Source organism: Zea mays, chromosome 6 (genome assembly GCF_902167145.1).
Source record: "Zea mays cultivar B73 chromosome 6, Zm-B73-REFERENCE-NAM-5.0, whole genome shotgun sequence".
NCBI classification, from domain to species: Eukaryota; Viridiplantae; Streptophyta; class Magnoliopsida; order Poales; family Poaceae; genus Zea; species Zea mays.
The window spans coordinates 149,471,250-149,543,338 of NC_050101.1; the positions used below are offsets into that span (position 1 = coordinate 149,471,250).

The 72,089-nt window shown below is 47.6% G+C and overlaps 2 protein-coding genes and 1 non-coding gene across 4 annotated transcripts in view; all 3 read right to left on the bottom strand.

The window, feature by feature from the left end:
- Positions 1-13,439: 13,439 nt before the first annotated feature.
- LOC111589615 (small nucleolar RNA Z247) lies at positions 13,440-13,578 on the bottom strand. The gene has a single exon (XR_004850973.1). It is a non-coding gene; the product is annotated as a small nucleolar RNA Z247 (small nucleolar RNA).
- Positions 13,579-18,500: 4,922 nt separating this feature from the next.
- Positions 18,501-19,449, bottom strand: LOC100276626 (DUF538 family protein). Its single transcript, NM_001150370.2, has one exon. The coding sequence runs from the start codon at positions 19,354-19,356 to the stop codon at positions 18,835-18,837; it is 522 nt and encodes a 173-aa protein (NP_001143842.1). The 5' UTR covers positions 19,357-19,449; the 3' UTR covers positions 18,501-18,834.
- Positions 19,450-71,180: 51,731 nt separating this feature from the next.
- LOC103630229 (peroxisomal fatty acid beta-oxidation multifunctional protein MFP2) overlaps positions 71,181-72,089 on the bottom strand; it is a 14,623-nt gene continuing 13,714 nt past the window's right edge. For both annotated transcript variants that reach the window (XM_008651302.4, XM_008651301.3), the window contains 3 exons: positions 71,967-72,089; positions 71,725-71,863; positions 71,181-71,613 (listed from right to left, as the gene is read on the bottom strand). The exon at positions 71,967-72,089 is cut by the window's right edge and continues 26 nt beyond it. In XM_008651302.4, coding sequence (XP_008649524.1) covers positions 71,578-71,613; positions 71,725-71,863; positions 71,967-72,089 — 298 coding nt within the window. In that variant the 3' untranslated portion in view covers positions 71,181-71,577. The remainder of the gene's footprint in view (positions 71,614-71,724; positions 71,864-71,966) is intronic.

Sequence of the window (72,089 nt, forward strand, 5' to 3'; positions counted from 1 at the left end):
TTATGATGATGACATATAAAAGATAATTAACCATAGAAATCATGATCTCAAATTGATCCATACCAATATGGATCAAGAGAACATAAAGCATATGAATCATATAAATATAATAAGTATATAAACATGGTTCATGAATTATTACAGCACAACTAAAAATAAATAGATAGCAATATAAACAGAATGACTGTAAAATTATAACATACAGATATAACATATTATAATATGACAGAACAGAGCTACATACGAAACAATAGAGATGAACATATATATAATATGCAGAATGTAAAACAGTAACGAACTGAATTGATCATACCCTCCCATGCGCTCCGAGGATCCTGATCCTTGTCCAACTTCTCTTGCCATCCGTACGAGATGAAGACGCCAGTAACCAGTGAAGAAGACAACGATGGATGTTGGGCAGTCGCGTAGACGCTTCCCAAAAACCTAATTGTCGATCCCTCGAGCAGGGTCTCGAACGGAAAGGGCTTCGAAGGCACCTGCCCTCTCGCTGCTCTGTGCGCGTAGAGTCACGAGATGGGAATACTCTCACTTGCAGCTGGGCTTTGACTCTGAAATGGTTCTGTTCTCGTGTACCAAGTGCCAGGGGTTCTCCTCTACTTAACCCGAGAGTCTGCCTGCCTGCCTGCCTGCCACGCCCGGCCCGGCCAGCGGCGGCGCGCGCGTGCGCGTGTGGCACGCCCTTGTCCATTTCTTGACTTCTCAAGTTAGGTGGAATAATTTCCACCATATAAGTCAAGCCAAAAGACACTTGGACTTCCAATATAGTACTATTGTTATTATCCGCCATTACACACCATAGAGTTTATTCAATAAATGGACTAAGCCCATAAAAGATCCAACACAATATTTTTCGGTGATAAAACGATCTTTGGAAATATATGGGAGCATTGCATTTGGAGCTCGATCAAAGGCAGAAAAGGAGAAAAGGGGCACCAGCTTGGCCGGCCGAGGCTGACTGCCTGTCAACGACACCTGCCTCGCCGCCGGCCACTTGCGCCGTGTGTCTCCCAGTCCCAGGGCAAGACTCGAAAAATTTAAGGCCCAGAACCATATTTAAATTTGGTCTATTCTATATAGAAAAATAAAACTATATTAATGTATATTTGATATTTTGTAATAATAGCGTACATTGCAACAGGAAACGTACCTATTGTTTATTAACTTTTTATTTCTTTTAGTGTTCCTGAAATGAACTCTTCAATTATATCTTCATATCCATTCTTCTCCAAAGGTGCACTTCCAAGTGAAATGGTGGCTAAATCAGTAAGTCTTTGTTGTGTCATTGTAGAACGTAAATAAGTCTTCAATAAATTTGATTTAGAAAAGCTTATTTCTCTCAATGCAACAGTCACCGGAATGGTCAATAAAACTCTGTACGCAATACTTGCATTTGGAAAAAGAATCATGTCGCTTTATAAACTCCAGAATTTTAGCAGGCCCTGTATTTTCTTTTGGCATGAAATATTGAAGAAACTTCAATTCCATATACAATTTATTTGCATCAATATCGGACTTCGGACAACCTCTATAGATTATCACAAGAAGATTTTAAACTCTTATGATCCAATGATTGTACTGTTTCTGAAGTAAATAAGAATCCAAACTTTTTTGGAAACCTTGATGTTGTTAGTATCTTCTTGTGAGTGAGGCAAGTGCTTCATCAATGGCAGTTATAAAATGGTTGATTCTAAATACTTCTTCTGCATATATTGAGTAATAGCATTTGTATCATCTAGGTTCTCATAAAAAATCTCTTCGTTTTAATTTCACGTGGTTTACAAAATGTTGCATCAATATCCATATTAAGTGCAATGTATTTGGCTTCTTCCAATGCTTGTGGAAAACTTGTTTCCCTATACTTGAAGAAAAAAATCAACCCTTGAACTTTCTCGAGAGCAACATCAATAAGCATATCCTTTTCTTGAAATGTTTGCTTACTAAACTAGCATTGTACAATACCTCGTACTAAATGACAATTGTCACTACGAATGAATAGTTCCCCAGTTCAGTATTTCTTAATCCTCTAGCCACCATAGTTGTTTTTGGATCATTATCACTATCATCTACCTAGAATTGAAAGAAATAAAAATATATGTTACAACTACAAATACCTAAGAAATTACAAGATTGGACAAATACAATAAGATTAAGCACCCGAAGTAGAGCCTGTCGAATGTCTGCACATTGTTATCTAGTTGCTTTAACACTTCCAATACAACTCTCCCAACGTGTGGCTGGCACAGACCTAAGAGTCAATCCTGATATATTATCTTTCATTTTTTCATTTCTTAGTAGACTTGGCAAAAATTGTATAGATGCATTGAATGATTCGAAAGAAATCCATTCTACCACCTGTCTAGGCCATATCACAAAGTGTTAAATTAAGATTGTGGCAACTGCAAGAAGAATAGAAAACTCTCGGATTTACATCCAAAAGTTTCTTTTGAACTCATTTTTTGCACCCTTTCATAATTGACCCATTGTCATATCGTAGTCCTCTGACATCATTAATATCAAGATCAAGCCTATTTAATTCATCCTGTAGAACATCAAATAGTCCTTGCCCTGTTGTATCATTTACCTCCAAAAATTCTAGAAATGATTCTTCAATGCAAACATGACCAGAAGATAAATCCACATATCTTATAATTAAAGACATTTGTTCTTGGTGACTTGCGTCATGAGTACAATCAAGAATGATAGAAAAAAATATTTTGCTTTCTTTATCTTTTTCGTATTTTTAGGCTTAATAGTATAAGCAAGCATGTGTATCAACTCAATCTAAATCTTAAAAATCGATATAATGAGTTTGAGTTTATTTATGTGTGATACGTCGAACATGCTGTTGCATAACTGGGTCAATTTCAACCAACATCTCTACCAAGCCCAAAAACATTTCATTGCTATCTTGATACAATTTCTTGTTAGTACCACAAAAGGCTAGATTATTCTTGGCAAATTTTTAGCTTGTTTGTTGTGTGTGATATGTTTGTTTGCAACCTCAAAGCATGCTAGCCCTTATCAATGTGTGATCCAAGATCAATCTGACTTGAACACAATTTTTGCCAACTTCATTGAGAAAGAAGATCGATTAGATTTCAAGATGCCTGAAGATCAAGGTAACAACGAGGCAGAGGATGTCACTAGTGCATCCAATGAGAATAACATCCTCCACCCTACCGCTATTATCAACTCGCAGAAGATCTTCGCACTGATTTTCAAGCATAGAACACTACTGATGTGGAAGCTTATCTAGCACCCATAAAGTATGGTGGTTGAGCAACACAAGTCCATTAACTTCCAAACCTGCACCATTGAGGTCCCATCTACCAATGCATGCAAGGTAACCCCACCTGTAAGTGAAGCATCTAATGCACTTTGGATCAAGTTAGTAAATTGATGAATCAATTGATGGATGGATAGGAAGCAAAATCGATTAATTAGGTTTCTACTATTTATCATAATGCCAATGTTAAGAAATTATTTGATGTAGAATTTGTTATGCCTAGTTTCTCTATGACTGTCACACTCGAATTTAAGGGCAAACCCATGTACGTCTCATATGTGCGCCAGATAAAGACCCACACATATAATGAGGCAGTGTATAGAGGCGAATGTCATAATATTTATTATATAACGAGAATGTCTTACAAAATAGCTGATAATAAAATAACTCGAATTTAGATAATATCTCCACGATGCCATAGTTGACTGGGAGACGACACCTAGATCTCATCATAGTAATCCTCCTTCAGTGGTACCTGCTCTTCTCCCGGTGTGATTATAGCAAGGGTAAGCTTCCATACGGTCATCACTCAGCAACTGTCAGAATAATGTGCATGAACTCACTTACGGTGGGGGCTCATGTGTAGTGCAAGTCCTATCAACAAAAAATGGTTAAGGCTGAGCATTTCTTTTAATAAGTTGGTCAAAATTTTATTAGCAATTACTAAATATAAGTGTATACCAACCCAATTAAATAAGAGATCACAATTATAATAAATCTCACAATGTAATGCATATGACATATTAAGTTTAATTCCATTATTACTCATGCGAGAGTTCGAGCCGCTCTTGACCGTGAGCATGACTGATATACCAGTATTACACTCTGCAGAGGGTGCACATCTTTACCCACAAACTGTGTTACTCATTTGCCAAGGGTTCTCAAAGCCCATTCATCTCTACCGAGGAGACGAGAAAGGGTAGCACTATGATGCCTTCACAAAGTCCCACTAACTTTAGAAAACCGGCTATTGTTTCTTGAGAAGAGGACGATATAGGAATCCCTGGTCCGAAAAGCCATCGCAGCAGGATCGACCCGAGAACCTCCATATACCAACAACTCCTCTTATCGCACTTGCCCTTTTCGAGTAAGGTAGTCCTCCACTAGCTTTTCTAATTAGTTAGCCAAGGGTGTCCCATACCACCCTTAGGGTAGCACTGTTTTCTCGAGTGGTCGCTCCATGTTCCAATTAACCAAAATAATCTTATCATGAGCAATAAATAATCCATTGATAGTAATAAACATGATCATGATTCTTATATAGCATAACACCCAAAACCACATAGAGCAATAGCAAGACTACCCAATAGTTCATTTGTAGGCAAGGTATAGGGTAGACAAAACTAGGTTGACCTATTAGGTCCCATCAAATTAATCTAAGCAGGCCACGGTGATTAACAGGAACATTATTAAGTAAAGAATGTGATCAAGGGCACAACATGCCTTCTGCTAGCTCTTGCTCAGGATCTTCGACCTGCTGTGTTTCGGGTTCCTTGGTCGCATGCTCGTCTACTCATAGCAATACAAAACATACAATATACAAAGCAGAAATTAACATCACACCAAGCATAAGAACAAACTGCATAATAACATTCTACTAGTCAAGATGAAATTATAGGTTTAAGAACCGCTGAAAACGGAGTTAAAACGATTTAGTTATGAATTATCTAAGTTTCTAGATAACAAAAAATCAATTTCTAGATTAGTCTCATAATTAAAAGGGTTATGGACTTTGGGTACTATTTCTATAACGCTCGAGGGCTCCTTTGTGAATTTTAGGATCTAAAATAAATACTCTTTTAACTAGCACTGAACGGTGGGTTAAAATTGGTAAAACTTAGGGGTTCTTTTGCAAAAAAAATCGGTCGAAGGGGTATCGTGTATTCCTAGCCATTGGATTAAAGTCCTCTGGCCAGGAATAGATCGGCCCATGGCTGAGTGGTGGGTTTCACCAGAGCCGTTGATCACGTGATCCGTGGCTCGAATTTATTCTCGAACTGGTATGCGTTAGCAATCACTGGATCGAAGATCAACGACTCACATTTAAATTTCTTCGCTCTATACTCAAAATTCAGGTGTTTCTCTCTCTTTTCTCTTCTTGTTCTTTTTCTATATCTAAATAATAAAGAGTTACTTTGTTATATATAAGTGTTAAGCCTAGAAAAAATAAAAACCTAGGAGAAGACTGGTTGATGCATCATACTGAAGCACTTGTGTATTTATTTTGTTTGATGAGTGATTTAGTTGAGCATTCATTTAATAAATAATTTGTGCTTGAGTTAAACTCAAATTATAGGAAAAGAAATAGAAAAGAGTAAAAGAAAGAGAAATTAATCCGAGAATTATTACAAGGAAAGGAAAAGGTCGCCGTTGAACCGCCGCACCGTTCGGCTGGTCTACCCATGCCACGTCGCAATTAATCCGAGAATTATCAAATGTGCGTTATTGGTTTTGTTTTAAATCCGTTTCATATATCGTTCCAATTGCGTTAGGTTCGTAATAATGCCCTGCACATGTTAAAAAATATTGTTTCATCTTGACGCATTTTTTTAAATAGTTAATTAATTATTTGTTTATCTGACGGATAATGAAAAAGTGATTCAATTAAAACTAAGTTATAGTTTTAATCTACGTTTTATAAATACATGTTAATGTGTAATCAAATGTTTTTATATAATACTTGTTTAGTATGAACACGACATCTATTTAGTGACTCTCGCGTTTCGCGCGTGTTGTCCGCGTGCGTCGCCGATGTCCGTTCGTGTGTGTCGCACACCCTATTTCGCATGTGTTGTGCTCATTGTCGTGTTGTTCACACATGACGTCGTTTGCGCATCGTCGAGCTGTTCGCGTGCATCGTTTGCACGCTGTCGTGCGCTGTCCGCGTGTTGTTTCGCGCAATGTCGCGCGAAATGTCGCGCGTTGTTTGCGAGTGCTATTCGCGCGTGCCATTTTCGCGTGTCGCGCGCCTTGCCACGAATCGTTCGTGCGCTGCCCTCGTGCGATATCAAACCATTCGCTTATAATCGTCCACTGTTAAAATAGTAAGTTAGTCAAAACTAAGTAGTAGTTTAAATTTATATTTGATAAATGTTAATTAATATAATTATGTCGAATTGAATGATCTAATTAATAATTGTTTAGCGTAAATGTTATAACTTCTTGGCCGTAGCTCTGACTGTTGTGTTTTTTCTCACGTGACCATAGAAGCGATCTCTATTTCGTATCACATGTTTTTATAATGTTTACCCTTGTATGGTGTAATATTTTTATACATGTATATGTTTGTTTTTGCTTGTTCGTATTCGCTGCGTGTCGCGAATAGATCGTGGTATGTTCCCGAGCTTCGAGGAATCAACGGTCAAGCTTCGACGAGCAAGTGAACAAGCTCATCGAGTTCTACAAGGTTGAAGGCCCTGTGCATCTACTTAGTGAAGACAAATGTCATCTAACCCATTTATGTCATATTCACATGATAATTCATCTCCCTGCATTACATAATTAAAACCTAAGGATTGACTAGCTTTCTAATTACCTTGCCCTTGATTACCTTTTGGGTTATTATGGTTAGCTTTATGCTATCGCTCTACTTTAATCAATGAACATGATGAGATACAATTTTGACACGATGCTTTATATTCTGATTATAATTATGAGCTTGTGATACTAAAGGAGGCTCATGTTGTTTCCCGAATACTAAGGACCTATTCGTTGGATGACCACCCGGGAAAACAGTACAACCATGAGGGTAGTATGAGACCCCACTGGCCAAGTAATTAGGGAAGTTTTATGTTGGGTGCTAGGTTTCGTCATTAGGAATGGAGGCATCTGTTATGCTATCATATTCTCGCTCAGGGATCTATGTACGGGTATCGATCCCATGGCCTTTTCCTATGGGTGGAGGGTATATGTTTGGGTACTTTGGATGGTCTTTATGCAATGGTCATTTTTAACATTCGCGTGAAGACTCTAGGAAAAACCGACGTAGTGAGACCCAGCCAGTTCACCTTGGAAGTGATCAATGGCGAGTCACGATCCTCGGGCAGAAAGAGAATCACGACCCATGGGTAAAGTATGCAACCTCTGCAGAGTGTTATGAAACTGATATATCAGCCATGCTCACGGTTAAGAGCGGCCTTGGGAGCTCCTTTGATTAGAGATACAATGGTTACAAATGATGATGATAGTTCTATTAGTGATGGTTTTGACTATGAAAATTTTGGTATTTCCTCTAAGAGGAGGTACTCTTTGGGATAATAACTTGGGTTTACTGATAAAACTTGGCTCATTTTAATGAATAAAACTTTACAAAGTAAAAACAACCTGTTTTCAGCCTAACTCCACATAAAGCTAGTCCACCTCAGCCAAACGGGACATTTGCTAAGTACGTTGATGTGTACTCAACCTTGCTTTCACAAACACCAGGTTGCCTTTGATCCAACCTATGCTCAGGTAAAGAAGAAGAAGAAGAAGGCATCGAGGTGGATCTCCTGGAGTTCCAGGACTTCGATGAGTTCGAGGATTAGGCTAGCGCCCTTCCCTAGCCAGCTACCTATGGTGGGTTAATTTACATTGGCTACGTTTCTATTATGTACACTTTGATATATATTATGGTATTGACTCATGTCTGTAATAATATTACTTACTCTTTATGATTATTCGAGGTATTGTGCTATGATGAGTCATTTATGTAATTGTTGTGTACGTAAGTTCTGATCCTGATATGTACATAGTTCGCATTTGGTTTGCCTTCTGAAACCGAGTACGACAACAAATTGCCATGGATCCTTGCCGATTCCAGCTGGCGGTGGTTTGCCATAATCATCTTCAGTTAGGAAGAGGGTCCTGGGAACCAAGGCTCGCCTGGCAGCAACAATAGAGAAGCGCGCGCGTGGCCAGTTGGGTGAGCCTGGCCTCTCGGCCCCATCTCTTAGCGCTAGTGGTGCTTCGTTGCGCTGGCGCAGCTGTTTAGTTTAATTATTCAAATTCCAAATTCAATTCTGAGCTTAACCATTTAAATATAAATACAACAATCAAAGAATATCAACATGAATGCACATTTGCTTTGGTTATTTTATTTGTTAATTGCTTTTAAATCAAGCCTTATATTTGTTGAGATGCTAAAGAAAATAAACAAAATCACTTAAACACTTTGTCCCAAGGGTTATTGTATTTCTCCAAAAAATTGGGTATTACAATGACAGTATCATATTGCATATGAACCTATCTATATAGAACCACCCCTCTCAGCTTGCTCTATGATGGCTGCAACAACGATTGCCTCTTCATAACCGTAATCGAGCCTCTTACGCATCCTGCATTGTTGCTCAACGGTAACTACCTTGACTTTATCATGCCTAGGAGATCATGATGACTCATTTTCATCATCCCTAACTCAAGGGGGCAGACTATGTCTCTTGGTCCTAATCACACTGCTCTAGCACACTAACAAAACTACTGGCAACTACAATCATTGATCAAGAATTACAACACAAACACACTAAGCTAACCCTTTAAGATGCCCACTAACTCACTAAACTCCTCCTAACATGTAAAACCTCTCGAGGCTTGGCCTCAGTCCATACTCACTAGCTTGGCCCCAAGTTTACAAACCTTGACATGCTGCAAGATAGAGGCAAAAGAGTATACATAGGAAATATAATTTAGTGATAAGAAATTCTTATTGATAGCAAAGTAGTTTGAGATAAGAAAAGAGAAATGGGCGGCTTGGCTACCTTTAAAGCGGTTAATGAACAACAGAAGCAACATATATGTGTCATGCAAATTGAATCACCAACTAGATGAAGTGATAAACAAGAGTTATCATTAAAATGGAACTTGAGATTAAATAATAATGAAAAGCAGACTATCACCTTGGCAAGAGGATATGACATTCAAATATTGAGGGATAGTATCAAAGGGGCTCACAAATGAAGTGGAATAACACTAAAGGCTCTAATGGATTGGAAGCTCATTTTCGAAACCCTAATAATGTTAGGAGACATGATTTAGGGTTGGGTGGGTTTGGGATTTGGCTAGAGCAGTGAAAACAAAATGGGAAAAAATAGCACCAGAATCACCTAGGGTATGCAATGGAGGAAATGGCACTAAGACAACATGAAGAAGCTAGGATGTGTATATGCAATGTGGGTAGGATATGGTGGCTAGGCATAGGAGCATCGAGCGTGGAGGCGATGCAGAGATGGTGTGTGGTAGTGCAGTAGAGGAACAATGCAATGGCATGGCAAAATGCGGTGGAGTGGGTGCACAATGTTAAGATGAATGGCGCTGCCTACTCTCTATGGTGTAGGTCCTCTCATATTTATACAGGATGAATACATGGCAAGTTACATGCGGCTCATGGCACGCAGGGAAGGAAGGAGACACAGCTCCAAAAATACAGATGATGCGTTTCTAAGTATAGCCCTGTCATTCTATGAATAGATATTGCCTTCTATGATTAACACACCCCCCCCTCAATCTAGACGACGTGCAACTAAGTTCAGATTGCGCTGAAGATGGCAGAATGGAGTAACCGGTAGTGGCTTAGTCATGATGTCGGCGATTTGATCCTTGGATGAGATAAAACGAACCTCCAATTATCGAGATGCCACACGCTCCCGAACAAAGTGATAATCCACTTCGACATGTTTAGTGCGACGATGAAAAATCGGGTTTGCCGATAGATACGGAGCGCCAATGTTGTCACACCATAAGCTTGGAGGTCGATGTTGCGAAATCCCTAGCTCGCGAAGCAACACTTGGATCCATATGATTTCAGCGGTAGCATTGGCCACTGCCTTGTACTCGGCCTCCATGCTTGAGCGAGATACAGTGGGTTGCTTTCGAGAGCTCCATGAAATAAGATTTCCGCCGAATAAGATGGCATAACCACCAGTGCTCCGTCGATCATCCGGGTTGCCTGCCCAATCCGCGTCCGAGAAGGCACTGAGAAGGGAGGACACTGTCTTTGTGATGCACAGGCCCAAGTCTGAAGTGGCATGTAGATAACGCAATATGCGTTTGACGGCCGCCCAATGTGTCGTCGTTGGTGCAGAGAGAAATTGGCAGACACGATTCACACAGAAAGAAATATCTGGGCGCGTCAATGAAAGATATTGGAGAGCACCAACCACACTTCTATACCGTGTAGAGTCTTCGGTGGAGAGAGGATCACCACTCGCGAGCATCAGCTTATCAGTAGGAAGCATGGGCGTTGGGACTGAACTGCAGGAGGCCATGTTGGTGCGCTTCAAGATATCTTGTATGTATTTGCGTTGGGTCAGTAGGAGACCGGTTGGAGTATGATGCACTTCAATGCCAAGAAAGTAGCTCAGGGAACCAAGGTCTTTTACTGCAAATTCAGCTTGGAGAAGAGCAAGAAGACGATCAGTAGCCGATGATGAGGAGCTCACAATTATGATATCATCCACATAGATGAGAATATACATCTGAATTCCACCTTTGTTGAATATGAATAAGGAGACATCGGCTTTAGAAGCATGAAATCCCAACTGCAATAGTGTGCCACTGAGACGAGAAAACCATGCTCGAGGGGCCTGTTTCAGTCCATATAATGACTTGTCCAGCTTGCAGAGATAATTAGGACGATCCGAGTCAATAAAACCGGGTGGTTGCTTCATATAGACGTCTTCATTGAGATGACCATGATGGAAGGCATTTTGAATATCAATTTGTCTAAGTGACCAACCACGAGAGACGGCAAGTGATAAAAGAAGCTGTATAGTGGTAGGCTTGACTACCGGGCTGAATGTATCATCATAATCAACAACATATTGGTGTTTGAAGCCTTTTGCAACCAAGCGAGCTTTGTAGCGATCAATGGAACCATCAGCCTTATGCTTCAGTTTGAATATCCACTTACAATCAATAACGTTGAGACCGGCACGTGGCTGAACGAGATGCCAAGTCTTGTTCTTGAGAAGAGCCTGAAACTCCTCATTCATGGCTGCCCGCCACTGTGGATGAGACTTGGCAATGGTGTAACATATGGCTCTTCATCAGTACTACGGATTGCTGAATATGTCACTTTGCCATCTATGCGAACTTTGGGCTGCTTAATATTGTTGCTGAGGCGAGTGTCGTACCGATGGGCAGGAGCATCAGGTGTCGCGACAGTCGGTTGAGCAGGTTCTACTGGATGGGCAGGTGATCGGACCGCAGCAGTAGATGGCTCCGGAGTGTGGTCGGCAGCCGGCAGCACATCTAGGTCCCTTGTCGGGTGAGGAGGAGACCCGGGCGTGCACTGCGCTGAGAGCGGAGAAGCCGATGGGGATCCCAAGGGTGGGTCCGCACGGGGTGCAGGGGCTATAGTGTCTGTCGAAGGACTTGCATCGACAGGGAATGTTGGTGTGAATCCTGAAGTCGATTCAGGTGTAAGACGCACATGATCATCTGCATTGGAGAGAGCTGCAGCCATGGTATTAGCAGGAAACAAATGCATATTGTTAGTGTTCAAAATAACACTGCTACGATCTGGTGGACTAGTTTGGTTGGTTTGTGGGTGATCGCTACGAGATAGAGGATCAGTGGCAAAGGGAAATTTGCTCTCATCAAAAACTACATCACGAGAGATGTACACACGACCGGAATCCATGTCAAGGCGCTTGTAACCTTTGTGGCTGGAACTATACCCAAGGAACACACACCCTTTAGATCGAAAGGAGAGTTTGTGTTTGTTATAAGGTCTTAAATGGGGCCAACACGCACAACCGAAAATTCGAAGCATGTTATAATTGGGTGGAGCTTTGAACAAACGCTCTAGCGGACATAGATTATCAATAACACGTGTTAGCAACCGGTTGATAAGATAGGCGGCAGTGACAAAAGCTTCATCCCAAAATTTTATAGGCATGGACGCATGAGCTAAGAGGGAGAGCCCGGTTTCAACAATGTGACGATGTTTGCGCTCGGCCGAGCCATTTTGTTGGTGGGTGTGAGGACAAGACACATGGTGAGAAATACCAAGCGAACGAAAAAATTGATTGTGAAGTTTTTGGTACTCTCCACCCCAATCGGATTGAACACATTTGATTTTAGCATCAAGAAGGCGTTCTACATGAGCTTGAAACTGCAAGAAGATACGCTGGACCTCAGTTCTATCGCGCAGCAAGTAAAGCCAAGTGAATTTGCTGTAGTCATCGATAAAGCTGATATAATAAGAATACCCACCAACGGATGTGGGGGCAGGACCCCAAACATCAGAGAAAACAAGTTCTAGAGGACGTGTAGAACGATGAATAGCATTGTTGTATGGAAGTTGGTGACTCTTGCCTAATTGACAAGCATTACATATGGTGGGACTCGACTCCTTAGAGCACGGAAGATTATTCAGTCTTAAAATAGACCTAACAACTTGGTTCGAGGGATGGCCGAACCGAGCATGCCACTGATCTGGGGACACCTTGACATGAAGAAGGGCTTGTTTGAAGGTTTCAATGTCGGAGAGCTTGATGGGATAGAGGTCGGCTTCACTTTTGCCTTCCAGAAGAACTTGCCTCATGGTTATGTCCTTGATAAAAAAATAATATGGATGAAACTCAAAAAATACATTATTATCATGGGCTAATTTATGAACTAAAAGGAGATGTTTAGCAATTTCAAGAACATGGAGGACATTGTTTAAGGATAGAGGTCTAGTAGCAGTATTAATTGAACAAGAACCAATATGCATAATTTGCAAACCTGCCCCGTTATCAACTTGAACATTTTCAGCACCATGGTATTGTTCACGAAGGGCTAGGCGGTCCAGATCACTAGTGATGTGATCGGTAGCCCCCGTGTCGGAGTACCAGTAGGGATCGACCTTGTAGGAAGTAGTGGTAGCAGTTGCGGCGAAGGGTTGTTCCTCCTGGTAGGACTCGTCCATGCGATGCCAACACTTGACCGCCGTGTGGTTCGACAGGCCGCAGATTTGGCATGGTAGACGCCTAGGCCTGTCAGAGCTTGGAGCAGACCGACCCCGACCCTAGAACGACGGAGGTCCGCGCGCGGCCACGGCCAGGTGGTGTACCGCGAGCGCGTCCACGTGGCGCCTGTCCCCCACGGCCAGCAAAGTTAGCCGAGGCACCAACAGGGAGTCGCGCTTCGGCTTGTCGCTGCAGCTGGCGAGCCTCGAATGCCAGAAGGTGGGAGTAGACATCGTCGAGGGAGGGAGCCTCGGTCTTGGTCATCATGGATGTGACGAATGAATCGTAGTCCGATCCGAGACCAGCCAGAAGATACGCGATGACTTCATCATCACGGAGAGGGGTTTCGGCAGCAGCAAGTTCAGTCGCGAACCCTTTAATCTTGCGGAAGTAGTCAGCAGCAGACAGGTCCTACTTCTTCATGTTGGCAAGGTCGATGCGAACCTGAACGACTCGGGCGCGCATGGCCGAAGAGAACATGCGCTTCAAGATGTCCCAGGCTTCTTTTGCGGTGGAGGCAGTCACCACATCAAGAAGTATCTCCTCGGTCATGGAGGAGAGAAGACCGCTAAGGAGTTGCTGGTCCTGATCATACCACCGGTCGTACGCCGGATTAGGGACGAGGTCGGCGCCTGCAGCGGAAGACGCAACGAACTGGGGAGGCTGGGGAATAGACCCATCGATAAATCTGATGAGTTTGGCACTCCTCAGATACGGGAGGAGTTGCGCGCGCGAGAGCATGTAGTTTGTCTTGCTAAGGCGAATGGTAACGGCATGGTGGATAGGGATGGTGGAGGAGGAGGAAGAAGAGCTGGTCGATATTGGTAGAAAATTATGGCTCTGTTACCATGTTAAGATGAATGGCGCTACCTACTCTCTATGGTGCAGGTCCTCTCATATTTATAGAGGATGAATACATGGCAGGTTACATGCGGCTCATGGCACGCAGGGAAGGAAGGAGACACAGCTCCAAAAATACAGATGATACGTTTCTAAGTATAGCCCTGCCATTCTACGAATAGATATTGCCTTCTATGATTAACACACAACATGGCATGGTAGAATCGTCACAGCTCGACGACACATGGCGAGTAGACGGAAAGCGCGATGGGGCCCAACAAGTGGGATGGTGGCCGATGTATGAAGGAATTGCGAGATTGGAAAATGGAGAAAATGAAATGGTTCTCGGATGATATAATGATAAAACACAACTTAACCAGGCATCAGATGTGATTGAAGGCTCACGAACACCACACTAGATACGTGTATAGTATAGACGATACAAGATACCCTAAGCACTAGAAGCATCAGTTGTGTTTAGTGTGGGATATCCGGTGCAGACTGAATGTGGCTGTTGTTTTGAGAAAAATACATTACACAACGATGAGAAAGGGAGGAAGTAGAATATGGAGTTAGGAGAAGATAAAATCTATAATACCACACATAAGGGGACATTTATACAATGGCAAGGGCAGGATAAATATTTGAAGTTCCTTACAAATGATATACTTTAGCATCATACGACCTTTCTCTTGCATTGCATCCTAGAAAGTATATAGTGTGCTTTTATTTTTATATCTATCTATTATTTGTTTGCTTTGGTCATGTTGTCATTAAGCAACAAAAAGGGAAGACCGTAAAGAAAATAGACCACATAGGCCATTATATTTGAATTTTGATGTTTAATGAACAATATGACCATTTGTATTAATGTTCTTTGCTACTTGCTAGTATACAAGATACAATTCAAATAGATGCAAGATGGACTCGAACTTAGACAAAGTAATGGTTCTAATGATCAATACCTCAATAAAAAATATTAGAGCCACGTTAAAGACCTACAATATATTTTAAAAGTCTAAGATACCATTGAGTAGAAGCCCGAACGCAAAGACACAAATGAAAGTGAAGCTACCAAAGTTAAGATAAAGAGGTGGCTGAATTGAATGTGTGTCATAATTTTGTATTTTCTCAAATTAACATGAAGCTTTAAAGTTTTTATTAGTATTTTGAAAAGTCTAAGATCACCAAAATGGAAGTTCAAAAGCTAAAAGTCACGCCCAAAATATGAAAGTAGGTTACACCGAAAAAAACAACATCGGACAGATCCTATCCGATGCACATATCCCGTGAAACATAGTACATGTCCGATGATCCTATTGGAGTTGACTTTTTTCTCGAACTTTTGTGGGTTATCTTAAGTTACGCTAGTTTTTCACAAGTACACACTATCATAAATAAATAGACTCATTTAGGTCAAGTTATCCATTCGATGACACCATTATAATACGTCTAAAGAAAAATAAAAATTATGTCTTTACTAAGTGTTCAACAACTCTAGTAACACTTTGAATTAGTTATTCATTAACATTTTTATCCATTTCTTTAAAAACCGATCTTCGCCAACAAGAGCATAAATACCTCATAAGCTCAACCATCCTGTATTAGTATAATTTAATTTATATTGTCTTTGTGTTAGTCATAATAAACTTATATTATCATTAATCACTAAAACTAAAGTGATGAATAGATGCTTTCAAAAAATAATTCTGATACCAAATAAGTATTATTAGGTTTTTTATTTGTTATATTTTTATAGTATATCTATTTGATATCATAAATTTTAGTCAAACTTAGATGCTTTGACTCTGAAAAATAATGACTTATAATTTAAATGGAGTAAAACAACACCACATAATAATGGTGAAATAGCTCTAGAGCAAATGAAATTACTCTCTCAAAAGCAACACAGCTGGAAATAGACGCCTATGCTATGTTGTAGTTTCAGCTAGTTTGTGAGCCAAAAAACCGAAGATGATTGAATGGGCTAAAATCCACTTTATATTCAAAATTAAATAAAAAGAGGATTTTAGCCCTCTCCAATCCCTTCGGTTTTCTGGGTCCCAAGCAACCCGATTTTTTCAAGTAAAATTAGTTCATTTTCTTTGGGAAAATGGAACCCCTTGAAAAAATAGAGTTGTCGAATTAGCCCTAAGGGTTTGGCAAAGGAGATTGGAGGGCTAAACTCTCCTTGCTATTTAATTTTGAATAGTAAGAAGATTTTAGCTCTTTCAATCTCCTCCGGTATCCTTTACTCCCAAAGGAGCCCTAAACGGTGCAAATGTAATCTAACAAAGTAGAAGACTAGAAGTAACTCTCTTCCTACTGCAATGACACATAGTTCTCCTGCATGTTTGGAAACAGAAAAAGGACATATTTGTGAAATGTTTGAAGCCAATTATATCCTTATTTTCTTCATTAGCCATAATTTACAGTTTAGAAACTACATAGCAATATCTCTTTTCTCTAAGGAAAATGTTGTAGTTATTTCTCAATATTTAATTCCTTCTGAAAGAAAGACAGTGCTCCTATAGTACAATAATGATTGCTCACCTAAGTTCTCTTTCAACAGTCTGGAAGCATCTTCATGTCCACTTGAGACCTTGTTTGGTTATTCTCATTCCATGTAGATCAGATGAGATGGAAAGAAATTAGAAAGAATTTTGACTTGTTAGAGATTTAAACTCACTTAATCCTGTCCAATCCATTAAAGTGAACAAACCTTGAAATGACATGAATCTATCAAACAACTACCAGTCTACCACAGATGCCCAAACCATGATCCATAGGCCAGTCATGGGACTAAACTATTACAGACATCCACATGAAACAGACATCACAAGGTAAATAGTGTGATTTCCAAAACGGATCCATAAACTAGAACCTATGACAAACTTAATTGCTTCTCTGGTCTCTTTAACTGTATAAAGCAGTACATGAAACATGACATTATCAAGTTCAGTACAGAAATAGACATTTTCATGTCAAAGGTATGTGGTGTTTTATATTAAGCATAGAAAATTACAAAGGAAGAAAATTCTAGCTCCTTTTGAAAGAAATATAACAACGATACTATCTCTTGTGCCACACATACTGAATTAAGATTGGTCGAAGGCTTCAAGGCCGCCACCAACTACATAGCAGACAATTAAAGCAAACCATTCACAGCCGTGGGTTTAAACTACCACGGCATAATAAATTAAGCTTCAGAACTCCAACGGGAGATTGAGAGCTGCATATAAGGCTCACATACACATGCCCAAAAATTTATATTCCCTTTCCCATGGTTATTTTCCAACTAGGCCTTGTTCGGTTATTCCGAATCCCTGTAGATTGGAGTGTATTAGGTGGGATTGAGATGAATTTTGACTTGCTATGGATTTAAACCGACTCAATCCCACTTAACAACAAAACGAACAAGCCCAAGCCCTAGGGTAGAAAGAAACCATTTCACATCGAAATGCAAACTACAGAAGTTTTCAGCGAACAACCATGACAGATAACTAATGCAAACCATCCATAACCATTGGATTCAACAACTAACTTCACAAATTAATTCACATACAGCACCCATCACAAGGGAAATAACACAATTTCCACAATGGACTCATAATTAGAACAGATGATGGATCTTAATCCCTTCTCGTGTCTCTCTAAACAGTCTGAAATAGTACATGAAGTGTGGCATCAAGTTCTTTGTGAATTTGCTATCAAAATAAAAGCTGAGAAGTATAGAAAAGCAAAGTATAAACATAACTAAACAATAATAACAAACTAGCATGTCTGTGTGTTGTAACTCTTTTCTTCTATTAATGTAATGATATGCAGCTCTTCTGCATGTTTGAGAAGAGAACGGAAGATGATAGTAAACTAGCTATAGTGAAGCAGAAATTAACATGTCAAAAGGTACATAGTGCTTTGTACTAAGCAATTCCACTCTTTTTGGAACAAAACAGTAGTGTGCCCATCTCTACCAAATTAGCCTTCCTCTCTCTCCATACACGCACAATGACATATTTATAATTCCTTCTCGAAATGGCAAATAAAGAAGTCTTAATAAACCAACTAAAATAACAGACAGTTAAAGCACATCATCCATAATGGTCAATTCAACCACAGCAAATTAACACATTATACTTTCATTTGTCATCAATATTTTCCAACTAGAAAGAAATAAAAAATCAATAACTTAAATATTGTTGCAATTCTACTATTTTTAAGGAGAAAAGGTTAGCTCACTTCTTAAAATCTGATTACTTCTGAAGTGAAATCACAGAAAGAAACATACTGCTGCTCTGATAATGTAAAAAGTTACTCTATTACTGATTTAAGCTTCTCCCAACTGTGTGAGAATAAATATTTTGTCTTAATGGAAACGAAAAAACTAATGAAGTCTTGAACTAACAACCAAAACAAGCATTTAAGCAACCATCCATATCCATGGGATTCAACTATCACCACTTCACAAACTAATTCACATGAGGGGCAAACATCTCAATGGAAATAAGACAATTTCCATAGAGACGTATAAATTAAAATATTTGAAAGGTCTTAATTGCTTCTCTGACTGTTCCTAGAACTGTCTGAAACAATTGGTGAAACATGACATCGAGTCCTGAACTTGGTTACCCCATCCCACATCTAAAAGCTGGGATCTTTCAAGTTTGCCCTCTTTATTAACCCACATCTACTAGACATACAGCACTACTAGTCGAGGCAGCTTACAGCAGCAGTCACCAAATCTGCAGAAGTGGAGTTCTAGAAGGCACCCCGCAGGCGCAGCTTGGCGGTGGCGGCGCCGGGCTTCTGCAGCATGAGCAGGTTGTTGCAGTCGAACCCGCAGCCACAGGTGGGGCACTCGAGGAAGTTTTCAATCCCGAAGTCCGCGGAGACGATGCCGACGGAGAACTCGAGGTTGTCGCCGCGCCGGGTGACCTCGACGATGTTGAGCCAGAAGAAGAGGACCTTGACGGAGACGCCCTCGAGGTCGGTGAGGTGGTCGGGGGCGATCTTTCCGGTGATCTTGGTCTGGTAGCGGAGCGAGTAGGAGCCCTGGATGGAGAACTCGCAGACGGAGGACCCGCTGCCGGACGCGGAGGCGTCGAGCGTGGCCGTGAAGGCGCCCGTGGCGTTGTCGAGCGTGTAGGCGACCACGCCCTTGGGGAGGATCCCCGGCGGGAAGTCGTAGTCAGCGAGGGCTTCGTACGCCGTCGGCTTAGCGAAGGCGGTGCCGCTCGCCGCGGCGACGGCGAGGAGGAGGAGGAGGCGGTGGGCGAGCATAGCTGTGGTTCGGGAGGAGCGCGGTAGAGTGCGGCTTCGGTTTGCTTTGGTGAACAAGAGGAAGGAGACGGATTAGATTTTATGGTGCGCTGTGAAGGAGGTACGCTGGTGCTCGGTGGGATTTTATGAAAAATGGTATTTGATTAAACCTTTTAATTCAAGGGTCATTTAACAATAGCAATCGCACGACACTAAAAAAAATAACACCAAAACCTATAAAAAACCAGGTGTTTTTTTTTACTGAGACAAGATATGTATCTTGATCTAAATTTGAGTTGACGAGAAGTCAGAAACTAGGTGGTTAAAACATAGATACTCAACCACATCTTCTAGTTAAACTAGACTCACTAATCATCTCCACATGAACTTAGATTTGATTCTCCGTAGTAATAGACTACATACTTATTATAGCCCTATTTTAGATTTTTTTGCTCCTATTTTAGACAAGGTTATTGCCAAAAGAATCATTGTGCGTAAACATGAATTCAAATCAAGTACTACGTACGTGCAACCATTAACCCATTGAATAAAAGAAGGCAATGAGAGAGCGAGGGCGACTGCTGCTTGGCTTCACAGCATACGACACAGCAGGTCAGCAGCTAGTGTTTATGTCGTGTTTGTTGAGACGTGCGGTGAGTATGAGCCCCGAAGAGTTGTTCCTCACACACAGGAATCCTCCCGCTGACACCCATCACTAGGGACAGACTAGCTCAAAATTCGAGTGGGCCCAACTACTACTGAGTGAAGGACTAAATTGAGGCTTACTAAGGGGCGTTTGGTTTCTAGGGACTAATTTTTAGCCCCTACATTTTATTTCACTTTAGTTACAAAATTATCAAATATAGAAACTAAAACTCTATTTTAGTTTCTATATTTGTCAATTTATATACTAAAATGGAACAAAATGAAGGGACTAAACATTAGTCCCTAGAAACTAAACACCCCCTAACTAATAGCCTTTTATAGCTACAGTAGTTAAGATAGGAAGTCCACATGAACCATAAATTTGACTGGGGTCTATGCCCTCTCACTCGCCATAACGTCTGCCCATCACTACTTGACAAGTGACGACTGATAACCTAAGTCAAGTAAATACTTGACTTCCTACAAGTTTTTTCTCCGAAACTAAACTAATAGGTATATGTCGGCGTTTCGAGACCGGGGGTCCCTTGGGCCGACGAGTGAGTGTCGCCGCGTGCCCCAGCCCAGATGGATCGAGCGCGAGGGCGAGCGCGAAGGGGGGAGAAGCGAGGCGGCCGGAGACCGGCGTGAGAGAGGTGGGAATCCCGCGGCCTTCGTGTTCGTCCCGCGCCCAGGTCGGGTGCGCTTGCAGTAGGGGGTTACAAGCGTCCACGCGGGTGAGGGAGCGAGCGGCTTCCAAGCGAGCGCTTGTCTCGTCCTCGTCCCCGCGCGGCCAACCTCCTCTAAGAGGGCCCTGGTCCTTCCTTTTATAGGCGTAAGGAGAGGATCCAGGTGTACAATGGGGTGTAGCAGAGTGCTACGTGTCTAGCGGGGAGAGCTAGTGCCCTAAGTACATGCCGTCGTGGCAGCCGGAGAGATTTTGGCACCCAGCTGGTGTGACGGAACCTCCCAAGTAATTAGGCCCACCTACAGTTGTCCTTGTCTAACCGACATCAGACACCCTGCAGATGTTCCTAAGTCACTTGACAAGCTCGGTATCTTTCCTTACCTCACCAGGAACGTCTCACCCGTCTTGCAGACATTACAGAACATCGGAGGTAAAGAAATGCGGAAGCAATTACATAAACTTACATTTATTAAGAAAGTAAGATTAAGGTACTTATTACATACCAGAACTATAAGTGAGTGCAGAGTAGTAATATTATACAAACCAAGGGAGGCACAAACTCCTCCCGATAAGTTTTAAGCACAAGATCCTATGTGGAGGACCAAGTCCTCCCGCACTTCAGTCTTGTTTTTCTTCATTTGGTGCCACCTTGGAGCAAAAGCAACAAAAATTTGTCGCTTCCTCACCTAAAAACAACAAAGGGATAAACCCTGAGTATGGAATTACTCAGCAAGTCTTACCCGACTAAGGAAAAGACTCTCAAGGGTATGCTGGATAAATAGGAGTCAAGGAGAGGCTTTTAGCAAAAATCAACTTATACTTTTGCAGAAGTCGCTTACTAAAGTGAGTCCTTACTTTCAATCTTTTAACGCCATATTAAGTATTAATAGACTCTATTTGCATCTAGTCTAATTTCACATCACATCAAGACAACATCGTTTTTATCCATAGTGTTCACATCCTGACTTTAGGTTGCAGGGAAGTGACCAAGTCTTCATAACCGCGAAGGTACGGCGATCCAAATCGATTATACTCAGCTGAGGATCTCCAATCACACGACATATGTAGCACTTAACCCTTGCATATGTCAACCCGCCACCGGGGTTCTTAAGACCGGATCAGGTTCACGCAAACCGAGAGCACAGATACACCACCGTCCAGCCTCTTGCCACGGAGGGTACACGCTACTCTCGCCACCGCTCCACGCCCATTTCATGTTATCTTATTCCGACCTTAGTCTGCCCGAGGCAAGGCTTACCCATGACGAGGCATGTGACCAGTTAAAGGGTCCTCGGTCAGCACGCCTACATACGCGTTAATCCTTAACCAACTTGGGTAGAACATCACCTGTTCCTAACCCAAGTCTCAATTTAAGTATTTCCATCCTTAGGATTGTGTCTGTTCCTTAGGATGAAAGAGCATCACAGGGAACTTTGCAGTAAGATCCCACTATTGCTCCAAATGAAAATATTCTTGCAGGTAGAAGCCATCCTCTCCATGGTTAAATTGAGGACAACCTCTATCCACAAGATCTAAGCAAGGCTAAGCATCTTTGTAAATCATAATTTTGATACTTCACAGAAGTATCTATAAAGGTATGGATATCAAGGAAAACAATGCATCAAAGGGTTTCAAGTAACTCCTATGAACTTAATGCACATTTCACTAGACTTAAGTGTGCGAAAAGTATTTAAAACACAAGGAAAGGGGTTGCATGCACCGGGGCTTGCCTTCATTCACAGGTGAATCAGGCTCAGATCCGCAGATATCAAAGTAGAAACTATTCCCGGCCTGAGACTCCGAAGGTGGTGGTGTCTCCTCTTCAGTTACTTCGATTTCTTCTTCACGTTCTAACCATAATCATACATAGGTATAAGAATGGATGCCATGGGATGCTCATGAGGATGCAAAGATAATATAAACTTATTATCTATATCTTGAATACAACTTTCCTTCACGGAATTCCGGGAACTTAGGGTTTCCGGAGTCGGTAAAGGAGTTCATAGGGCAGGGGGGGTGGTTTTGGGTTCAGTGATCAAACAAGGTCCAAATCAACCCAAATTCTACCCAAGGCTTCTAAATATTGTTTTAAGTTCCCATAAAAAGTTTGGGCATTTTTTGGACTTACCATATGTTTTCTAAAAATCCAGAACTAATACTTTAAGCTATTTTAAATGTTCTAAAATTCCCTGTTTAAACTAAAAATCATGAAACTATTTTTATTAAATACTAGGGAAAATAAGGAGCCTAGGAAAATTGGTCTCATATTTTTAGGATTTTTCTGTAATTTTCTACATATTTCTAAAGCTTCACTGAAAAAGAAAAAGAAAAGGTTGAAACAGTGATGGGCCGTTTTTGGCCCGGGACAGCCCAACGAAACAGGAATCCGGGTCGCGCGCCCACGCGCGCCCGCGCTCTCAGGTAATTTTGCAGAAAGGCCCCCAACGATCTAAAGAATGTGCTAAGAATCCTCGGCTACTATTCAACGTCTCGCTGACAGCTTACATAAAGATCCATGGACTTTCTTTTCTTCTCCAACCCGCTCCCTGACCGCGGCGCGCACACAGATTGTCTCCGACGTGGTTCGTACCGGCCATGGCCGGCAACGGCGGCTACGACCAACTACCGGGGAGGCATTAGCGACTAACAGGGACCTCGGAACACCCAACAATTTGGCACGAACACCTTGAGAACGGTTTGTCCATGTGCACGGCGGAAACCGTGATCATGGGCAAACGTTCCCGCTCATCCGGGGCCGGATTGAGTAGCCGGGCGTCACGGTGAGCATCACAAGCTTATGGAGTTGTAGAAACAGCACTCAATTTAGGCAGAGCCTTATCAGAGCGGTTCGGCCACGGACGGGCTATTCTTCACGGGACGGCGGACCGATTTAGGGGAAAATGGCGCCGCGGCGTTCACGGGTGGAACTGAGGGCGGGGCTTTGGGGCTATACGGCTATAAGGGGTTCTAGTTTTGCTGCACACAACCAATTTGGGAGGAGGGGGCAGAGGCAGCACGAATTTCTGCTTCGGTTCAACCTACGGTGTGCGCGATGCTCATACCTCGCCGCGGAGCATGGGCTATTTATAGCCGCGCCGGCCCGGTGGTCACCTCGCGGCCGAGGATAACATCACTATGGCATGTCGACCACGTCGGTAAAAGGTACAGGGAGGGAGAACTACGGCATGCGCGCCACCGCGGCGGAATTTCACTGAGTCACGGCGGCCGCCGGTGAGTAACTTCGGCCGAGCTCAGGGGATGGTGCCACGTACGAGCTATTCTTCCCCGACGTTATCCACACCATACCGCCCATGAATCAGGACGGCGGTGGCACTAATTTTGGCGTAGAGAGGTCACCGGCGGTGAGCAAGCCGCGCTGGCAACCTGATCCACACGGGTTACTGTACCATGGAATGCTCCATCAGTGTTTCTGACAGGGGAATTTACAGAGCCAATAACTTCTAATGTTGTGCAGTAACATGATCGACACCCTTTAGCAAAGTTATAGTCCTAAGATCCAGCTACAATATTGTTATAGCAATCCTAGGCAAATACTTGCTTGATCATGCATTAATTCATGCCCAAAGTGCTTGCAGTTGCACTGCTTGTCTGAAGTTCAGAAATTAATCAGCCTGACAGCCAAAGTTTGAGCATGATTATCTCTAAATTTCTCACTAGAACATGGCTTGCTATCTTCAGCAAAATTGTTCTCCTTTGATTGGTCTTCAACTTTGATGTGGTGACCTAGGGCAAAAACCCTATGCTTTGAAAGTTACAAAGCCCCAAAGTGGAGCCTTCAACACTGAATTTCAGACTTAGTATAGAACTCAAATGAGGTCCATTTTGCATTTAAGTCCAAAACTTAGGGTTTGGCTTTCAAGTCCACATATTTGTGAACCAAATGACTTAAAATACTTATTTGGCTTGGTTTTTGCACTTTAGCCCAAAAGTGGACTAATTTTGCACATAGGCCCCTAGGGTTTGGTTTTAGGGTTTTCCAGGGTTCCAATAAGGGTTTCTGGTATCCCAGGGGTATAAAAGTGATTCAAGTTTATTCTTGGGGTCATTTTATGACTTTTACCCTAAAGTCTTTAGGTTTTCTTAACTTGGGTTAAGTTTTACCCCTTTAATCCCTATTTAGGGTTAAATTCCCTATCCAGGGTCCTATTTGCAAAACACTTAAACAATACAACTTGTTTGAAATTTTTGCCTAGTGAATGCATTCTAGGTGTAACAAACATATGCAATGCCAATGCTTATGATGCCATGCTCAAATTTTAGTTAGAGTAACACTAGAGGTGTTACAGCTGGTGTGATGTCGTGGCCGTCGGAGGAGTGATGGAGGCTGGCGGAGGGACAGCTGTCGGAGTGGTTGGGTCCTTGCTGACGTCCTCTTGCTTCCGTAAGGGGGCTGAGAGCCGCCGTCGTCACAGAGCATGCGGGGCGCCATCATTGCCTATCTGGCGGAGCTAGTCAGATGGGACGCCGGTCTGGTTCCCTGCGGCCCGAGTCAGCTCGGGGTAGGGTGATGATGGCGCCTCCTGTTGACGTGGCTGGCCTGCGCCCTAGGTTGGGCGATGTGGAGGCTCCTCCGAAGCCGAGGTCGAGTCTGTCTTCCGTGGCCGAGGCCGAGTCCGAGCCCCTGGGTCGGGCGAGGCGGAGGTCGTCGGCTGAGGCCAGGGCGGAGTCCGAACCCTGGGGTCGGGCGAAGCGGAGTTCGTCGTCTTCTGGGGCTGAGCCCGAGTCCGAGCCCTGGGTCGGGCGGAGCGGAGTTCGCCGTCTTCCGGGGCTTAGCCCGAGTCCGAGCCCTGGGTCGGGCGGAGCGGAGTTCGCCGTCTTCCGGGACTTAGCCTGAGTCCGAGCCCCTGGTCGGGCGGAGCGGAGTTCGCCGTCTTCCGGGACTTAGCCCGAGTCCGAGCCCCTGGTCGGGCGGAGTGGAGTTCGTCGCCTTCTGGGGCTGAGCCCGAGTCCGAGCCCTGGGTCGGGCGGAGCGGAGTTCGTTGTCTTCCGGGGCTTAGCCCGAGTCCGAGCCCTGGGTCGGGCGGAGCGGAGTTCGCCGTCTTCCGGGACTTAGCCCGAGTCCGAGCCCTGGGTCGGGCGGAGCGGAGCTTCCTATGGTGCCTTTGGCAGGGCCTGACTGCTTGTCAGTCTCACTCTGCCAAGTGGCACTGCAGTCGGAGTGGAGCAGGCGGCGCTGTCCTTCTGTCAGGCCGGTCAGTGGAGCGGCGAAGTGACGGCGGTCACTTCGGCTCTGCCGAGGGGCGCGCGTCAGGATAAAGGTGTCAGGCCACCTTTGCGTTAAATGCTCCTGCGATTTGGTCGGTCGATGCGGCGATTTAGTCAGGGTTGCTTCTTAGCGGAGGCAGGGCCTCGGGCGAGCCGAAAATATGTTCGCCGTCGGAGGGGGGCCTCGGGCGAGACAGAAATCCTCCGGGGTCGGCTGCCCTTGTCCGAGGCTAGGCTCGGGCGAGGCGTGATCGAGTCGCTCGAATGGACCGATTCCTGACTTAATCGCACCCATCAGGCCTTAGCAGCTTTATGCTGATGGGGGTTACCAGCTGAGAATTAGGAGTCTTGAGGGTACCCCTAATTATGGTCCCCGACAGTAGCCCCCGAGCCTCGAAGGGAGTGTTAGCACTCGCTTGGAGGCTTTCGTCGCACTTTTTTGCAAGGGGACCAACCTTTCTCGGTTGCATTTTGTTCCGGTGGGTGCGCGCGAGCGCACCCGCCAGGTGTAGCCCCCGAGGCCTCGGAGGAGTGGTTTCACTCCTTCGAGGCCTTAATGCCTCGCGCAATGCTTCGGCCGGTCTGGTTGGTCCCTCATGCGAGCTGGCCGTAGCCCGGGTGTACGGTCGGGTCCCAAGTTCTCGGGCTGGTATGTTGACGCTGTCAACGGTTCGGCCGGAGCCGGGTTTGCGAGAGCAGCCCCCGAGCCTCTGCACAGGGCGAGAGGGCGATCAGGGACAGACTCGGCTTTTTTACATACGCCCCTGCGTCGCCTTTCCGCAAGGAGGAGGGGGGGAAAGCGCCATGTTGCCCTCGATGGGCGCCGAACATGGTGTCCCCGGTGAGCTGCAAGCGGGTAATCCGAGTGGACATCCGTGCCCCGTTCGTTAGGGGTCGGCTAGGGGCCCAGAGGCACGCCCAAAAGTACCTGCGGGTGATCTGCCGGACCCGGTCCCCTGGCGACGGGGTCCGAGGGCTCGATGCCTCCCTCTGATGGGATTCCGTTACAAGATCGCTCCCGCTGGTCTCGGAAATGTCCTAGGGTACCTCGGGAGCGCAGCCCGAGCCTTGGTTATGTATCGAACGTACCCATGGTCATCCCTCGCTCGGCGTCTGAGGCGGCTGTGAACCCTTCGGGGGCCAGCCTTCGAACCCCTGATCAGTAATGGGTGCGGAGCCCGAGTAGCCTGAGGCGGCCGTGGAACCCTTCGGGGGGCCGGCCTTCGAACCTCTGACCAGTAGTGGGTGTAGGGCCCACGCGATCTGAGGCGGCTGTCGAACCCTTCGGGGGGGCCAGCCTTCGAACCTCTGATCAGTAGGGAGGCTCGGAGCCTGGTTCCTTCACGGGGAAGGATCCTTTTCGGGGTATCCCCCTTTCCCGGTCCCTGTTGCAAGAGAGAGAGAAAGAGGAAAAAAGGAAAAGGATACGAAATCGAACGACGCGGCGTACCTTTTTTGACGCGGTCATTATGGCGAAGGCGAAGCGTCGCCCGCTTCTCTTGCCAGAGGCGCCGCCTGTCTTGCCGCGGAGTTAATGCGACGGGGCGAGTGGTTGGCGGGGCGGCCGTTGCGCGCGCGCGAGCCGTTCGAGGAACGGATCACGGGCGCGTTGTCTTCACGCCGTGAGAGGGGGTTCTCTTGCTGCCCCCTTCCAGCGTCAAGACCCGAGCCTACAGGATCAGACCGTCTTGTAGCGTGTGCCTTCTACGGCCGCCGAGGCCAGAACACACGCCCTCGCTGCGTTGTAAAGCTGCGTCTCTTTTCCTCTTGTTTCGAGTATCTGGACTTTTTTGTCGGTAACAGGGATGTTTGTGTGAGCAAGAGTTGCTTCTCGCGGAAGGTGATGAGTGAGGTATCCGTATCCCGGAGGCGTAGGAGTCCCTCGGCTCGGTCAGCCTTGCCGCTTACGCGCACTTTTACCCGTCCATGAGGCTCTGTCACCGACTCAGTCGAGAAGGCTCGAAGGGTCGCTTCGGCAGAAGAACTTCCGAACGTGGAGACTTGTCCGGTCCGCGGAATCACTTATCCGAACGTGAGTTACTTATCGCAGAAGGTGATGAGTGAGGTATCCGTATCCCGGAGGCGTAGGAGTCCCTCGGCTCGGTCAGCCTTGGCTGCTTACGTGTACTCCGTCGTTTTTAGGATCCACTTTTCGAAGTAGTCAAAAAGCACGAAAGATATTCTGGCAGAAGAGATCTTTTTTCGAGGAAAATTTCGACGCAGAGGGGGTTGCCCCCCTTTTAGCCCCCGAGGGAGGGTCGGGCTTTGCCGAGGCGAGGCCGACCCTTCCTTGATGACTAAACTTTGCGTGGGTGCGAGGTATATGAACAACTTGAAAACATCTTAAGGGTAGAAGCGACGTAGCTGTTGGATGTTCCAAGCGTTGTCGTAGACCTCGCCTTGACTGTTGGCCAGCTTGTACGTTCTGGGCTTCAGAATCTTGGCGATGACGATTGGTCCCTCCCAGGGGGGGCGTGAGCTTGTGCCTTCCTCGGGCGTCTTGTCACAGCCGAAGCACCAGGTCGCCCACCTGGAGGTCTCGGGACCGGACCCCTCGGGCGTGGTAGCGTCGCAGGGACTGCTGGTACCGCGCCGAGTGTAGTAAGGCCTTGTCCCGAGCCTCTTCCAGCTGGTCCAGCGAGTCTTCTCGGCTAGCTTGGTTGCTTTGATCGTTGTAGGCCCTCGTCCTCGGGGAGCCGTATTCCAGGTCTGTGGGCAAGACAGCCTCGGCCCCGTAGACTAGGAAGAACGGCGTGAAACCCGTGGCTCGGCTCGGCGTTGTCCTCAGGCTCCAGACCACCGAGGGGAGTTCCTTCATCCATCGCTTGCCGAACTTGTTGAGGTCGTTGTAAATCCGAGGCTTGAGCCCTTGTAGAATCATGCCGTTGGCACGCTCTACTTGCCCATTTGACATGGGATGAGCCACGGCGGCCCAGTCCACCCGGATGTGGTGATCCTCGCAGAAGTCCAAGAACTTTCTGCCGGTGAACTGGGTGCCGTTGTCGGTGATGATGGAGTTCGGGACCCCGAAGCGATGGATGATGTTGGTGAAGAACGCCACCGCCTGCTCGGACCTGATGCTATTCAGAGGTCGGACCTCAATCCACTTTGAGAATTTGTCGATGGCGACCAGCAGGTGCGTGTAGCCCCCGGGCGCCTTCTGCAAGGGGCCGACGAGGTCCAGACCCCACACAGCAAAGGGCCAGGTGATGGGTATCGTCTGCAGAGCCTGAGCGGGCAGGTGGGTCTGCTTCGCATAGAATTGGCACCCTTCGCAGGTGCGGACAATTCTAGTGGCGTCGGCCACCGCCGTCGGCCAGTAAAAGCCTTGTTGGAAAGCATTCCCGACAAGGGCTCGAGGCGCTGCGTGATGGCCGCAAGCCCCCGAGTGTATCTCCCGCAGGAGTTCCTGACCTTCGGTGACGGAGATGCATCGCTGGAGGATGCCTGATGGGCTGTGGTGGTAGAGCTCCTTCTCATCTCCCAGCAAGACGAACGACTTGGCGCGCCGCGCCACCCGCCGAGCCTCGGCTCGGTCGAGGGGTAGCTCTCCTTGGTGGAGATATTCCAGGTACGGGGTCTACCAGTTTTGATCAGGTGTGGCCCCGCTTCGCTCCTCCTCGATGCGCAGTGCCTCGCCCTCGGAGGCCGAGGGTACCTCAGGCTGAACCGAGGGTGCCTCAGGCCAAGCTGAGGGTGCCTCGGGCTATGCCGAGGGTACCTCGGGCTGGACCGAGGGTACCTCGGACTGGGTCGAGGTCGCCTCAGGCTCGGGCATGTCGTCGATCTTGATGGAGGGTTGATGTAGATCCCGGGAGAAGACGTCCGGGGGAACCGTTGTTCGCCCCGAGGCTATTTTAGCCAGCTCGTCCGCAGTCTCGTTGTAGCGCCGAGCGATGTGGTTAAGTTCGAGCCCGTAGAACTTGTCTTCCAGGCGCCGAACTTCATCGCAGTAGGCCTCCATCTTCGGGTCGCGGCAGTGCGAGTTCTTCATGACTTGGTCGATGACGAGCTGCGAGTCACCGCGGGCGTCGAGGCACCGGACCCCTAGCTCGATGGCGATCCGCAACCCGTTGACCAGAGCCTCGTACTCAGCCACATTGTTGGACGCCGGGAAATGGAGGCGTAGCACATAGCGTAGGTGTTTCCCGAGGGGCGAGATGAAGAGTAGGCCCGCGCCGGCTCCCGTCTTCATCAGCGACCCGTCGAAAAACATGGTCCAGAGCTCCGGTTGGATCGGAGCCGCCGGTAGCTGGGTGTCGACCCATTCGGCTACGAAGTCCGCCAAGACCTGGGACTTGATGGCCTTCCGAGGGGTGAACGAGATTGCCTCGCCCATGATTTCCACCGCCCACTTTGCAATCCTGCCCGAGGCCTCTCGGCACTGGATGATCTCCCCCAGGGGGAAGGATGACACCACAGTTACCGGATGAGACTCGAAGTAGTGTCGCAACTTCCGCCGTGTCAGGATCACTGCATACAACAGCTTCTGAACTTGTGGGTAGCGGATCTTGGTTTCGGACAGTACCTCGCTGACGAAGTAAACTGGCCTCTGAACGGGCAATGCATGCCCCTCTTCTTGCCTCTCAACCACAATCGCGGCGCTAACCACCTGAGTGGTCGCGGCAACGTAGACCAAGAGGGCTTCTCCGGCAGCTGGAGGCACCAAGATAGGCGCCCTTGTGAGGAGCGCCTTCAAGTTCCCGAGAGCTTCCTCGGCCTCAGGGGTCCAAGTGAAGCACTCGGTATTCCTTAAGAGGCGGTACAGAGGCAGACCTCTTTCGCCGAGGCGTGAGATGAAACGGCTCAGAGCCGCGAGACATCCCATGACCCTCTGTACGCCCTTTAAGTCCTTGATGGGCCCCATGCTGGTGATGGCTGCGATCTTCTCCGGGTTGGCTTCGATGCCCCGCTCGGAGACGATGAACCCCAAGAGCATGCCTTGGGGCACCCCGAAGACACACTTCTCGGGATTGAGCTTGACGCCTTTCGCCTTGAGACATCGGAATGTCACTTCAAGGTCGGAAGCCTTCCTCGTCTTGACTACGATGTCATCGACGTAGGCCTCGACCGTGCGACCGATGTGTTCGCCGAACACATGGTTCATGCACCGCTGGTACGTCACGCCCGCATTCCTCAAGCCGAACGGCATGGTGACATAGCAGTACATGCCGAAGGACGTGATGAAAGAAGTCGCGAGCTGGTCGGACTCTTTCATCCTGATTTGATGATACCCTGAGTAGGCATCGAGGAAGGACAGGGTTTTGCACCCAGCAGTGGAATCCATGATCTGATCGATGCGAGGCAGAGGGTAGGGAACCTTCGGACATGCTTTGTTGAGACCAGTGTAGTCTACACACATCCGCCATTTCCCCCCTTTCTTTTTCACAAGCACAGGGTTGGCAAGCCATTCGGGATGGAATACCTCTTTGATGAACCCTGCCGCCATTAGCTTGTGGATCTCCTCGCCTATCGCTCTGCGCTTCTCCTCGTCGAATCGGCGCAGAGGCTGCTTGACGGGTCGGGCTCCGGCCCGAATATCCAGCGAGTGCTCGGTGACATCCCTCGGTATGCCGGGCATGTCCGAGGGACTCCACGCGAAAACGTCGGCGTTTGCGCGGAGAAAGTCGACGAGCACTGCTTCCTATTTGGGATCGAGCCCGGAGCCGATCCGGACCTGCTTGGAGGCGTCGCCGCTGGAGTCGAGGGGGACGGCCTTAACCGTCTCCACTGGCTCGAAGTTGCCGGCATGACGTTTCACGTCCGGCACCTCCTTAGAGAGGTTTTCCAAGTCGGCGATGAGGGCCTCGAACTCGGCGAGGGCCTCGGCGTATTCCACGCACTCCACGTCGCATTCGAACGCGTGTTTGTACGTGGGGCCGACAGTGATGACCCCGTTGGGGCCCGGCATCTTGAGCTTCAGGTAGGTGTAGTTGGGGACGGCCATGAACTTTGCGTAGCATGGCCTTCCCAGTACCGCGTGGTAGGTTCCTCGGAACCCGACCACCTCGAACGTTAGGGTCTCCCTTCGGAAGTTGGAGGGCGTTCCGAAGCAGACGGGAAGGTCGAGTCGTCCGAGGGGCTGGACGCGCTTCCCGGGAATGATCCCGTGGAAGGGCGCAGCGCCTGCTCGGACGGAGGACAGATCGACGCGCAGGAGCCCGAGGGTCTCGGCGTAGATGATGTTGAGGCTGCTGCCTCCATCCATAAGGACCTTGGTGAGCCTGACATCGCCGATGACGGGGTCGACGACGAGCGGGTATTTCCCCGGGCTCGGCACGTGGTCGGCTTGGTTGAAGGTGATGGGCTTGTCGGACCAGTCTAGGTAGACTGGCGTCGCCACCTTCACCGAGCAGACCTCCCGGTGCTCTTGCTTGCGGTGCCGAGCCGAGGCATTCGCCGCATGCCCACCGTAGATCATGAAGCAGTCGCGGACCTCGGGGAACTCTCCTGCTTGGTGATCTTCCTTCTTGTCGTCGTCGCGGGCCCTGCCACCCTCCACGGGTGGCCCGGCCCTGTGGAAATGGCGTCGAAGCATGACGCACTCCTCAAGGGTGTGCTTGACGGGCCCCTGGTGATAAGGGCACGGCTCCTTGAGCATCTTGTCGAAGAGGTTGGCACCTCTGGGGGGCTTCCGAGGGTTCTTGTACTCGGCAGCGGCGACAAGGTCCGCGTCGGCGGCGTCGCGTTTCGCTTGCGACTTCTTCTTGCCTTTCTTCTTGGCGCCGCGCTGAGTAGACGCCTCGGGAGCATCTTCCGGTGGGCGGCCCTAGGGCTGCTTGTCCTTTCGGAAGATAGCCTCGACTGCCTCCTGGCCGGAGGCGAACTTGGTGGCGATGTCCATCAGCTCGCTCGCCCTGGTGGGGGTCTTGCGACCCAACTTGCTCACCAGGTCGCGGCAGGTGGTGCCGGCGAGGAACGCGCCGATGACATCCGAGTCGGTGATGTTGGGCAGCTCAGTGCGCTGCTTCGAGAATCGCCGGATGTAGTCCCGGAGGGACTCTCCCGGCTGCTGCCGGCAGCTTCGGAGGTCCCAGGAATTCCCGGGGCGCACGTACGTGCCCTGGAAATTGCCGGCAAAAGCTTGGACTAGGTCGTCCCAGTTGGAGATCTGCCCCGGAGGCAGGTGCTCCAACCAGGCGCGAGCGGTGTCGGAGAGGAACAGGGGGAGGTTGCGGATGATGAGGTTGTCGTCGTCCGTTCCACCCAGTTGGCAGGCCAGACGGTAGTCCGCGAGCCACAGTTCCGGTCTCGTCTCCCCCGAGTACTTTGTGATAGTAGTCGGGGGTCGGAACCGGGTCGGGAACGGTGCCCGTCGGATGGCCCGGCTGAAGGCCTGCGGACCGGGTGGCTCGGGCGAGGGACTCTGATCCTCCCCGCTGTCGTAGCGTCCCCCACGCCTGGGGTGGTAGCCTCGGCGCACCCTCTCGTCGAGGTGGGCCCGACGGTCGCGGTGATGGTGCTCGTTGCCGAGGCGGCCCGGGGCCGCAGGCGCGGTGTTGCGCGTGTGCCCGGTGTAGACCGAGGCTTCCCGCATGAATCGGGAAGTCGTGGCATGAGGTTCCGAGGGGTATCCCTGCCTTCGGGAGGCAGAGCTCTCGGTCCGTCGGACCGTGGCGCCTTCTAGGAGATTCTTGAGCTCCCCCTGGATTCGCCGACCCTCGGTGGTGGATGGCTCCGGCATCACGCGGAGAAGCATCGCTGCTGCGGCCAGGTTCTGGCCGACCCCACTAGATGCGGGTGGTGGCCTGACCCTGACGTCGTCGGCGACGCGGTGCTGGAAACCCTGGGGCAGATGGCGTATTTCTCCGGCCGGGGGTTGGCTCGCCCATGCCTGCTCGACGTCCCGGCGGATCGGCTCAAGCGCTCCTGCTCCCTCGTCGAGCCTGGCCTGCGCCCCGCGGACTTGCTCGAGCTGTGGGTCGTGACCCCCAGCCGGAACGGGGACCACAGCTAGCTCCCGTGGGGTGTCAACGCGTGGCACCGGCCTAGGGAGATCATCATCCTCCGGCATGCCGAGATGATTGCCTCCGGAGGGACCCCCTAGATCGACGTGGAAACATTCGCGGCTTGGGCCACAGTCCTCGTCGTCGAGGCTGCGGCTACCGTCGGAACAGTCGGTGAGGCAGTAGTCACATGCGGTCATGAAGTCCCACATGACACTGGGGTTGCCAAGTCCAGAGAAATCCCAACAGATGCTGGGCTCGTCGTCTTCCTCGGACCCAGAGGGCCTGTAGGTCGAGACGTCCGTCAACCGGTCCCAAGGCGACCGCATGCGAAACCCCAGAGAGTTTGGACTCGCCTCTACGAGAGCGTCCGCCAAAGCGAGGTCGCTAGGCGGGTTGAGGCTGAATCCAAATGACGTAGGATGGGAATCGGTCGGTACCTTTTGGTCGACGAGCGGCGATGAAGTCACGTCGGGGACTGACTGCATCGTCGTCTCAGGTACGAGGGTGACGTCCAACAAGCTCTCCGCGAGCGCGCTGGCGTCGTCCGCTTGCTCGGGATTGGCGTGTCGCGGGGAGACGGCGCTCGTCTTCGTCTCAGGCGCGAAGTCGATACCCGGTGCGCCCCTCGTTGGGGTGTCGGTGCTGCCGGCTCGCTCGATAGCCAACGAGGCACTGCCTCCTGCTTGGCATTGGCTGCCCCGCCTTCCCCTCCGTCGGCGGGGAAGAAACTGGGACGAGCTCGGAGGTTGTTCTTCCACCACGCAGGGAAGACGTCGTCCATTCCGCCGCCGGCGGGCGGGCTGTCGGCCGCCATTGTCGTTGTCGCGCGGCGGTGGAAGGAGTATCATGTCGTAGCTGCCGTCGAAGGACATGAACTCAAGACTCCCGAAACGAAGCACCGTCCCGGGTTGGAGAGGTTGCTGGAGACTGCCCATCTGGAGCTTGACGGGAAGCTGTTCGTCAACACGCAGCAGGCCCCTACCTGGCGCGCCAACTGTCGGCGTTTCGAGACCGGGGGGTCCCTTGGGCCGACGAGTGAGTGTCGCCTCGTGCCCCAGCCCAGATGGGTCGAGCGCGAAGGGGGGAGAAGCGAGGCGGCCGGAGACCGGCGTGAGAGAGGTGGGAATCCCGCGGCCTTCGTGTTCGTCCCGCGCCCAGGTCGGGTGCGCTTGCAGTAGGGGGTTACAAGCGTCCACGCGGGTGAGGGAGCGAGCGGCTTCCAAGCGAGCGCCTGTCTCGTCCTCGTCCCCGCGCGACCAACCTCTTCTAAGAGGGCCCTGGTCCTTCCTTTTATAGGCGTAAGGAGAGGATCCAGGTGTACAATGGGGTGTAGCAGAGTGCTACGTGTCTAGCGGGGGAGAGCTAGCGCCCTAAGTACATGCCGTCGTGGCAGCCGGAGAGATTTTGGCACCCAGCTGGTGTGATGTCGTGGCCGTCGGAGGAGCGATGGAGCCTGGCGGAGGGAAAACTGTCGGAGCGGTTGTGTCCTTGCTGACGTCCTCTTGCTTCCGTAAGGGGGCTGAGAGCCGCCGTCGTCACAGAGCATGTGGGGCGCCATCATTGCCTATCTGGCGGAGCTAGCCAGATGGGACGCCGGTCTGGTTCCCTGCGGCCCGAGTCAGCTCGGGGTAGGGTGATGATGGCGCCTCCTGTTGACGTGGCTGGCCTGCGCCCTAGGTTGGGCGATGTGGAGGCTCCTCCGAAGCCGAGGTCGAGTCTGTCTTCCGTGGCCGAGGCCGAGTCCGAGCCCCTGGGTCGGGCGAGGCGGAGGTCGTCGGCTGAGGCCAGGGCGGAGTCCGAACCCTGGGGTCGGGCGAAGCGGAGTTCGTCGTCTTCTGGGGCTGAGCCCGAGTCCGAGCCCTGGGTCGGGCGGAGCGGAGTTCGCCGTCTTCCGGGCTTAGCCCGAGTCCGAGCCCTAGGTCGGGCGGAGCGGAGTTCGCCGTCTTCCGGGACTTAGCCCGAGTCCAAGCCCCTGGTCGGGCGGAGCGGAGTTCGCCGTCTTCCGGGACTTAGCCCGAGTCCGAGCCCCTGGTCGGGCGGAGCGGAGTTCGTCGTCTTCTGGGGCTGAGCCCGAGTCCGAGCCCTGGGTCGGGCGGAGCGGAGTTCACCGTCTTTCGGGGCTTAGCCCGAGTCCGAGCCCTGGGTCGGGCGGAGCGGAGTTCGCCGTCTTCCGGGACTTAGCCCGAGTCCGAGCCCTGGGTCGGGCGGAGCGCAGCTTCCTATGGTGCCTTTGGCAGGGCCTGTCTGCTTGTCAGTCTCACTCTGCCAAGTGGCACTGCAGTCGGAGTGGAGCAGGCGGCGCTGTCCTTCTGTCAGGCCGGTCAGTGGAGCGGCGAAGTGACGGCGGTCACTTCGGCTCTGCCGGGGGGCGCGCGTCAGGATAAAGGTGTCAGACCACCTTTGCGTTAAATGCTCCTGCGATTTGGTCGGTCGGTGCGGCGATTTAGTCAGGGTTGCTTCTTAGCGAAGGCAGGGCCTCGGACGACCGGAAATATGTTCGCCGTCGGAGGGGGGCCTCGGGCGAGACGGAAATCCTCCGGGGTCGGCTGCCCTTGTCCGAGGCTAGGCTCGGGCGAGGCGTGATCGAGTCGCTCGAATGGACCGATCCCTGACTTAATCGCACCCATCAGGCCTTAGCAGCTTTATGCTGATGGGGGTTACCAGCTGAGAATTAGGAGTCTTGAGGGTACCCCTAATTATGGTCCCCGACAGTATATAATTCTCATAAAATTATTATGTTTCAAAGAAATCCTAAATGGTCTTATGGTAGGTACCCGTTGTGTATGTACCATGTGCCATCTCTTTCTTGAAAAAAAATACAATTCTAGATTTAGATTAAGTTCGTCTAAATCTATATTAATATTATTAACAATTGACTCTAATAGTTATAGTGTAAAGTGTCTAGATTTAGACATAGTCAAACTCATTAAGTTAATTTATTTAATAACGTTTGTAAAAAGTATGGAGCCGCAAACCCGCATTCTCATCTAGGACCATAGCGTATTTGAAAATCAAATTCGAAGAACATCCGTTTCGTGGTCCTATTTAGAACCTCTTTGGAATATATTCAAGTGTTGTAGATCCATTAAAATCAGCTCTGGATTTCATTTGTGTATGCAAACACCTCAACTCTATCATATCTAAAGCCATCAAAAAACTGAATTTTGGAACCACATTCATAGATTCTATGAACTTATGGAGCACCTCAAGGGGTGCTAAAAAATGTAGATTTCATACATCCTCGTGAAGTTGCCAGTAATTAGCCACCATAGCCATCAATAACACAACTCATGCACGTACTTGTTCACGGTTTTCCCTTCTATTCCAATCTCCCTCCTCCCAACATTGATTTCCCTACCATACAATAAAGGTAGTGCGACCAGGAAGCCATGATGCATGTTTCCTCTCTATCGGTGTACATCCTCAGTTGTCAATGATTATCGGAGGAGGTAGATCTGACCTTCTAACACCTTCCCACCCCTTTCTTTCTCAATTCCCCACCGGGAAATTGGTTCTGAGGGTTGGGCTTTTCAGGTTTTTGTCAGTATAGTTCGTGGGTGGCAGACCGCAGACCTCTTTTGAAGCTCTTCCATTCTCTAGTGGTCCGGAGTGCGGCCTCCTAGTTTGGCACAAGTGGGGCATGGTCACCTAGCTCAGCATGGGTGGGGGTGTATCCATCTAGTTCGATGTGGATGGGGGCATGGCCACGCAGTCCAGCATGCAGACAATGGTTTTCCCTAGCGCATTTGGAAGAACGACGACATTTAGGCTAGCATTGCATCTTGGGATGCAACTATAGAAAAATGTTGGCATAACAGGCTTAGAACAACATGAGTGGGTATAGCAAGGTCTCTCCCCCAATACCTCCATTTCAATGTAGAACATGTGCTTCGGCTACAATAAAGAGGGCAAAGAAGGACGAGGTATGAATATCTCATACATTTTTGTTGGATAAATTTTATTTGTCGGAGAGGAAATCTCCGGCCGGGTGGCGGAATGCACCCGCCCTAAATCCTTAGATGAGGAGGGGCCTAAGCGTTTTGCTTGTTAGGTGGAAACGGGGAGAAACACAAGAACACACAAGGATTAGAGTGGCTCGGGCCGCCGGAGCGTAATACCCTACTCCACTGTGTGATGTATTGAGCTTGGGAGCTTGTATGAACTTGTAAGTGTCAGTGTATCTGAGTGAGCTTGAGTCTGTTTTATGTAACGTTGTGTGCCTCCCCTTTTATAGCCCAAGGGGGCACGTACAAGGGTGCTGAGCCCCGACATGCGGGCCCAGGAACATAACGGATGTAATACTTGGAGCAACTAATGCTAGTCGCCAGTGTAATCTCCTTGCGCCCTGATATCCGCAGCGTGCTTAGTATTGGCGTGCAGGGGAAGCTTCCCTGGCCACGTACGAGTCTTGATGAGTATAGTGCACGCCGCAGCATGGGTGCACTGCCTGCTAGCGGAACAGACAGGCACGCCGCCTGTGAGACGGCCTGGTCGCTGCCTGCCAGCGGAGTGGATAGGGCACATTAAATGCTGAAGGGGCACATCGCCTGTCAGCGGGGTAGACAGGCGGTGCGTCTTCTCCGCAATAAATGCAGAGACAGCGTGGCCCAGAGGCCTTACGTCAGGCTCCGCCCGCCAGCTTACGTCACGGGAGCTAGGCCACGTGGCAGCATTAGGCCACCGCCTGAGCGGGGAGCGGAAACGCACATGATAAAGCCTGGACACGTGTCAGTATCGGACCCTCGCTTGTCCTCGACCTAGGCCAGGGTATTCCCTGTCAGGGGACCTTGCTGCGGGTGATCCGGACCTCACTCAGAGGGGTCCGGATCTCATCAAGGGGTCCGGCTTGCTCACTTGGGAGTCCCGGACCGTACTCAGAGGGGTCCGAGTTGTGCGTTCAGAGGTCCGATGCCTTCTCGTGGAGGTCTGGACCCACTGATAATATCCTGGAGTATATCACCTCTTCTGGCCACGTGGCGTCCTTGGGGCCGTCCACGTGGCAGAGTCGGGTGTTGTCGTGGGCCTTGAGTAGCCGCCCGTGTCTGGGGCGAGCCGCGCTTGGACCTACGCATGGCACTTTTGCCACACGACTAAGGGATAGCCGCGTGGGTTCCTCGCCTTTGTACAGTAGCAGGGGGTACCCTAGTTTTGGGGTACCGACAGTGGCCCCCGGGCCCACCTTAGGGGGAGGATACGAGCCTGCTGGTGGGGCCAAAGCCTGAATAGTGACTGGCGTGCCACTTCCGGGCACTTGCCGATGTAGCCATTGATGTCCCTCCTTTGGTCACGTCGTCTGCCATGTCTGCGGTCGATGGATGTGTGGCCCCATACTTGATGGCTTCGCTACGCGCGAGGCACCTCAATCCTGCTGCCTTTTCAAAAGATTCATCTTCTTGTCTTTTGTGGCGGCCCACGGGTCGACAGTATCCTCCTTGTGTGGCGGTTTGCCTTCTTCGTACCCAGGAACCGGCACGCCAGGTGCATGACATGTGGGCCTGGGCCCCCATGCCAGAGGCTGGGCCGTTGGTGGCGGTGAAGACGAAGAGGCGCACTACTGCGGGTCGGTAGCATGCTTCCTCGCGCGGCGGTTCGCCTTCTTCGCACCCAAGAACCGGCACGCTAGGTACATGACATGTGGGCCTAGGCCCCCATGCTAGAGGCTGGGCCATTGGTGGCGGCAAAGATGAAGAGGCGCACTACCGTGGGTCGGTAGCACGCTCCTCGCGCGGCGGTTCGCCTTCTTCGCACTCGGAGACCAGCACGCCAGCTATATAACTTGTGGGGCCGAGCCCCCCGTGTCATAGGATGGGTACTCCGGTGTGCATCGGGGGAGATTTCCCGTGGCGTTTCGGGGCGCGAGCGGGGGAGTCTGTCTTTAAAAAGGGGTTCATCCCTCGAATAGCAGCCATGCCTTGCTTCTCTCCCACTCGCTGTGCCCTTTCGCCTCCGAGCTCTCTGCGCCCCTTTGCCTTCAAGGTCTCTGCTTTGCGTCACCGTAGTTTCCCATGGCCTTGTAAGTTCATCCCGAGCGTGCCCAGACTGAGTGGGTGCTCGACATGGTGTGCCGCCTGCTTGGATGGGATGCGCCGGTGTTCGATGGAAGGATTCGCGTTGCCACCATCCCCCACGGCGAACTCGTCACCAGGGAGTTTGTGCTTTGCATCTCCTGCGTGCTGACGCTGCTGATCTCGCCTTTCTTCTTGCTGCTGGAGGTGCACGGCCTCGTGGGGGTGGCGCTCTTCCGCCGGTGCTTAGCCTCAAGGATGTTCATTAGCCTTGCGAGGGTGGAGAGCGAGCTGAGCTGCGGCTCTGTCTTCCACATGAGCTGGTGACCCACCTCTACCTCTAGAATTCGGAGGAAAGGATGTTCACCAGCCTTGTGAAGGTGGAAGGCGAACTGCGGCTACGCCGCACTGGCCAGACCGCAAGCGCCGTCTGCCGCCGTGCTTCCAACTCTTTGGCTTTAATGGCCTCGTCATCACCCCCGTAGGAAGACAGGGGCGAGGGACTCTTCGCTATGGCGCACGCGTTGAGGTGGCCACTGCCGCTGGCTTGGCTGCTGAAGACGCCGCCCAGGCGGTCGTACAAGACGTCGTACGCCGTGGAGATGGCGGCCGCACGCTTCCAGCGTGACCCTACTGATGTTGAGTAGGTCATACCTGTAGACATAAGGCTAGGGTCCCGCTTGAAGGCGGATGTAATAACTTTTGCTTTTGTAAGGTACTTTTGAGTACTATTTATCGAGCAGTATTAGGACTTATCTGCATACTATTTGTCCCTGTTGTGTGTGGCGTTGTCGACCCCTCCTTGGTACCTGGCCCCCTTGGGATGTAGGCTCGACGTGTCGAGACTGGATACCAGTATACCTAAAAAGGGTTGGCAACAGCCCCCCAGGAGGCAGCCTCGAATGGGACCTGGACATGAACACAACTTCGGCTAGGGAGTGTTAGTAGTACACCCATAGGACCCATCATCTGACATTAGCCATCCTTTGATACATGCACGGGACCTGCAGGTTTTAGTCTGGGAAGCCAAGTTGTGTGTCCGGACCCCTTGGACCGCGGTTCCAAATACTAGGACACCTGTCGCAGAGTGGTGGAGCGTGCAGGCTTACGGTACGAGACCAGGCTAAGCGGCTACACGGCTCCGGACCGCCCCAGGAGACAAGTATCCACTCTCTAGAGCCGAACCCCAGGTTGTCGGACCCACAGGACTATATCTCCAAATACTAGGGTACCCGTCACAGAGTGGTGGAGTGTGCAAGCTTTGGGTACGGAACCAGGCTAAGCGGCCACACAGCTCCGGACCACCCCACCCCATGGAACGGGCTTCCATTTTTTAGAACCGGCCCCCCAGGATGTCGGACCCTCCTGCTTTCGCAGAGGGGTCCTAAACTGCAAGCCTGCCTATTCAATTTGGATGTCATCATGTCAGATGGGATGGGAACTGTATGGGTGGGTTAGATAAAAATTAATATCTGGAACCTGCAGGGTAAGACCATGGAGCAGGATGATAAAACTATCATAGAAGCACATATGAGGGGGTAAATCTTCTCTTTATAACTTGGCATGCATGGGTGCCGACCAACAGGCCGGGCTTATGAGGGTGGACCTCGCCGGGCTGGCGTACACGTATGCACAGCCTAGTTACAAAAGGGAGAAAACTCAACCCCTCAGGCTTGCTCCTATGGATAGAACTTATAGAGATGCTCTAGGGGTTAGGAAGAGGTACTCCTTCAGTTGTAGCGAGGTGGTCACCCTCGGGTCGGCATATTTCCGTCGCCTCGAAGGGTCCTTCCCAGCTGGGGGAGAGTTTGTGGAGCCCTTCTCGGTTCAGTACTTGCCCTAGGGTTAGGTCTCGACCCTGGGTTCCCATCTACGTTTGATGATAGAGTCCTCGTCCTCACGCTGTAGCCGTTTCAGTATGGACCCATCAGAAGACTGGACCCGTGGGGAGTCTAGAAGGGTTTCCGGGGGAAGGCAGGCTTCGGCCCCGTAGACCGGGGAGTATGGGGTCCCCCCCGGTGGCCCGTCTAGCTATCGCCACCGGAGTAGGAGTCTCCGGTGATGACATCCTTCAGGACCCCCTCGGGTGACTGATACCCGAGGTCCCGTTCAGCCGCGGCCACCTCACCGTCGTTGACCCTTTCCTTGCCATGTCGGCGACGAGGTGGGGAGCCGTCCTTGGAAGACTGCTCGCGTCGCTCGCTGACGCGTTTCGCGAGGTCGATGATCTCGCGACACTCCGCGGCGCTATGGCGACTGTTGGGGTGCATAGGGCATGAGCCGCTATTACCCCTCTGCGGCCGTGGGCGTTTGTTGCGGTCGCCCCGGCCCCCAGTCGCAGCTGCGACGACTAGAGCGATTGACTGCGGCTTCTCACGGCCGTGGCCCTTCTTTTTCTTTTTAACGTCCCGAGGGACGGCACCTGAGCCACCTATCTGGGTGACTCCGGTTTGTGGGGCCGAGTGCCATGCCCGGCCCTCGGCGGCTCTGGCGCACTTGTCGGTCAGAGCGAAGAGTGTGGAGATAGTCTCCACGTCATGCGTGGCCAACTTCTCTAACATTTTTTCATCACGTACTCCTTGAAGGAAGGCCGTGATGATGGAAGCATTAGAAATGTGAGGTATAGTACCTCGCACCTTGGTGAAGCGGGAGATAAACGTCCGGAGAGTCTCCCCGGGTTCCTGCCTCAATGCGTGGAGGTGGGCCTCCACGCCGTGTTGTTGGTAAGCGCTGGCGAAGTTCGCTGTGAACCGCGCGCAGAGCTCTTCCTAGGAATAGATTGATCCTGGGGCAAGATTTATGAGCCAAGTCCGGGCAGGCCCAAACAAGGCGACATGAAAATATGTCGCCATCACAATGGTGTTTCCACCTGCTGTTGTGATAGTGGTGACGTACACCTGCAGAAATTCCGACGGATTTGATGTATCGTCGTACTTTTTCGGCAGGTGCGGCCAGAACTTGGATGGCCAGGACGCCGCGCGGAGATGATCCGCGAGAGCGACGCAGCCCACGCCGGCCAAGGGGACACCCGCCTAGAACCAGGCGCCCACTGGGGTTTGCGGTGCTACCACAGCAAAGTCTTGATCGAGGTTGCGACCCTCGATGTTTTGACGGCGCTCTCGCGCCCTCTCTAGAGAGACTCGAGCGTCTTCGCGACCCTCGAAGTTTTGACGGCGCTCCCGCGCCCTCTCCAGAGAGACCTGGGCATCCTCTCCCACACGCCTGCGGTTGAGCTCTGCCCGGATGTCGTCGGTCTGTGCACCCTTCACAGAGGGTGAGCGCACAGACGCCGTCGCTGCATGTTGGTGCCGGGATGACCGTGGCCTAGACCTAGTCGAGGTAGAATGTGCCATGCCGAGCAGCCGGTCGACGTCGTCACGCCAATGCTTCATGGCCCCTCGATGAGGCCGTGGAGCTTGGAGGGTGGCGCAGCAACTCTCTGGCCGTGGACAACGCTCCGGGCGCTGCCCTTGATGGAGTCCGGGACGCCTGTGCAGGCGTGTGCTGCCGCGCAGCGTGCACAGCAGTAGTCCCAGTCACAGGGCGGTTGGATACTCGTGGCGCGGAGGATGCAGCTTCTTCCTCCACCACGAAATCCTCCAAAGTGTCGGCGCGGTGCTCAACGATTTGCACCGTCATGCTGAGCAAGAAAACAAGCAAAAACCTAAAGCCTAAGCCCCTACCTGGCGCGCCAAATGTCGGAGAGGAAATCTTCGGCCGGGTGGCGGAATGCACCCGCCCTAAATCCTTAGATGATGAGGGGCCTAAGCGTTTTGCTTGTTAGGTGGAAACAGGGAGAAACACAAGAACACACAAGGATTAGAGTGGTTCGGGCCGCCGAAGCGTAATACCCTACTCCACTGTGTGATGTATTGAGCTTGGGAGCTTGTATGAACTTGTGAGTGTGAAAGTTGCCTAGAGGGGGGTGAATAGGCAAGTTAAAACTTTTTCAACAAAAACTAGAAGCAAACTGGGTAAAACTGAATTGATCTCGAAATTCACCCAGTTAACTTTGAAAATGAGATGTTCTAAATGATCCACAGGGTTCAAAGTAGTAGATCTGAGAAGGACACTTCTCAAAATCCACACACCAAAAAGATATAAACAAATCTTTCACGGAATGGTGAGAGAACGAAGAACATGTATAAGCACAATGAACAAGAACACAAGAGACACAAGATTTATCCCGAGGTTCGGTCACACCATAAAAGGTGCCCTACTTCCTCGTTGAGGCGCCCACAAAGAGCCGGGTCTCTTTCAACCCTAATCCTCCCTTGGCTGACCACAAAGGTCAAGCCCACACACTAATCTTTGCTCAAACGAGCGAGTAATACAAACTTTCTTATGGTATTCTACAAGATTTGGAGACTCACAAGAGACACCTAGTCGTCTAGGAGCTAGAAGCTCCAAGAGTAATGAATCCACAAAGAACTCGATGTAGTACCAAAGCTCGAATGAAGAAGAGCAAGAGAGATGTGGAGATGAAGCATAAAAACCGTAGCTCTCAAACTCACTCAAATATTTCTCTCCAAAGATTTGAAATGGGAGAGGCAAGAGATGTGTGAGAGAAAGTGGGAGGTGTTTTTCAAGTTAGAAATGGAGTTTGGGTCGTGCTCTTGTGTGGGGAGAGAGGTAGGAGTGAGTATATATAGGTGGGGCTTCAAAACTAGTTGTTGGACTGATTTTGGCTGTGGAGGACCGGTTGAACCACCTCTAGGACCGGTTCAACCTGCTGGGGCAGGCTGACAGTCAGTCTGCTAGTCAGACTGGCAGACTGCAGGTCAGACTGCAAAAACAGGTCCTGACACCGGTTGAACCGCCCCTAGGGCCGGTTCAACCGCCCGGGAGTCAGACTGGCAGTCAGTCTGCCAGTCAGGAGGTCAGACCGGTCAGGTGACCCTGACACCGGTTGAACCTCCCCTAGGACCGGTTCAACCGGTTTTGACCAGTGAGGTCCAGAAAAAAAACCCGGCTGAACTTCCCTTGGACCTCGGTTGAACCTCTCTGGACACCGGTTGAACTTGCCCTGGACCCCGGTTGAACCTGCCTAGACCCCGGTTGAACTTGAAGTTCAGTTGGAGTTGAGAAAGCTCAACTCAGCTGAAGTTCAGCTCAGCTGCAACTAAAGAAGCTCAACTCAGCTGAAGTTCAGCTCAGCTGAAAAGCTCAGCTGTAGTTGAAGAAGTTCACCTGCTTTTCAACAAGAACACTCTAGGTTTCTCAAACCTAACCACGGTCAACCAAAGAACGTTCAAGAGATTTTTGGTTTTCAAAAATAGCTTTTGAATATAGAGGCTTGAGCTTTGGCAAACACCAACCTTCTTTTTGGATCCCTCTTAATAGTACGACGATTCCTATACTCAAGTTAAATAAAATATAATTAAGTAAACTCATTGAGTCATTGGTGTCTCATGTGTGATTTCTCCATGGTGTTGCTTCATAAGGATCACAAACATCTTTGTCTCACCTTTTGAAGCAAACACAACTCAAACCCTGTGACTTGTACCATATCACCATATATGAGTTCAAAGTGTGGCTTCAAGTCACCTTACTGATGCATCAACATGTTATAACTCTTCATAGCTGATTAGTTCATCGACTTAGTGCAAGTACTCTCTTCTTCACCTTAGCCATGGTACCTTGGTCTACAAGCCGTCGCTTGACCTTCACCTTCGCTTAGTTCCTCGAAGCCCTTTCCTTGCTATCTTCACCCTATCAAGCCATTCTTAAGTCACATCATTTTGAGCATCCATTGAGAGAATCATTTCTTCAATATTGGGAACCTTGCTTGAATGTCTTCTAGATATAACTGTTAAGATTAATCAAGATCTAGTTTGATTCTCATAGAAGCATATATGGACTGATAGTAATATGGTCAAGCCAATTCACGATTCCTCATATCTTATTCACTTTGGCTTGACCAATCCTCTTAATCACTTCATCCTCTGTTCTGATCATATGTATGTAGTGATTTCTCAGGTCTTGTCCATATATATTCAAACCAATACAGAGACCATATTATATCCATTTGCATTGTCTCATTGGTTATTTAACCTCGTGTTGAACCTTTGTTCACTGATCATTATACACTATTCAAGTATGTTCATCATACTGAATTTCCTGTTCAACACTTAGCAAACTCATTAGACCTTTAAATGTGTTGTTATCCAAATCACCAAAACTCACAAAAGGGATGAATGCACTTTCAGAGTGTCTAAGTGTATCTGAGTGAGCTTGAGTCTGTTTTCTGTAACGCTGTGTGCCTCCCCTTTTATAGCCCAAGGGGGGCACGTAGAAGGGTGTTGAGCCCCGACATGCGGGCCCAGGAACATAACGGATGTAATACTTGGAGCAACTAATGCTAGTCGCTAGTGTAATCTTCTTGTGCCCTGATATACGCAGCGCGCGTAGTATTAGCGTGCAGGGGAAGCTTCCCTGGCCACGTACGAGTCTTGATGAGCACAGTGCACGCCACAGCATGGGCACACTAGAGATGGCAATGGGTAAAAACCCACTGGGTATTACTTGCCCAAACCCATACCCGCGAAGAAAAAATACGCCCGCTAAAAAACCCATACCCATGACGGGTATAAAATTTTGCCTAAACCCATACCCATGCGGGTTTCGGGTACCCAACGGGTTTCCCATACCCACTAACATCAACATAAAAAATAATTCATCATGTAAATGACAATCAATACATTAATAAGTTAGCATAAAAGGAACAAGTGATAACTAATTTTAGCCTAAAATTTATTACATGAAGTTTATTTCAATTAGAACATATTCAATTAATAATATTATGAGACATATTTATAAGAAATGTTGATTTTAAGGCGGGTTTTAAAAACCCATGGGTTTGCGGGTATGGGTTGTGGAAGAACAAACCCATGCCCACGTATCCGTTGGGTTTCCATTTGAACCCATTAACAAACCCATGGGTAGAGAAATTGACCCAAACCCATACCCTAATAGAGCAAAAACCCATCGGGTTTCGGGTAGCGGGTACCCATTGCCATCTCTACGCACTGCCTGCCAGTGGAACGGACAGGCACGCCGCCTGCGAGACGGCCTGGTCGCTACCTGCCAGCGAAGTGGACAGGGCACATTAAATGCCGAAGGGGCACATCGCCTGTCAGCGGGGTAGACAGGCGGCACGTCTTCTCCACAATAAATGAAGAGACAGCGCGACCCAGAGGCCTTACGTCAGGCTCCGCCCGCTGGCTTACGTCACGGGAGCTAGGCCACGTGGCAGCATTGGGCCTCCGCCTGAGCGGGGAGCGGAAGCGCACAGGATAAAGCCTGGACATGTGTCAGTACCGGACCCTCGCCTGTCCTCGACCTAGGCCAGGGTATTCCTTGTCCCGGGACCTTGCTGCGGGTGATCCGGACCTCACTCAGAGGGGTCCGGATCTCATCAAGGGTTTCGGCTTGCTCACTTGGGAGTCCCAGACCGTACTCAGAGGGGTCCGAGTTGTGCGTTCAGGGGTTCAATGCCTTCTCGTGGAGGTCCGGACCCACTGATAATATCTTGGAGTATATCACCTCTTCTGGCCACGTGGCGTCCTTGGGGCCGTCCACGTGGCGGAGTCGGGTGTTGTCGTGGGCCTTGAGTAGTCGCCCGTGTCTGGGGCGAGCCGCGCTTGGACCTACGCATGGCACTTCCGCCACACGACTAAGGGATAGCTGCGTGGGTTCCTCGCCTTTGTACAGTAGCAGGGGGTACCCTAGTTTCGGGGTACCGACAATATTGTTGTGTGGAATCCATGGTTTGGAATTTCAAGAATGTTATGTGAATCATGGTCACGATGATGCTATTGATTGGACTGATGAGTACATGAGATTACTTTGTAAATTCTTTTCCAAACATGATAGAAAAGGGAATCAATAAAACACTCATTTGAATGTACTAGGCTTCACCGATGTATTGGACATGTTTTTTCATTCTACGGGGTCATGTTGAGTAAAAGGCAACTAAAGGATAAGTGGGACAAGTTGAGGGGTTCTATGACTACACAAGAAAATCAATGAGGACGCAAACTAGACAAGGTTGGAACTAGGACAAAGGAACCATCAACATGGACCCTAAGTGGTGGAACAAGATTAAAAATGTGAGTGTATTATTACATTGTCATGTATATTTGTTTATTTTATCATGCCATGTCTATTTGTTCTCACTTTGACTTGCTGTAGGAAATTCCTAAAGTTGGCAAGCTCAAGAAGAGGCCTCTCCAAAATGAAGATGTCATGACAGTGATGTTTGGGGACAACACTAATGATGAGACATTATAATCCTATGACTTTCAATCCCATAATTCTTTTAGATGATGATGTTATCCATGATGAAAGAGAGATTGAGCAAGCCACTAAAGATCACATAGGTAACAACATTGTTTTTTATAATGGGGATGAGGTTAACAAACTTACTACTATCATGGGAAATGCTGAGAAAAAGTCTTGGATGATTCTAGATAAGCTTAACAAGAAACCTAAGTCAAGAACAACACTTGTTATTTAAGAACACATTTATAAATATTTTGGAGTGCTTCCCCTTTTGTATCTAGTAGGAAAGGTGGGATCACCATTAAGCAAGTAATTGAACAAGATGTAACTCGTGGTATTGGGTATAAAAATGATGAGCATTTTGTGGCAACCAATTTGTTTTTCATGAAAGACCAAAGGAAAATGTTCATGATGATCCCCATTGATCAAAGAATCAACATGCTTACGAGGAAGAACAATGAAATGTATAGAAAGTGAGGGTTTAATTGTGATTTTTTATGAACATTTGGACATGTTTTACTTACTTTTAATGATCATTTGGACATGGTTCCATTACTTTTAATGATAATTTGGAAATGTTGTCATTAATTTTAATGATCATTTGACATCTTACCATTTATTTGTTGTTGCCATTTTCTTGATTGTGTCTACATGTCATTTTTTGCATAGTTCTAGCGATGAGAGCGGTGAAATTTTCAATATCTTTCTAGGTGATTCTACGCTTTCCCAAATAGATTGTGATGTGTACATAGATAAAAACCCACCAACGACATCAACCACTCATGACACGGGGTTTTGTTAGAGACATGACACAATCTAGGAATGTTGTAGTCATACACACCTCGAATCCGCCCCATTTCAACCCCTAGTGTCATGTTCGATGGCGCACTAGACAGGTTCGATGATTTTCAACGAGCAGTGCATACAAACAACTACTTTAGTACCAAAAATGAAAACGATGTGACATCCAGTGATACACCTGACACGTCCAATGAGTGTAAAGTGTGTCCATACATTTTTACATGATCACGGTGTATCCAATTCGATGTGACATCTGGTGTCACACTAGACATCCCCTCTCTGAGTACACATCCAGTGTGACACATCCGATGCACATTGGTTAGGTTGGTGCTATAGAGTTTGTGATTTCGTGTCCAAAAAAATATATGAAAATGGGTTTTTAATTATTCTTGAGAAATTCAGAAAGAAACTACTATCATGACATCGACCAAGGGCGTAGACTTTTCTAATCAAATCCACAAATTCATTAATGGTGTGTGTAACACCCCAGGTGTTTATATTCTGCTCGACAACGAGTACGGATTTAAGCACGCAATATCAGTGAATAAAACAGATGCTGAATTTTAAACATCTTCGCCTATCGCAATGTTAATATCGCATCTGTTTTATTTGTCGCGAGTTCGACATTAATTTTATTTATCCGGGCTCTTCCTAAATTTTCGTGCTGTTCGAAACATATTTGTTCTGAAAATCGGTGCGTACGGTGATTATTTAAAATTCATCGCTCGCGCGAATATGATTCAATTTACCCTTCAGCATGCTGTTTTGACGACAAAATCGCGTGTGCATCAACATATATGGTTTCGGCTAATATTAGTCGAATCACGCAGATTAAAATACCGAAGCCGAACTCGTGTCAATCCGGTCCGTTTACATCGTGGCCGAAATAGTCACGAAAATTATCTAGTCGAAATTTAGCCAGAACTGTGTGAACCGGTATTCCCTGAGTTTCTGTTTTGTAATTCGTAGAATGAAATGTGTAGTCTAAATGTCGTTTTAATCCGTTCTGTTTATCTCTTGCTAAATCAAACAACGTTTAAAATATCGTAGCCAAAAATCATTTTAATCTGGCCAATGTGCATCCCGCCCAAATCGTAATTTAAGAATACTCTAGTTCAATCCATTTAGATATCTCAAATATTAATCTTAAAATCAAAATATGTATAAAAATATGTTTTGTTTTCTTTAATAAATGGGAGATATTCTAGCTTCATTCCAACGCCTGCGTCGTCCATATCTAAAATCTTAAGAAATGAATAAATGTAAATTCTTTAGTTCAAAGAAATGGATGAGAAAAGGAAAATATCTTCCCTCTTCAGAAGACTCCACGCATGTCCCCTGTTCCACTGTGCTCCATCCCAATCCCAGCTCGTGCTCGTGATCCTTATCGCCTGTACGTCCGTCCAGCGCTTGCCGGACTCGCGCCGCCGTCCCCAGCAGATTTTTAGCCGCCGCCCTCGCCCTGGATAAGAACCGCGCGCAGCCCAGCTGCTTCTTCTTCCCTGGTACCCGTGCGCAGTCCTGGAGATTTTTCTCACGGAGCTTATCTCCTTCTTGCAGCGCTCGGTGCCCAGCCGTGGAGCTTGCCGCACCGTCGCCCAGCTCCTTCTCGACTTCTCTCTGGCTCGCCGCTCGCCCATGGGAGTCGCGTCCCGGCCAAGCCCCCAGCCCGGATCCCCTATTTCTCTCCCTGCGCGCGCGTCTCCAGTTCCATGGCCGCACCCGGTTCCTTGCTCCATCCCTGGGCGGAGCTCCTCTCTGCTCGGCGCTTTGCTGCTCGCCCAGCCAAGCTTCTTTTCCGCACGCAGGCTCCTCCCATGGTGCTCGCGCGTCACCTCTGGCTCCCCTGGGTGCCGCAGTCGCCCCAGCTCTCTTTGCTCCTTTCCAGATCCCTGTGTCGCGCGCTGCCGTCCTCTGCTCGAAGCTCCCGTGGCGCGCATCTCCTCTATCTCTCCCTCAGCTCGCTCCCGGCCGAGCTCCTCCCTCGCCCATGGTCGCGGTGCTCCAAGTTCAGAGCTCACGCGGTCCTCTGTCCCTGCTTGCCCTCTGCCTGCTTCCATGGCGTCGTGGCTTCCCATCTCTCTCCCTCGCATTTTCCTCTGTCTGCCATGAACGTAGGAGTTCTTCTGTTCGGCCCCAGCTCGATTTAGTCTTCAGCTGTCTGCGCACGCGCAGCTCGCTCTTACTTTATTTGCCGCGCGCACGAATTTTATCTGCTCGCCACAGCATCATCGCTTGTGTCGCAAGCTCGTTAGCCACAGTTATCTTAACCGCGTCAGCACGTGACCGTGGTCGTGTTCGTCGAGTTCGCCAACACTATGTTGTCGATTCGACTATCGTCGCTGTTATATGCCTCGTTGCATGCTCGCCGAGTGTTGTCGGTACCTCAGCATTTGTGCTTGCCGCTGGCTCGTGTTAACGCTCGCGCGCCTGCTCGTTATCACTGCGTCGCACTCACTCTTTGTCCATCAGGCTTCACGCGTGCTCGCGTTTGTCGTCGAGCTGTTGAACCCGTCCTCCCTTGCTCGTGACTTCATCGTCGCTAGAACCCTCACTAAATTCGTGTCCTCGCCAGCTCACTCCATATTCAATCTCGTCGTCGTTCCGCGCGTCAGCAAAAAATCTTAATAGTCGGGTGAAGACGGAGCCAACAGCATGGTGTTCATCAAGTGCGCGACAAAAAGCTCGGACATCCTAGCAACTCAAGTTTGATTCGTCAGAATTATTCAGTCGAGAAAAAGATCTTCAGCAATTGATTACCGAAGAAAAGAAGACCCCTGGATGACGTCAACCGAAAACCGTCGTCGTGCTTGCGACTATCGCGTCAAATTAGACAGGGTAAGCAAATTTATTATTCGTGCGAGTGGATTAATGAATGATCTAAACTAGGTCTATAAATAGAATTGTGGTCACAATAAATGTTAGTAATTTACTAATTTAGCATGCCTATATTGTGATAATCGATTTAGGTAAATCGGTAAATCAAGTAATTAAGATACATAGTTTAAAGAGTTAATAAAAAGCTAGGAATAAAAATAGATCTAGTGTAATATGTCAATTTGGTTAATGGATGTAGTCGATGCCCTGCTGTGATATCCATGATGCTTAATGCTTGGTTTTAAGTATTTCGTCCTTTTTAGCATAGATTATCTATCTTGTACTATGTATACTCGTGCTCATACATATGCATCGTGCATCTCATAAGGTATGATAAATAATCGCGTGATGCGGAAGACAAGCCAAGTCGACCTCAAGCGTGGGCTAATCCGCGGGATGATGCTGATGGACGAATCGGAAGATGGATAATCTGAACAATGCCAACACAAAAGGCTGATCGTCAAGTGGTTGTCGTCTAACAACACTAACCTAGTGTTACCCAGGCAAGCCCCGGTGCATTTGCCACCTCCTTGCTATTTTAAAATCTTTTATCACCTTGTTTGATGCATTAGGTGATAGGAGTTGTGTGCTAAACCGTTGATGCATTTCCTTCCTTGAAAATTGATTACCCTTCCTTGATACCCGTTTTGAAAAGAATTTTATGATGCTTAGCTTTGCTTTAGCAAAACAAAAATGTTTTGTTTTAAAACAAAAGTGATGCTTCAGTGGATGGGAATTTTTCAAAATAAAACTTGATGGTGAATCCATCATGGCCATGATGGATTCAACATCGGAAAAGATGTACCTCTGCCAGGTACCAAACTTTGGGTTTAAATTATAAAGCTGAGACCGGGCGGGTGACTTGCACGAGAAAGGAGTCTCGATGTAGTGTCTCCGTCTGAGTCGTTTAAGGACCGTACCGATTGTTGGCCTGCTGATCTAGGACCCTTTATCTGGCCACATACCTTGTCATGGGTAAGCTTGAACCCGGCTATTCCAAACATGAAAAGACAATCACGCACTGGGAGTGGAGAGATGGCGAGAGTGGCACGTACCCTCCTGGCAAAGGACCGCCTAAAAGGGGTGGTGTGCTCTCGGGTGGCGCGGACCTGTTCATGTGGTGGAGGATCCGTGGGAATGGTAGACATGTGCAAAAGAGTTAAGAGAAGCATATGTCGTGTGGTTGGAGATCCCCAGCTGGGTATTAATCGATTCGGATCGCCGAACTTCTCGGATATGAAGACTGGATCTTCGACCCTCATCGTAGATAACAAGCGAAACAAAAGTTGGATTTTAAAAGAAAGCTAGTGTAGGACAAGTGAATGCTCTAGATTAGGCAAATCTAGATTCAGGAAAAGTACTTAATTTGTAATGTAAAATTATGGCTTAAGGACCCACTTCTAGTAAGCTTTTCTGCAAAAAGAGTCTTTGATTCTTGATAAGCCATACCTTGAATCCCTCTAGCCAGCATACCCTTGAGAGTCTTTTCTTTAGTCGGGTAAGTCTTGCTGAGTAATTCCATACTCAGGGTTTTATTCCCTGTTGTTTTTCAGGTTCTAACTTTGTGCTGTTGTTGATGGTGTTAAGTGCCGGTGGGCTCGGCCTTCTTATAAGTCTAAGTAACCCTTCTATACTTCTTATTGAGGATGATCCCTTGAGCTAGCATATATTTCAAAACTATAAATAATTTATAATAGTTTAAAGTTATTTCTTTGAACCACTTCTGTAACCACTCTGATAAATCTAATGTAAAACTTGATGTAACTTGTAAAATTTGGTAAAAAGATTTCCGCTGCAAAATGTTGGTGTGTGATTTGTGTTTACTTAATCTTGTAATCCTGGTTGTTCGTGGTTTATCCGGGGTCCCTGGGACACTCGGACAGATCCTGTTAAGTTATCTGGTGCACATGCATAGCCGTCTGAGGTCTTTGAGACAAGGGCAGGTGCATGTGGGCCCAATAACTTGGGAGGTTCTGCCACAGCTGGTATCGGAGCAGGATTAAGTATCTACAGTCACATACGTATTTTCAAAACAAAAGTTTTGGTTTTAGAAAACCTATTTTCAACTAAACACATTGTTTGGCTTTGAAAAATAGTTTTGAAAACTATAATGCTAGCGACATCCTCTGTTAAGCCCTAAGTTAAGGACTATCAGGTGGCTTAGTTCAAAACCACTAACCCACAACCGGGGGTATTGCATACATGTGTATTGTTATTTTTGAGGCCATTCTGTTTTGAATGGATGGACGCTCAAGGTAAGGTGAGATGTGAGAGCATGACCGAACAAACGTCGGTCTAGGGGAGTGCTTAATTGTGGCGCTTGATTATATACATGTTCCACATATGTATATATGAAAGCTGCGATGTGGAGTATTTACTTTTCTGGGAATTCGGTACCCCATGGATGTGTATGGGTATACAGACATGGGAATACTGAGAAGTGTAATGTACTTGTAACGACGCACCTACGTGAAAGGGAAATGTGCCCTTGGGCCATTTCTAAGTATTTTGGTGATTGAGTGCCAACACAAGTGCTTAAATGTGAATTCATGCTTATGGATGGACAAAGTGCAAAACAAGAGCAAAGGTATGTTTCTAAGTCTTAGTACATTGGTTTTGTGTACTAATATACTTGTCTAAGTATTAGAAACAGAAAGAAGAAGAAAAGAGAAGAGTTGGCTGTGTACAGCCAAAAGGCTGTTTTGGTCTGGGGCACCGGACTGTCCGGTGGTGCACCGGACAGTGTCCGGTGCGCCAGGCTGCCTCGGGCGAAGTGGCCGCTCTCGGGAATTCGCCGACGGCGTAAGGCTAAAATTCACCGGACTGTCCGGTGTGCACCGGACTGTCCGGTGCGCCAACGGTCGGCCGGGCCAACGGTCGGCCGCGGAATCTGCGCGCGACACGTGGCCGAGCCAACGGTCGGAAGGGGGCACCGGACTGTCCGGTGTGCACCGGACATGTCCGGTGCGCCAACGGCTCCCAGATCTGCAACGGTCGGCTGCGCCATTTTAGGAAGGAGATCGGGCACCGGACAGTGTCCGGTGTGCACCGGACTGTCCGGTGCGCCCGATGACAGAAGGCAAGATCAGCCTTCCAGAATTGCTCTCAACGGCTCCTAGCTGCCTTGGGGCTATAAAAGGGACCCCTAGGTGCATGGAGGAGAACACCAAGCAACCTTAGAGCATTCTTGATCATCCACACTCAGTCTTTGCGCATCCGTTTGTCATTCTCAGTGATTCGAGCTCCGTTCTAGTGAGAACTTTGAGATAGTCTTTTGAGCTCGATTCTTGGCCGTGTGTTTGCGCATTTTGCTGTGGATTTGTGTGTGTTGCTTCCCTCCCTTACTCCGTGCTTCTTTGTGAACTTTAAGGGTAAGGGCGAGAGACTCCAATTTGTGGAGATTCCTCGCAAGTGGGATAAAGATAAGCAAAGCAAAACACCGTGGTATTCAAGTGGGTCTTTGGACCGCTTGAGAGGGGTTGATTGCAACCCTCGTCCGTTGGGACGCCACAACGTGGAGTAGGCAAGCGTTGGTCTTGGCCGAACCACGGGATAACCACCGTGTCATCTCTGTGATTGATCTTTGTTGGTTATTGTATTTTGTTGAGGATTCCTATCTAGCCACTTGGCAACTATTGTGCTAACGATTAACCAAGTTTTGTGGCTTAAGTTTTCAAGTTTCACAGGATCACCTATTCACCCCCCCCTCTAGGTGCTCTCAATTGGTATCAAAGGCGTTCTCTTCAAGAAGGGACTAATCGCCCGAAGAGATGGATCCTAAGGGGAAGGGAATCGTGATCAACGACAAGGAGAAGGAGTCCTTCGTCAACGAGCCGAAGGATGACAAGCCTACTGACTCGGGCTCGGGCCACAAGCGCAAAGACGGGAAGAAGAAGAAGACAAGGCGCATCAAGGAGATCGTCTACTACGACGATAGCGATGAGTCTACCTCTTCCCAAAAGGACGACGACAACGACTACAAGAAGACGGTCAATTCAAACTTTTCATTTGATTATTCTCGTATTCCACATAGTTCGAATTCGCATTTGCTTTCCATTCCTCTTGGCAAACCTCCACACTTCGATGGGGAAGACTACGGATTTTGGAGTCACAAAATGCGTAGTCACTTATTCTCTCTCCATCCAAGCATATGGGAGATTGTAGAGAATGGAATGAAATTTGATAGCTCGGATAGCCCTATGCTTATAAATGAACAAATCCATAGAAATGCACAAGCTACTACTGTTCTATTAGCATCTTTGTGCAGGGAAGAGTACAATAAGGTGAGCGGCTTGGACAACGCCAAGCAGATATGGGACACCCTCAAAATCTCTCATGAGGGGAACGACATCACCATGCTCACTAAAATGGAGTTGGTGGAGGGCGAGCTTGGACGATTCGCAATGATAAGGGGAGAGGAGCCAACCCAAACTTACAACCGGCTCAAGACCCTTATCAACAAAATAAGGAGCTACGGAAGCACTCGATGGACGGACCACGACGTCGTTCGCCTAATGCTAAGGTCCTTTACCGTTCTTGATCCTCATCTCGTAAACAATATTCGTGAGAATCCCAGGTACACGATGATGACGCCCGAGGAGGTACTCGGGAAATTCGTAAGCGGGCGGATGATGATCAAGGAGGCGAGATACGTCGACTACGCTCTAAACGGTCCAATCAATGAGCCTCAACCTCTTGCTCTCAAGGCAACAAGAAGCAAGGAAACGCTACCTAGCAAGGTGGCACAAATTGAAGCGGCCGGACTTAATGATGAAGAGATGGCTCTCATCATCAAGAGATTCAAGACGGCACTAAAAGGCCGCAAGGGGCAACCAAGCAAGACCAAGACAAAGGGGAAACGCTCATGCTTCAAGTGTGGTAAGCTTGGTCATTTTATTGCTAACTGTCCCAACAATGATAGTGATCAGGATCAAGGGAACAAGAGGGAGAAGAAGAAGAACTATAAGAAGGCAAAGGGCGAGGCGCATCTAGGCAAGGAGTGGGACTCGGACTGCTCCTCTTCCGACTCCGACAATGAAGGACTCGCCGCCACCGCCTTCAACAAGTCATTCCTCTTCCCCAACGAGCATCACACATGCCTTATGGCAAGGGAGAAGAAGGTGAGTACTCAAGACTCCACTTATGCTTCTTCTAGTGATAATGAGTCTAGTGATGATGATGACATAGATTATTCATGCTTGTTCAAGGGCTTAGATAGATCTAAGATAGACAAAATTAATGAATTAATTGATGCCTTGAATGATAGGAATATACTTTTAGAAAAGCAAGAGGATTTGTTATATGAAGAACATGATAAATTTGTAGAAGCTCAGAAATCTCTTGCTCTAGAAATTAAGAGAAATGAAATGCTCTCTAGTGAATTATCTTCTTGTCATGAAACTATTGCTAAGTTAAAAAGTTTTAATGATGATTTAAATGCTAAGTTAGAAATAGCTAGTAAATCTAATCCTTGTGTAGAAATTGTTGAAACTTGTAATAGGTGTAAAGATTTTGACATTGATGCTTGTAGTAATCATCTAGTTTCAATTTCTAAATTGAATGATGAAGTGGCTAGTCTTAATGCCCAACTTAAGACTAGCAAAAGCGAATTTGATAAATTAAAATTTGCAAGGGATGCCTATACGATTGGTAGACATCCCTCAATTAAGGATGGACTTGGCTTCAAGAGGGAAGCCAAGAACTTAACAAGCCATAAGGCTCCCATTCCCGCCAAGGAGAAAGGGAAGGCCCCTATGGCTGGTAGTGCTAAAAAGAACCATGCTTTTATGTATCATGATAGGAGACATACTAGAAATGCAAATAGAAGTTATAATGTTTTTGATTCATATGTTTATGATTCTCATGACATGTTTGCTTCTAGTTCTTTCTGTGTGCATGATAGGAATGTTGGTAGGAGAAATGTTGTTCATAATATGCCTAGGAGAAATGTTGTTAATGTTCCTAGGAAAGTTAATGAGCCTTCTACAATATATCATGCTTTAAATGCTTCCTTTGCAATTTGTAGAAAGGATAGAAAGGTGATTGCTAGGAAGTTAGGGGCAAAATGCAAGGGTGATAAAACCTGCATTTGGATCCCTAAGGAAATTGTGACTAACCTTGTAGGACCCAACAAGAGTTGGGTACCTAAGTCCCAAGCCTAAATTTGCCTTGCAGGTTTATGCATCCGGGGGTTCAAGCTGGATTATCGACAGCGGATGCACAAACCATATGACGGGGGAGAAGAAGATGTTCACCTCCTACGTCAAGAATAAGGATTCCCAAGATTCAATTATATTCGGTGATGGGAATCAAGGCAAGGTAAAAGGGTTAGGTAAAATTGCAATTTCTAATGAGCACTCTATCTCTAATGTGTTTTTAGTAGAGTCTCTTGGATATAATTTGCTATCGGTTAGTCAATTATGCAATATGGGATATAACTGTCTATTTACAAATGTAGATGTGTCTGTCTTTAGAAGAAGTGATGGTTCACTAGCTTTTAAGGGTGTATTAGACGGCAAGCTTTACTTAGTTGATTTTGCAAAAGAAGAGGCCGGTCTAGATGCATGCTTAATAGCTAAGACTAGCATGGGCTGGCTGTGGCATCGCCGCTTAGCACATGTGGGGATGAAGAACCTCCACAAGCTTCTAAAGGGAGAACACGTGATAGGTCTAACCAATGTTCATTTCGAAAAAGATAGACCTTGTGCAGCTTGTCAAGCAGGGAAACAGGTGGGAGGCTCTCATCACACCAAAAATGTGATGACAACATCAAGACCCCTGGAGCTGCTACATATGGACCTCTTCGGACCCGTCGCCTATCTGAGCATAGGAGGAAGTAAGTATGGTTTAGTTATTGTTGATGACTTTTCCCGCTTCACTTGGGTGTTCTTTTTGCAGGATAAGTCTGAAACCCAAGGAACCCTCAAGCGCTTCCTCAGGAGAGCTCAAAATGAGTTTGAGCTCAAGGTGAAGAAGATAAGGAGCGACAACGGGTCCGAGTTCAAGAACTTTCAAGTGGAGGAGTTCCTTGAGGAGGAAGGGATCAAGCACGAGTTCTCCGCTCCCTACACACCACAGCAAAATGGTGTGGTAGAGAGGAAGAACAGGACGCTAATCGATATGGCGAGGACGATGCTTGGAGAGTTCAAGACCCCCGAGTGCTTTTGGTCGGAAGCTGTGAACACGGCTTGCCACGCCATCAACAGGGTCTACCTTCATCGCCTCCTCAAGAAGACGTCCTATGAGCTTCTAACCGGTAACAAACCCAATGTATCTTACTTTCGTGTATTTGGGAGCAAATGCTACATTCTAGTGAAGAAGGGTAGAAATTCTAAGTTTGCTCCCAAAGCTGTAGAAGGGTTTTTGTTAGGTTATGACTCAAATACAAAGGCGTATAGAGTCTTCAACAAATCATCGGGTTTGGTTGAAGTCTCTAGCGACGTTGTATTTGATGAGACTAATGGCTCTCCAAGAGAGCAAGTTGTTGATTGTGATGATGTAGATGAAGAAGATGTTCCGACGGCTGCTATACGAACCATGGCAATTGGAGAAGTGCGGCCACAGGAACAAGATGAACGAGATCAACCTTCTTCCTCAACAACGGTGCATCCCCCAACTCAAGACGATGAACAGGTTCATCAAAAGGAGGCGTGTGATCCAGGGGGAGCACAAGATGATCACGTGATGGAGGAAGAAGCGCAACCGGCACCTCCAACCCAAGTTCGAGCGGTGATTCAAAGGGATCATCCCGTCGACCAAATTTTGGGTGACATTAGCAAGGGAGTAACTACTCGATCTCGATTAGTTAATTTTTGTGAGCACTACTCCTTTGTCTCTTCTACTGAGCCTTTCAGGGTAGAAGAGGCCTTGCTAGATCCGGACTGGGTGTTGGCCATGCAGGAGGAACTCAACAACTTCAAGCGCAATGAAGTTTGGACACTGGTGCCTCGTCCGAAGCAAAATGTTGTGGGAACCAAGTGGGTGTTCCGCAACAAACAGGACGAGCACGGGGTGGTGACGAGGAACAAGGCTCGACTTGTGGCAAAAGGTTATGCCCAAGTCGCAGGTTTGGACTTTGAGGAGACGTTTGCTCCTGTGGCTAGGCTAGAATCAATTCGTATCTTGCTAGCATATGCCGCTCACCATTCTTTCAGGTTGTTCCAAATGGATGTGAAGAGCGCTTTCCTCAACGGGCCAATCAAGGAGGAGGTGTACGTGGAGCAACCCCCTGGCTTCGAGGATGAACGGTACCCCGACCACGTGTGTAAGCTCTCTAAGGCGCTCTATGGACTTAAGCAAGCCCCAAGAGCATGGTATGAATGCCTTAGAGACTTTCTAATTGTTAATGCTTTCAAGGTTGGGAAAGCCGATCCAACTCTTTTTACTAAGACATGTGATGGTGATTTGTTTGTGTGCCAAATTTATGTCGATGACATAATATTTGGTTCTACTAACCAAAAGTCTTGTGAAGAGTTCAGCAGGGTGATGACGCAGAAATTCGAGATGTCGATGATGGGCGAGTTGAACTACTTCCTTGGGTTCCAAGTGAAGCAACTCAAGGATCATCTCCCAAACGAAGTACACGCAAGATCTGCTAAAGCGGTTTGGGATGAAGGACGCCAAGCCCGCAAAGACTCCGATGGGGACCGACGGACACACCGACCTCAACAAAGGAGGTAAGTCCGTTGATCAAAAAGCATACCGGTCAATGATAGGGTCTTTACTTTATTTATGTGCTAGTAGACCGGATATTATGCTTAGCGTATGCATGTGTGCTAGATTTCAATCCGATCCTAAGGAGTGTCACTTAGTGGCGGTGAAGCGAATTCTAAGATATTTGGTTGCTACGCCTTGCTTCGGGCTCTGGTATCCAAAAGGGTCTACCTTTGACTTGGTTGAATACTCAGATTCCGACTATGCTGGATGTAAGGTCGATAGGAAGAGTACATCAGGGACGTGCCAATTCTTAGGAAGGTCCCTGGTGTCATGGAACTCTAAGAAACAAACCTCCGTTGCCCTATCCACCGCTGAGGCCGAGTATGTTGCCGCAGGACAGTGTTGCGCGCAACTACTTTGGATGAGGCAAACCCTCCGGGACTTTGGCTACAATCTGAGCAAAATCCCACTCCTATGTGATAATGAGAGTGCTATCCGCATGGCGGAAAATCCTGTTGAACACAGCCGCACAAAGCACATAGACATCCGGCATCACTTTTTGAGAGACCACCAGCAAAAGGGAGATATCGAAGTGTTTCATGTTAGCACCGAGAACCGGCTAGCCGATATCTTTACCAAGCCTCTAGATGAGAAGACCTTTTGCAGGTTGCGTAGTGAGCTTAATGTCTTAGATTCGCGGAACTTGGATTGAATTGTAGCATACATGTGTTTATGCCTTTGATCATGTTCATTCTGCATTTTGTTGCTTATTGTGGTGCTCAAGTTGTACAAACACTCCCTAGACCTCACAAGTCCGTTGCAAAGTGATGCACAGTTTTAGGGGGAGATGTGTTACAACTTGACCCTTTGAGACTAACCGTATGCTTGAGTTTGCTTGTTTTAGTCTCAAAGGAGAATTAAAAGGGAAAAGGTGGACTTGGACCATGAAAGACTTCCACTGCACTCAGATGAGAGGGTAACTTATTCCAAATTCATCTCATGTACTCTTATTGCCTTTGTATTCTTATTGAAGATTTTGGTGAGGCAATGGGGTTCTAGGGCCAAGATTGATCCCGTTTTGGTGCTTGATGCCAAAGGGGGAGAAAATAAAGGCCAAAGCGATAAATGGATCAGCTACCACTTGAGAGATTTTGAAAATAGAGATTTTGAAAATAGTAGAATAGAGCTTTTTCAAAACTCTTTTGTTGTCTCTTTTGTCAAAAGTTGGCTTCTTGTGGGGAGAAGTATTGATTATGGGAAATAGGGGGAGTTTTTTAAATCTTTGATCAATCTCTTTTGGAATGACTCTCTTTATGCTTCAACATGTGTGTTTGACTTAGAGATAGAGATTTGAGTTTGATTTGCAAAAACAAACCAAGTGGTGGCAAAGGATGATCCATATATGCCAAAATTGAATCAAAAGAAATTTGAGTTTTATTTGAAGTGATATTGCACTTGTTCTAGTTGTTTTATGTTGTGTTGGCATAAATCACCAAAAAGGGGGAGATTGAAAGGGAAATGTGCCCTTGGGCCATTTCTAAGTATTTTGGTGATTGAGTGCCAACACAAGTGCTTAAATGTGAATTCATGCTTATGGATGGACAAAGTGCAAAACAAGAGCAAAGGTATGTTTCTAAGTCTTAGTACATTGGTTTTGTGTACTAATATACTTGTCTAAGTATTAGAAACAGAAAGAAGAAGAAAAGAGAAGAGTTGGTTGTGTACAGCCAAAAGGCTATTTTGGTCTGGGGCACCGGACTGTCCGGTGGTGCACCGGACAGTGTCCGGTGCGCCAGGCTGCCTCGGGCGAAGTGGCCGCTCTCGGGAATTCGCCGACGGCGTAAGGCTAAAATTCACCGGACTGTCCGGTGCGCCAACGGTCGGCCGGGCCAACGGTCGGCCGCGGAATCTGCGCGCGACACGTGGCCGAGCCAACGGTCGGAAGGGGGCACCGGACTGTCCGGTGTGCACCGGACATGTCCGGTGCGCCAACGGCTCCCAGATCTGCAACGGTCGGCTGCGCCATTTTAGGAAGGAGATCGGGCACCGGACAGTTTCCGGTGTGCACCGGACTGTCCGGTGCGCCCGATGACAGAAGGCAAGATCAGCCTTCCAGAATTGCTCTCAACGGCTCCTAGCTGCCTTGGGGCTATAAAAGGGACCCCTAGGCGCATGGAGGAGAACACCAAGCAACCTTAGAGCATTCTTGATCATCCACACTCAGTCTTTGCGCATCCGTTTGTCATTCTCAGTGATTCGAGCTCCGTTCTAGTGAGAACTTTAAGATAGTCTTTTGAGCTCGATTCTTGGCCGTGTGTTTGCGCATTTTTCTGTGGATTTGTGTGTGTTGCTTCCCTCCCTTACTCCGTGCTTCTTTGTGAACTTTAAGTGTAAGGGCGAGAGACTCCAATTTGTGGAGATTCCTCGCAAGTGGGATAAAGATAAGCAAAGCAAAACACAGTGGTATTCAAGTGGGTCTTTGGACCGCTTGAGAGGGGTTGATTGCAACCCTCGTCCGTTGGGACGCCACAACGTGGAGTAGGCAAGCGTTGGTCTTGGCCGAACCACGGGATAACCACCGTGTCATCTCTGTGATTGATATTTGTTGGTTATTGTATTTTGTTGAGGATTCCTATCTAGCCACTTGGCAACTATTGTGCTAACGATTAACCAAGTTTTGTGGCTTAAGTTTTCAAGTTTCACAGGATCACCTATTCACCCCCCCCCCTCTAGGTGCTTTCACTACGTTCAGGTAAGAAGGTGAGTTACCATAATGGGTTGCCCTATGGTTAAAGTGTGGCAACGGCGCCTATGCGTGGCTCGGCGCTTAATGATGAGCTGGCCTCCATATAGCAATATATGGAGTATAAACTGTCATGTGTGACTTGCATCATTGGGAAATGGGCTGTGATGGAATTTTCTGCAGGTACACTAACCTCGAAAACGTATGTGTAGTTGACGACTAGCAAAATACCGTGAGAATCGTACATATGCCACCGATATAGAACGCTATTGCCACATTATGTTGGCAAAAACTCAGTGAGGACGGATAAGACGAGCATGCATCCTGATTGTTGCATCATGTTTGTCACCTATACATCCAAAATGCTTCTCTCGTCTTTATTCCAGTAAACAGTGATTGTAGATAATGTGGTGTAATGCTATATTATGAACTTCAGTGAAATAGTTATCCTCCATTCTTTAGGTAACCCATTTAGGTATTATATGTGTTTGCTCTTGTACTTGATGTACTGATAGAAGGCTAGTAGTTTGTTTGCTTAAACCCAAAATTAGGCCACGTTCTTATTTAATGAACCATGACCCAAGTTTGAATTTTCCGTTATCACTCCATGACCAAACACATAAAAATAAATGCCTAGATAATTTCTTTGTTGGACCTAAAGTGTACCCTGACTTGAAAAAAAAATCTCAAGTCATGTCTCCTTCTAGAGCCATTCCCTTATTCAGTCGATGCAGGTTGAGGTCTCTATTGTATTTGGCCTCTCCTTGTGGATTATTTTGTTACTTTCAGTTTGTCTGTTCTTAAGGATCGCCATGTTACTTTATCAACCTAACCCAGAAAAGACCTGTCCGAGTATTTTCTTGAATTTGATGCCTTTGGTTTCCCCATGTCTATCGAAGGCATACCAACTTCATCTTGTGATTGTTTTCTCTCTGTATATAATTAGATACTAATCCTTGGCCTTGTAATCTCTGCGATGGGCATAGAAATATGCTTGGGCTGAATTAATAGTCTCCCATCGTACTCCTTTCATCAAGCTTAGGTTATGGCCATGCCCTGTTCATTTCACCGGGTCATGATCTATTTGGCTCTCTACTTGTAACCATCCTTACAGGTGGAGTATCTCTTTGTACATTGTCACCCTTTCCCAATTCATTTGTGTCGCGTGAGATTTCTTATTGGTATGTCTGATAATGGTGTTATGACTAAAACTAGTGGTGCTGTGCCGAAACCGAGGGCCTTCTGTGTGTGCGCACATGGTTGCGCTACTCGGCGCACGCTAGTATCACAGTTAGTAGTCATAATCCATTATGAGATTATATCAATATGTTATCTTCCATAGACCTCTTCCTTGAATCAATTTCTATGTTGTTTGTGAAGTAATCAAGCAACATCTGTCATCTCCGTTGGATCAAAAGGGCATACCACTTTCATGTGTGGTCTTATTTCTTTTGATCTTGGTAGTGACTACTCATACAAGTTCCCTTTACATCCTTTGTGTAAAGGTGGAGCCTTGGAGCTTTTTAATGTCGACAGACAACTGATTAGCTCTCAAAATGGGGATCTGTTTCCCCTGCTGCTGAAATGCAGGAGTTTGTTCATTCGCCCTCCTATTTAGTCCATGTATTTTCTAACCAAGTGGATAATTCATCTCGCATGAAGAAACGGATGAACAACATGACCAAATGGATTTCTACCCAAATGTGTGGTCTCCTGCTAGCAAATGTGAATCCTCAACCCTTGGCTTGCCGATGGGTAATGAGAAGGCTTACTCAATGTCAAAAGTAGTTCAACAAGTTGGTTTTACTAACTTGTAACTGCCCAATGAACAAAGATTGAGTTTAGAAATCATTTCATCGAGTTGTCTAAACTCACTTTGGTTCGACCCATCCTAAAGAAAGTACTTACAAGAATCGAGATTAAGTCGACCAGTAACCACCTAATCATCGCTCTAGTCGTGCCTCGATCGCCTCACGTGTGCTTTTCCAGCATGAGTGATTAGGTCGAGTCATGCTTAGTGCTCAATAAAATGGATTGGTTACGAAGGCAGCATCTACAGATCCCTCCGCTGGTGATTTTCTCGAATCTATATCACCTTTCAAGGACTTGGATTCTCTGGCTAACACGGTTTAATTGCGATGTTGTTCGACATCCACACTCGTCTTATGTGCTATGAGTTTCTAGTGACCACTTGTTGGTAAACCTCTTTCTGTGTGTTTTACCCAAGAGGTTGCATCTGGTTCTGTTTGGGTGAAATCGCGTATGAGTCTCTCGCTCAACAGACTCAGATAGTACCGTGTCATCAGAAAAAGCAAACTGCACGCATGGAACCTTATGTGTTCCTCTAGCAGATCGCGTCTCTATTGGTGGACGTTTCTAAATTAGCCTAAGGCGATACATGTTATGTCCGCCAGAGAAACCACCTTCTGAGACACTCGCCTTTGCGTGGAGCTGTTTCATGGTTACCGTTGATATGGCCAAGGTTACATACTTCTCTACCCTTAGAAGTCTTTCGCTCCGAATCTCGGGACGAGATTCTTTTAAGGGGGGAGGGTTGTAACACCCCAGGTGTTTATATTCTGCTCGACAACGAGTACGGATTTAAGCACGCAATATCAGTGAATAAAACGGATGCTGAATTTTAAACATCTTCGCCTATCGCAATGTTAATATCGCATCTGTTTTATTTGTCGCGAGTTCGACATTAATTTTATTTATCCGGGCTCTTCCTAAATTTTCGTGCTGTTTGAAACATATTTGTTCTGAAAATCGGTGCGTACGGTGATTATTTAAAATTCATCGCTCGCGCGAATATGATTCAATTTACCCTTCAGCATGCTGTTTTGACGACAAAATCGCGTGTGCATCAACAGATATGGTTTCGGCTAATATTAGTCGAATCACGCAGATTAAAATACCGAAGCCGAACTCGTGTCAATCCGGTCCGTTTACATCGTGGCCGAAATAGTCACGAAAATTATCTAGTCGAAATTTAGCCAGAACTGTGTGAACCGGTATTCCCTGAGTTTCTGTTTTGTAATTCGTAGAATGAAATGTGTAGTCTAAATGTCGTTTTAATCCGTTCTGTTTATCTCTTGCTAAATCAAACAACGTTTAAAATATCGTAGCCAAAAATCATTTTAATCTGGCCAATGTGCATCCCGCCCAAATCGTAATTTAAGAATACTCTAGTTCAATCCATTTAGATATCTCAAATATTAATCTTAAAATCAAAATATGTATAAAAATATGTTTTGTTTTCTTTAATAAATGGGAGATATTCTAGCTTCATTCCAACGCCTGCGTCGTCCATATCTAAAATCTTAAGAAATGAATAAATGTAAATTCTTTAGTTCAAAGAAATGGATGAGAAAAGGAAAATATCTTCCCTCTTCAGAAGACTCCACGCATGTCCCCTGTTCCACTGTGCTCCATCCCAATCCCAGCTCGTGCTCGTGATCCTTATCACCTGTACGTCCGTCCAGCGCTTGCCGGACTCGCGCCGCCGTCCCCAGCAGATTTTTAGCCGCCGCCCTCGCCCTGGATAAGAACCGCGCGCAGCCCAGCTGCTTCTTCTTCCCTGGTACCCGTGCGCAGTCCTGGAGATTTTTCTCACGGAGCTTATCTCCTTCTTGCAGCGCTCGGTGCCCAGCCGTGGAGCTTGCCGCACCGTCGCCCAGCTCCTTCCCGACTTCTCCCTGGCTCGCCGCTCGCCCATGGGAGTCGCGTCCCGGCCAAGCCCCCAGCCCGGATCCCCTATTTCTCTCCCTGCGCGCGCGTCTCCAGTTCCATGGCCGCGCCCGGTTCCTTGCTCCATCCCTGGGCGGAGCTCCTCTCTGCTCGGCGCCTTGCTGCTCGCCCAGCCAAGCTTCTTTTCCGCACGCAGGCTCCTCCCATGGTGCTCGCGCGTCACCTCTGGCTCCCCTGGGTGCCGCAGTCGCCCCAGCTCTCTTTGCTCCTTTCCAGATCCCTGTGTCGCGCGCTGCCGTCCTCTGCTCGAAGCTCCCGTGGCGCGCGTCTCCTCTATCTCTCCCTCAGCTCGCTCCCGGCCGAGCTCCTCCCTCGCCCATGGTCGCGGTTCTCCAAGTTCAGAGCTCACGCGGTCCTCTGTCCCTGCTTGCCCTCTGCCTGCTTCCATGGCGCCGTGGCTTCCCATCTCTCTCCCTCGCATTTTCCTCTGTCTGCCATGAACGTAGGAGTTCTTCTGTTTGGCCCCAGCTCGATTTAGTCTTCAGCTGTCTGCGCACGCGCAGCTCGCTCTTACTTTATTTGCCGCGCGCGCACGAATTTTATCTGCTCGCCACAGCATCATCGCTTGTGTCGCAAGCTCGTTAGCCACAGTTATCTTAACCGCGTCAGCACGTGACCGTGGTCGTGTTCGTCGAGTTCGCCAACACTATGTTGTCGATTCGACTGTCGTCGCTGTTATATGCCTCGTTGCATGCTCGCTGAGTGTTGTCGGTACCTCAGCATTTGTGCTTGCCGCTGGCTCGTGTTAACGCTCGCGCGCCTGCTCGTTATCACTGCGTCGCACTCACTCTTTGTCCATCAGGCTTCACGCGTGCTCGCGTTTGTCGTCGAGCTGTTGAACCCGTCCTCCCTTGCTCGTGACTTCATCGTCGCTAGAACCCTCACTAAATTCGTGTCCTCGCCAGCTCACTCCATATTCAATCTCGTCGTCGTTCCGCGCGTCAGCAAGAAATCTTAATAGTCGGGTGAAGACGGAGCCAACAGCATGGTGTTCATCAAGTGCGCGACAAAAAGCTCGGACATCCTACGCAACTCAAGTTTGATTCGTCAGAATTATTCAGTCGAGAAAAAGATCTTCAGCAATTGATTACCGAAGAAAAGAAGACCCCTGGATGACGTCAACCGAAAACCGTCGTCGTGCTTGCGACTATCGCGTCAAATTAGACAGAGTAAGCAAATTTATTATTCGTGCGAGTGGATTAATGAATGATCTAAACTAGGTCTATAAATAGAATTGTGGTCACAATAAATGTTAGTAATTTACTAATTTAGCATGCCTATATTGTGATAATCGATTTAGGTAAATCGGTAAATCAAGTAATTAAGATACATAGTTTAAAGAGTTAATAAAAAGCTAGGAATAAAAATAGATCTAGTGTAATATGTCAATTTGGTTAATGGATGTAGTCGATGCCCTGCTTTGATATCCATGATGCTTAATGCTTGGTTTTAAGTATTTCGTCCTTTTTAGCATAGATTATCTATCTCGTACTATGTATACTCGTGCTCATACATATGCATCGTGCATCTCATAAGGTACGATAAATAATCGCGTGATGCGGAAGACAAGCCAAGTCGACCTCAAGCGTGGGCTAATCCGCGGGATGATGCTGATGGACGAACCGGAAGATGGATAATCTGAACAATGCCAACACAAAAGGCTGATCGTCAAGTGGTTGTCGTCTAACAACACTAACCTAGTGTTACCCAGGCAAGCCCCGGTGCATTTGCCACCTCCTTGCTATTTTAAAATCTTTTATCACCTTGTTTGATGCATTAGGTGATAGGAGTTGTGTGCTAAACCGTTGATGCATTTCCTTCCTTGAAAATTGATTACCCTTCCTTGATACCCGTTTTGAAAAGAATTTTATGATGCTTAGCTTTGCTTTAGCAAAACAAAAATGTTTTGTTTTAAAACAAAAGTGATGCTTCAGTGGATGGGAATTTTTCAAAAATAAAACTTGATGGTGAATCCATCATGGCCATGATGGATTCAACATCGGAAAAGATATACCTCTGCCAGGTACCAAACTTTGGGTTTAAATTATAAAGCTGAGACCGGGCGGGTGACTTGCACAAGAAAGGAGTCTCGATGTAGTGTCTCCGTCTGAGTCGTTTAAGGACCGTACCGATTGTTGGCCTGCTGATCTAGGACCCTTTATCTGGCCACATACCTCGTCATGGGTAAGCTTGAACCCGGCTATTCCAAACATGAAAAGACAACCGCGCACTGGGAGTGGAGAGATGGCGAGAGTGGCACATACCCTCCTGGCAAAGGACCGCCTAAAAGGGGTGGTGTGCTCTCGGGTGGCGCGGACCTGTTCATGTGGTGGAGGATCCGTGGGAATGGTAGACATGTGCAAAAGAGTTAAGAGAAGCATATGTCGTGTGGTTGGAGATCCCCAGCTGGGTATTAATCGATTCGGATCGCCGAACTTCTCGGATATGAAGACTGGATCTTCGACCCTCATCGTAGATAACAAGCGAAACAAAAGTTGGATTTTAAAAGAAAGCTAGTGTAGGACAAGTGAATGCTCTAGATTAGGCAAATCTAGATTCAGGAAAAGTACTTAATTTGTAATGTAAAATTATGGCTTAAGGACCCACTTCTAGTAAGCTTTTCTGCAAAAAGAGTCTTTGATTCTTGATAAGCCATACCTTGAATCCCTCTAGCCAGCATACCCTTGAGAGTCTTTTCTTTAGTCGGGTAAGTCTTGCTGAGTAATTCCGTACTCAGGATTTTATTCCCTGTTGTTTTTCAGGTTCTAACTTTGTGCTGTTGTTGATGGTGTTAAGTGCCGGTGGGCTCGGCCTTCTTATAAGTCTAAGTAACCCTTCTATACTTCTTATTGAGGATGATCCCTTGAGCTAGCATATATTTCAAAACTATAAATAATTTATAATAGTTTAAAGTTATTTCTTTGAACCACTTCTGTAACCACTCTGATAAATCTAATGTAAAACTTGATGTAACTTGTAAAATTTGGTAAAAAGATTTCCGCTGCAAAATGTTGGTGTGTGATTTGTGTTTACTTAATCTTGTAATCCTGGTTGTTCGTGGTTTATCCGGGGTCCCTGGGACACTCGGACAGATCCTGTTAAGTTATCTGGTGCACATGCATAGCCGTCTGAGGTCTTTGAGACAAGGGCAGGTGCATGTGGGCCCAATAACTTGGGAGGTTCTGCCACAGTGTGTTTGATTTGTGAAGTCAACTTAGGCTTCCTAAGGTGATGCATTATGGGTTCATCCCATAAATTTTGGTGTAATCAACACATTACTCATTTATGTACTAATTATTAACTTATTAGAAATGAGGTGGTGATGGATCAACTTATTTTATTCCATAAACCAAATTAAAAAGTGAGAAGTGAGAAGAAGATAGACCACCTCATTCCTAAAAACCAAACACTCTAAGAGCATCTCCAAGAGCTCTCCATAAAACGACTCCTCAAAATCAGTTTTAAGGGACATCTAAATAATAAGTGGGGGTAAATTTTAATCCTTTCTCCAACAGATCCCTTAAAGCAGCAGTTTGTTTCTGGGGAGCCCAAAAAACCCCTCATTTGTAGCTACAAATGAGAGAGTTTTAAGGGCTATGAAAAAGTTGGGGGCGCTTTAGGGGAACTGTTGGAGACATGTTTTTGTGTTTTTCCCCAAAAAATAGATTTAGGGGAGACTTCTGGGGAGCTTTTGGAGATGCTCTAAAAGAGTTATCCTCCAAGCGGTCAAGCCAAACACATAAAAAAACTTAACAACTTTATCATGAAGTTGCTCTATGATGAAGTTGATGAAGCCGATCCTAAACGAAAAAATTGCTATTTTGTCACTCTCAATGTGGGCTCTCTGCTATTATGTCACCTTGTGTATATGAATTGTGGGACCATTTATGTCTATGATTTGTTGGCCTGATGGTAAAATAGAGAAGTCCACAACTGCTAGTGACAAAATAGCAAATGACTCATCCTAAACAGGCTCTTAACTCCCTAAACAGGCTCTTAACTCTCAACCAAACACTGTCTTAAAAGACAGGCCATGAGACATGAGACCATGCTACAGTTTTAAACAAAGCAGTACGATTAAAATGCGTGGAAATCATAAGCAGCTCGGTACATCATTTTGGCAATTCCATCGATATGAACGTGTACTTTTTGAGCAGATGATCGAACTGAAATGTTGTATTCCCTCCATTATTTTTTATTTATCGTGTTTTAGTTAAAAAATTAACTAGCGAATGACAAATATTCAAAAAGAACGGAGGTAGTATCGTACATACGACCATGGATTTCACGAGTTTTATTTTTAAAAAAATAAGAATCCACTGCAACAAAGTATATTCCCGCAAAACGTCTAGGAGAAACTCCCTGTAACTATTCTATGCAAAGTTGTCAGCATCACTTCAGAAAACTGCACATAATATTTCAGAGAAATTCCTGCTGCAGATCCTCAGCAATCCCACGAAGGCACATGCAATTTCCACTTCGCTAGGCCTCCGTATAATTCACTTGTGCAGGTTTTGCAACTGCATGATTGTAACAGTTGGTGCTCAAGGGTTTTCACAACATCTCAATGTCATTGAGGCCAAAGTCCGTATAAGCATGTCCGGACAAATGAACAACAAAACCCTAGAGTCGCGATTTGACACCATCAACCTTGGCAGCCTGCAAATTTAGATTATCAACCAATAAGAAAAATAGTATGAGAAAAGTTCATTTGATAATGAAGCATAGATGTATCAACGAAATCAAGGACATGATGCTCTATGTCTTTACCAGGGATGCACCCTGACGAGCTCTCACAGCTAAATATTCACAGGGTCTGAAGAACTCCCCATAATCCTTCGACCATGCATCCAGTTTGTCATACACATATTTCGCACCAAGCGAGTCAGCCCAAAACATTACTCCACCCCTGATGTGAAATAGCAGTTCCATGGAAGATTTAGGATTATATCAGTAAGGATGGACATGAAACGAGAGATAGTGAAAGTCACACAGGACAGAAGCTATTGGACCTGTAAGAAGGGAAACCCATCCCCATAATGGAAGCTACATCAAGGTCAGATGCTTTGAGAGCAATTCCCTCATCAAGCACTCGGCAGGCTTCATTCACCACAGGAAAGAAGATCATCTCCACG

Excerpts from the sequence above, each read along its gene's own strand:
- LOC100276626 (NM_001150370.2), bottom strand. The coding sequence starts at position 19,356 with ATGCTCGCCCACCGCCTCCTCCTCCTCCTCGCCGTCGCCGCGGCGAGC.